The 59407-nt window shown below is 38.1% G+C and overlaps 1 protein-coding gene across 1 annotated transcript; it reads left to right on the forward strand.

Annotated features, from left to right (window-relative positions):
- Positions 1-2694: 2694 nt before the first annotated feature.
- LOC105934489 (contactin 3b) lies at positions 2695-48430 on the forward strand (the record flags this gene model as incomplete). Its single annotated transcript, XM_036134043.1, is given in 19 exon segments — positions 2695-2793; positions 7856-8059; positions 10563-10665; positions 10994-11178; positions 12737-12873; positions 15354-15483; positions 17430-17580; positions 20507-20634; positions 25488-25663; positions 33063-33180; positions 33931-34089; positions 34200-34349; positions 36286-36356; positions 36733-36967; positions 37392-37501; positions 43327-43513; positions 47313-47425; positions 47520-47685; positions 48219-48430. Coding segments are annotated over 19 exon segments (2714 nt in total), but the record flags the coding sequence as incomplete, so codon positions are not given.
- Between the last annotated feature and the right edge of the window lie 10977 nt (positions 48431-59407).

A 59407-nucleotide genomic window follows, 5' to 3' on the forward strand; every position in this document is an offset into this window, starting at 1 on the left:
ATCACAACTATATACTGTATTTAGAGGAAAGTTGATTCTGGTTCTGTCCAATAGATTTTGCAGTTGTTAATTTGTGCGACAAAAAAGGTTTGACAAAAATATTACATCATTCTGTAAATCAAATGACGTTTTATTCCAACATTTTTAACTTTAACACTTAATTTTGATCTGAAGATTATTATCTATTAAGTATTAATAAGCACAGCATTTTTCTTTCTCTTTTGCTAGCTTTTTTGATAGTAATTCACCTTGTGTGTAAGTCTGGTGTCTAGGCTTACCTGTTTTTGCCACTGTCACACTCAAGTTTCCCCAGGATGGGACAGTAAAGGTATTTATCTTCTATTAAACATGGGTAAGAATGGTTTGAAAAAAAGGCCTGAATTTAAAAGAGCTGTTTACCTTTTTGATGAATGTGTAATTATTTTTGTTGTCTATTTGTGGAATAAAAAAAACTAAGAATTTATCTTAGCCCTTAAGTTAAACTGTTCTTTTTTATATGAATAGAATTGTGCTTTTTAATCTGAAAAAATCTAGGATGCAATGTGCAGGTGAAACATTGTTTTTTTTTTTTTTTGTGACCATTTTTACTACAAAGGCACAAACACTGGATTGATGTTAAGTCAACCAGAAAAGGTTGAGCTTTTAACATTTTGATCTTAGAACTTTTAAGCTGAAGAGTTATCCTTGTTATTCAAAAAACAATAGCATTATTTGCAAATTAGCATTTCACCTAGTAGCTTTTCTCATTTCTATTACTCATAAAATGATCTCATCTAATTATGTGAAAAAATCTGCAGAATGTATTCATTTTTTATGCGATTACCCGATTAATCATCAGAATAATCGATAGAATAATCGATTACTAAAATAATGGTTTATGACAGCCCTAGTTAACATCTTCTGCATCATGAATGCATATTTTTATTGCAATGATATTCATGACATGATTATTGGGTGGAGTCTCACGGTGTCCAAGATGCTAAAGGTCTCAGAGTGTTGGAGCTCACATCAAAAAGACAGCTGTATGAAAAATGTCTCACAGCTGATCTTGTCTTACAGTTTTTACCAATGATATCGCTATGGCGTCATGATTTTATAATGTAGAACAGCACTACCATGGGGGTAAAAGAATGTCCAGACAGTACAAAAATATTAACCTAACTAGGTTGTAAATAGTTTGAATTTTTCAGATGCATTCATGTTTTATATTCTATTAGAGTTGTGCTGTGGTGCCTCAGAAACATCTTTGCTTACAAATTCTGCCGGATACAATATATTATACCAGGGGATGTCTGTGCACTGGCGCCCTTGCCCAGACCAATCATCCTGGCACTGTGATAGCCTCCCTCTGTAATCTGTAGGCCAGCCATTCTTATATGGCAGAGATTGATTCTGCTTACAAAGGAATCACTGCAGCTATAGTGAGTTTGGCCTCTAGCTCTTAGAGTTACAGTGTGTGGTCAGCTGACTCCCATGAAGCCCATTATTCTTCTGTTCAGAGGCTACAGTAGAGGGAGGTTTATCTCCCTCAAGCACTGAGCCCGGCAACATCTTTACCCTTTTTTTTTGGCTAAATTTGCACAATCTGGGCAAACAAGTCGTCTTTTCCTCATCTGCTAAGCAATTCCAAGCGCTTTGATTCCCCTCCTCCTGTTTTTAATGGCGTAGCTGTTATGATTATCAGCCGCTATAAGACCAGCTATGTATGACTCCTGCTTTCGCGTTGCTCCTCAGAATCAAAAAAAAATGTGGTTAGGAGATAGAATCAGTATTTATTAAGGCAGCCTGGTGAGATCAGAGGGACGTTACCTCGGTCTGTGTTTCAAGCCCGTCACCTCCTCCTGTGGCCTCTCGCGATCCTGCCGTGACTTGGTTCCGTTTGATTCCGCCACGGTCAACGGAGAGCTGCTCATTAATCTTAGCAGCACTCTGTCCCACTTCTCTCCATAATCTTCCCTCTCCTAATTTCCCTTATCGGTCACACTGACTTTCTTTTGTTTGTGTTTGGAAGGCTTACTCCAGGCTGTTAGCCAGAGGGTGCAGACAGGGAGCAGAGCTGCGGCAGCTTCCCTCCATCCGTCATGAAGCCAGGGGTGGTTTATCATGCCAGGTTTTGAGGGGGTTTTTTCCCCACCTGCCAGCAAATGCTCATTTATTTGTAGGCGATAGATTGTGCTGAGAGTATTGATGGGGAAGCTAATGCTTTTAAGTGCAAGATTACACCACATTTAATAATGATGTTACTTATTGCTGCTGGCTCGGCAAAATGTCATTTGTCATGCATTTCCCCTCGTGTTCTCTCAGTCCTTGCACAGTGTTTCCTATCTCCTCGCTAATTTTATCCTATTTCAGTCTTATCTCTTCATTGCAACCTAAATTGCTGTGTTCCTGGAGTAAACATCAACAAGGCAGGTCCATCTATTTCATCAGCGCCCCGACGCCTTTGGAACTATCAGCTGCTGTCAGGAGGTGCCAACAGGGCAATCAATGATGGCCCGTTAAAGTCTCAATCCTCCGCTCTGTGTTTCAGTGAGGGGAGTTTAGGGAAAACCTGGGTTCCTGATTTCCAAAAGCGTTCTCAAAGAAGCCCAGATCAATAAACTATAAAAATGTACTATGGGAAATACAGGGCTATGGTGCTGAGGATTAAGGTTAGGCTGCTGACTAATTCAATTTCCATCTTTTTTGACTCAGATCTTGACAACTTCAAAACACAGTCGGTGAGGAGTGCAGTCAACGTCCGTGAGGGCCAAGGAGTGGTTCTTTTATGTGGAGCCCCCCCACATTCTGGAGGTAAGCATTGCCATATCAAACTGTCGTTTGTGTAGTCTTCTGTATTTTGGATTTTAGAAATATTTAAAGGATTTGCCTTTTTATTTAGGAAAATGCATGATAAAAAGCATCTGTTTTATGTGTAACTATGCCTAAGCCAGTTATCACTGTATGATAACTTTGTGTAAAAATTCTACACTTTGACAGTATTTACATTTACCATATTTAGGTAAATATTATAGATGGTATTGCTACTGCTGGTGTAAAAATAGAACATACTGAATATTGCCTTTGTAGTAATGTTGTTTGTTGCTATAGAGATTATCAAACATAAAACTATAATAGTTAAAATAAACATCTCAGTTGTGCATACGATTATACCATTTTGGCGTTTATGCAGTTACACCAGCATAAAACACTGATGTTTTCTAGTTTATTAGTTGGACTATCTGCTCTGGTAGCTAACTTTACCAACTGCAGTTTTTTAAAAAAAAAAACACTGAGCGGATGTTAAGATCCAACACTTTTTGGTACTTCTTCATACCAGTAATCTTTCTGTTTATCTATGTTATATTACTTCAAGGATCTGGATTTTACAAAGGACTAAATCCATTTCTATGTTTTTTTTTTTCCTTTTTATTCTACTTAAAGACACATGTTATTCATTTTGAGCTTAAATAATTGAAGTTTAATTGCTTATTCTGGTTGCAAGGTTTGCATGTTAAAATGTTGTAATGTAAGTAAACAGGCACTTATCAAAGCACAAACGCTGGAAAGTAGGAAAAAGGTAGCTAGGTGCTGTGGAAATGTGACAAAACCACAAGCAGATAAACAGCATCTCTAAAGTTAGCTAATTAGCACAATGTATTGATCTGCTTATTCCGTGAAAAAAAACCTTCTGGTCACAAAAGAATTGCATTGGGGAAATAAAAAAACATGCTGCCCACAACAACAACCTGTCACTTTGTAACTTAAGGTTTGCAGAAATGTTAATTAATGAGATTCAGTGCTACAAGGTTGGAATTAGCTGCCTCTTTACTGTTCACACTGCCTTGCTAATTAATGCATGTATTTTATAGGCTTCTTATGTAATAGATCAACAGACAGTTGTGCATAATTGTAGAATAGAAGAAAAGGGATATATGGTTTTCACACGTTTCCCATGCATTTCTGTTCCGCCTTCTTTACTCTATCACTAAATAAAATCTAATGTAGCCATTTGCCTTCAACAAATGATAATAAACAACATTCTTACAACGCTGTGAGAGCTGTATTAAAGACCATTAGTGAACACACATCTGTATAACAACCAAGGAACAGAAAATAGTTCAGTCTGTTGTCCAACAACACAGCAAGGAGGCCATCTGTCAGCAGGACAATCATCATCATCATCATCATCATCATCATCATCATCATCATCATCATCATCATCATCATCATCATCATGTTCATCATCATCATATTCATCCTCATAACAGCCATACAAACAAATAAAGGAATAATGAAAAAAAGAAGCAATCAAATAAAAATAAAAAATGCAAATAAAACCAATTGAAATAATCACATATGTACAAAGAGACTAAAACGGCAATGGTTCTGCATCCTGGACTTATACCTGACTGTACTTCGTGCAGAATCATTTGTAGATTTAGCTAATCTACACATACAGCTATAGGTAAGCTGCACTTTGCAAATCTGTGCCCATATTCACAAAGATTATCAGAGGGCTCCTATTTTAGCCTAAAAATTCCTACCTAGGAGTTTAGGCTTGAGAGAAATTCAGATCGCTGCTGAGATTAACTCTGATAAGGAAATGACTGAGATTTTTATCTTATCGAGGAGGTGTAGTTGACCCTGTTGCTAGGTGTGATGCTGTCTTTTAAGAGCTATGATTGGTTGATAGTACAAGAAAAAATAAACGCAAATTCGACCCTTTCAAAGTAAAGAAATCAACCAGTTGGACTGGATTAAAATCAAAACGAATTGATTGTCACACAACATCATGATGTTTGACCACACCTTATTCACATCCTCATCATTATTTTTGTTTTGCTTATTGTTATGTTTACTTGCCAGTCATTTTACGACTTCATCTATTTGATATTAATGGCCACTTACCTATCTATTTCCTAAAAATGGAAAGAAACAAACAGCAACACATGGACATCTGTCCAGTCAGCTCTGGGATGAGAATATAGGAGTGTTGAAAAGTAAATCTGTCCCTGGATCACAACACAAATACATGGACTTTGAAGCGTATTGCCACAGATCAACCCATCTTTTTTTCTGTGTATCTTGCCGCCTGTACACACCAGCCTGGAACGTGAGAAGTGCTGCTGCAATCAAAAGCGAGGAGATGGCATCACACAAGCGAACTTCTACAGGACATATTAGGCTACTGACTTTATGCAATAAAGAAAATACTTTCTCACCTCCATATATACTTTTTGTAGATTTCTCTTGTTTTTATTCATAATTATCCAACAGTTTACCTATTATGTATTTATATTCAAGGTTGAGCTGCCTTAACCCCTCTGGTCACTGAAACTAATTAATTTCCCCCTATGGGGATGATGAAGTTTGTCTTATATTAATTGTATGATTATTTTAGAAGTTTATGTGCTCATTCCTCCACTGTTTAGGTGCATGAGACACTCTTAGCCTTGTAAAAATCCTCATTGCTCCTAACATTTTGTCGCTTTAGAAGATTTCTTTAGGCATAAGATGCTTTGTGAATAACTTTTATCGTATTGAGGTAAAATTCTAAGAAAAATATTAGAACTCTGGAAATTCTAAGATTTTTCCTAAAATGACATCACTAAGAGCTACTTTTAGTCTTAGGAATCATTGTGAATACGGGCACGGGCTTTTATTATAGCAATTGTTATCAGAAAACCATTAGAAGCCCCAAATAAAGTTCACCACAGGCCTTGCATGGGTATATCAGCTAATATGTGGAACTGAATTCTGTGGCCTGATGAGACCAAAGTGAAACTTTTCATCCTATATGCTGAGAAAAGCTCACACCATGAACACATCATCTCTCGGGTTAAACATAGCGGTGGGTTCATCATGCAGTAGCCTTGTTTTTTTTCCAGCAGGAACAGATGGTTGATGGATAGAGCTAAAAAAAAGGGCAATCCTGAAAAAAAAAACCCTGTTAGAAACATCAAAAGACTTGAAATTGGAGCAGAGGGTCACTTTCCAGCAGGACTACAATCCTAAGCACAATCAAAGCGCTACTGTGGAACTGTTTTTCTATGTGGCCATTTGAAAACAATGTGCTTCTTTAAGTTGGTTCATTGCATAGAATTCAGAGAAAACACTTCAGATGATTGGGGCTATAACATGACAAAATGTAAAACAGTTCAAGGGCCACGCATCATTCACAAGACGCTGCACACTCTTAATGCCAAAGAGCACAGAACTCTTGGCTGTAGACCCATACCACAAACATTTCAGAACAGATGCCGTTCATGAGAAAATCTGAGACTCCGTTCTATAAATGAGAAGCTACAAATAAAAGATTAAGTTGCAGGCAGCACCCCCCACCACCACTCTGCATATCTACAGAAAACCGAGGACAGCCACAATGGCTGCTGCCTAGCTTGTCAACCTCTTGATACAATAGCTTGCACACTGGAACAACCAATTTCTCTCACAAGAGAACAGTTTGTCGCAGCGCATTGTACAGCTGGTCTTTGGGATAATGGGTCAGAGTACTCTGTGTGAAATACAGTTTGACAGCTTCCCTCTCTGACACAGGCTTATGCGCGGCAGGGTGCTGTAACTGTAGTGCTTTTGTGTTTTACCACATTCTCGAAAAAGTGAATGGAAGAAAAGCAGTCCGAGCCGCCGTGATCCCTCCGTAACCTCCCCGCTGCCTCTCTCTCTCTCTCTCTCTCTCTCTCTCCTCTCCCTCTCTCTCTCTCTCTCTCTCTCTCTCTCCTCTCCCTCGTTTTAATCCCTTTCTTCCTTTCCGCTCTCAAATTTAAAAGCACCGACGTGCCTCATAACCTTGCACTCCACTGAACTGTATTAGACACCTACAGCATGAGACGTTTCTTTGGGTTTTCATTACGCTTGATTGACCCTGAATTGTGAAAAAAAGGCTTTCTCGTTTGCCAGCGCGTGCAATATCACACCACCCAGATGTGAAGAACGAAAAACGCAACAGAAAAGTAATTGTTATTGTACCACTTCTGTCGTCCAAAGTGGGTTTTGTTTTTGTTTGCTTGGGGAAAAAAAAGAAAGCCTTTTGCACTTTTTTTTCCTGCATACGAGTATTTGTGCGTTACTTCATTCAGTCAGCACTCGACGAAGAATTGCTGCGCAGAGTTGTATCACTGCTCATTACGGCTGCCCAGTTCAGGCCGGGGTTATGCTGACTCTGAGCTATGTGGCTCCTGCTTGCCTAATCAGAAGCAGCTTTGTATGTGCATCGCTGCGCTCAGCACGGGCGCGGCAGCCGGTCAAAAGCCAAGCGGCTCGCCCCCCCCTCGGGTGGTGTTGGACATGATTGACAGTCATTGCGTACACCTTTTGGCTCTGGCACCGCCCCCCCCCCCATCCTGCCACCCTCAGGCCTGAGGTGGAAGATTGCACGAAGCACCTCCTTTCTCGTGTGGGGGCTCTGGAAAATGACACTGTAATTCTTCATGACAGGTCTTTCCTCTCTTATGGCGGGCCTGTAGCCCGTGAAAAGAAATGACAGCGTGTTCTTAAATCTGTATGTCAATCCATTGAGCTCTCAATCCTTTCGTTCATTCGGGATGCCCTTAAACTAAGTCGCTCGGGGACCCGGAGAATGGAGGCCATGTGTCAGGGGAGGACCACTGACGTGCCGTAATCCAGTTTGTTTCGCTCCCTTTCCTCTGGTCTCCTGTTGTTGTTGTTTTTTTTCTGCAATAACAGTCGCTGCATTCTTGGTATCTTCTTCGAAAGATACTTACATAAGGGGATGTAAATAATGAGATGTGTTAACATGAGGCCAAAGAAGAGTTCTTTTGATTCAGCTATTTCATCTGTATCTATACTCTGTGGACAAATGCTGCACTAAACTGTTTTTTTCTCTGTGCTCTAGAGCTGACATTTGCATGGATCTTCAATGAATACCCGTACTCCGTCCAACAAGACAGCCGAAGGTTCATCTCTCAGGAGACCGGCAGCCTGTATATAGCCAAAGTTGAGCCCTCAGATGTGGGCAACTACACCTGTGTGGTTAACAACACTGTCACCAAGCAGAAGGTGCTCAGCTCTCCAACACCCCTGGTCCTCAGGAGTGATGGTAAACATGTTAATAACACACACTAGTTTGTGTTTATTACTCTTTATTACTATTTTTAAGTTAATTTGTCAAATATTTCACATATTGATGGATTTTTTTTCCCTTTCTATCTTCAGTCCCCAATATATTGATTGCAGGACAGTTTATAATTTTTGACTCTCTTGGTGTCTTCATTTAGCATAAAACTAAAGCATATTTAGTCACCATAGCAATCTTTGAAACTAAATGTCATGTTTGCAATGAGCAGTTATGTACCAAAAAAATTCAATATACATGGTTAAAAGAGGAAAGGAGCGATGTGCCACCAATAAACCTGTGTGAAAAAAACTGAGAATGGAGCATGTAAAACATGACTGATATAAAAATTAAAATGTGCAAAAATCAGTAAAATTGTATTTTCTCACACTTCATAATGCTAAAGTACGAACAGATTTTTTAAAATTTTAATTAGAACTATTTTAGAACAGTAAGAGTCCACTTTGGTTTTTAGCCTTCCCTGATACGTATGGTACTATTGTTTTATGCATAACACATTTCATTCTTAGATTTTCCAAATAAGTTAATTAACTCAAGTTTGCTTCTCATTTTTTCTTTCACTTACAACTTTTCACTCAGCATAGCTTTTGACTACCTGTTTTATTTTGAATAAAACTGAAAATATAATTAAAATACTGCTTCAAGCCAAAAGGAGATTTTAAAATAAGTTTTTCCAACTCTTCCATTTGAAAACATTTGACCAAAAAGGAACAATCACATTTCTGCAGGGAGATTCAGTTTAAAGGCTGCGTGTGGTTACATACTTATCTGTAGTAGATAACTGTCTTAGTGTTTTGATTTTGTTTAAATCCAAACGAGTCACCGAGTCCAAAGCTAACGATTGGCCCAAGCCCGTGCTGAAACCATTTTATTCCTACTACTGCTAATATAACACATTCATTAATACAGTTTTAATGCTGTTCTTTGTGATATTAATCAGTGGTTATATTGCTTTTGATACATGCCCTTTTTTACTGATTCAAAATAAATCCAAATAGCGTAATTGTCTTACCTTTAGAAGCGTAACCAGCCAGCTGACCAGAAATGTGCTGTTGAGCAATTTCTTTGGTATCTCATTCAAAGGGCTTTAAATCACTGGAATGGTATCATTTATATTTTTTTGTATGGTTTTAAAGTTATAACTGTTTAAAATGTTACGCCTTGATATTGGTAACCCACAGACACATGGTCCAAGATAATAAAATCTGATTATGGCTGCATCAGTGTAGAAGCAGCATGTTGTACCTGTAAAATATAGCGTTTTTTTCAAGTCCTGAGGATCCTAAAGCGCCTCACAGATTCTCACTCCGACTGTCTGAACGTGTGACTACATTTGGTCAGTCATCCATTTATTCATGCGCTGATGCTGGTGAGCTACATTGTAGTCACAGCTGCCCTGGGGCAGACTTACAGAGGCAAGGCTACCAAACAATCACTGCCACCAGGCCCTCTGACCACCGGCAGCAGTCATTGTGCCCAACAACACAGTAACTGAGACGGTGGGAGCAGAGTTTGAACCAGCAACCCACCGGTTACAGGACAAACTTCTGGCTTTGTCGCCGCTGTCACCCATGTAGTAGCTACTAAGAACTTATTTTATATTTCACTTCAGTTTGCTTCTGTGATGTGACCCTGACTAGTTGGAAACAGACAATCTTCACTAAGGAGCTAGTAACAAAAACTGTAGTGGGAAATTCTAAATATCCTTTTGCAGTCTACCACAGTGAAGGAATGTAACAGTGCAAATAAAAAAGCACAAGTGTAACAAGAGTAAAAAAATAAATAAATCTGTATAGCTGATGTTTATCTTCCACCACCTGCAGCATGTTTAGTAATGATGTACGGCCATTTATAGGCACTGCAGGCTTTGATGACCTAGAAACTAAGAAATCTATATCTGGTTCTCGGTGGATTTTCCACACGTGCAACACCCCAACAGAACCGCTGATACCACTGGTAACCACATTTTTTACAACTTATTAATGTTTAATCACTGCAGATTAATACTTATTATTGCTTTTGAGGCTGACATTAAAACTACTCTGATTTATCTCTGTCCATTCTGGTTTTTAATGTAAACGCATTGACAGGACACCAAGGTTGCTCTTGCTCCCGGGCACCGGGACTGAAGCTGGTAATAACAAAGAAGTGTGTGGCCCATCCCAGGGATGTGAATATAAATAAAGTCCTAAATGAAGTTGCATTCATAAATCTCTGCAAGTAATCTCCACCAAGCTAATCTATGCCGTGATGTGTTCTCTGAATCTTTTATGACCCGCCTCTTATTTCTTCCCTCCTTTATAAGCCCTTCAGTGGTCACTTTGATACATACCCATAAAGACTTTTTGTGTTAGCTGTCCCACTCTATGAGTTCTCTGTGACTCTGATCCAGATAGACGCAGTGCAATGTCTGCCGCTCGTCGGTGCTATAAAAAGCTTGTTGTCTGTTGTTCTCTCTGTTTTTTAGGTGTAATGGGCGAATATGAGCCCAAAATCGAAGTTCATTTTCCCGATTCGGTTCCCGCTGCAAAAGAATCGGTGGTCAAACTGGAATGCTTTGCTCTAGGAAAGTAAGTCAGCTTTACATTGTATATTACATAAACTGTTGAGTCATTCCCAACTTAAATAAGAGCTATATAAACAAATAATAGCATATATGCATTCTCTGATTTAGCAATATATTGTTGAGTAGGTGACAGCCTAAAAATAAATCTGTATAAATGAAAGTTCCTTATAGAGCATGTGAAATGTGGGTGCCCACTCTTTGAAAAAAGACATTCACAAAGCCCCGGTCTCATCTACTTTCCTTCTGCATTGAATCACACTTTGATCACTGCGACTGGGAGCTGAAAGCCTGGCAACTTTTGTTCCTTTTCTTTTTTTTTTTTCATCTTGCAGCCCTGTCCCGGAAATAAGCTGGAGGAGAACTAGTGGTGTCCCTTTTCCCAGCAAAGTCAAAATGAAGAATTCAAACGCCGTCCTTGAAATCCCTAATTTTCAGCAGGAAGATGCAGGGACCTATGAATGTATAGCAGAGAACCGGCGGGGCAAAAATGCAGCTCGGGGTCGCATTTCTTACCACGGTAAGAGAGACAGTTGTGAGTAAACGACGGGGGGGACGAAAGTTAAAAACAATATTCTTGCAGACAAACCTTTGTGTTTCTCTACATGTAGGCATACATTTCTGTAGATATTTTCTTTCATAAGCTTTGCATCTTGAAGGCAGAATTGTAATTGGGGTGAATTTATTGAAATCAGAAAACATCTGAATAAAAATTGTCTACCTTTTTAACATAATTGGATTGAAATCAACTTTGTTCAATCGGACTCCAAGTTACTGAGATGATGTCTGTCTTTGATTTTGATGCAATTATTTAAAGTTCTAATATACTGTACATCACCCTGGGGTGTAACTAGAATATCAAAAAAAAGTTAAAGCATTAGAACCTCCTTAAAATGAATTAAATTTGTCTGTGGGGGGAACAAAACATGAACAAATGTAAATTAGTAAAACCATCGGAATATCTTCAGTCATTCTTGTAGACCCAATATCATTTATCATCTCGCTTCAGGAGCTAAATTTAATGTCACACCCCTTTAAGTCAACTGACTTACATTGAAACTATAGTAAATTAAAATATTAATATGATAAGACAATTAATGTATCTATTAATCTATGAGTTTGGAAAAAAATCTGAATTTTATATATTTCAGACATCTATAATTAATGTAGTCCAGGCTTGACTAATCCATATCTAAGTTATTTTTTGTTTGTTTTTATCTTGTGAAATTCTAAGATGGCCCTATCGCCAAAAGAGCACAGAAAAGCTGAAATTGTGGGTTTTCACAAATACAAAAATGGTTTGATAAATCCCCAGAGGATGTCTGTTCAATGTAAAATCACTCAGTTCAGATTTGATTGTCTTATTTTTTCAACTGTGAAACAGTCCTTTACTTGAGAGCCTGAAAGGAAGATCCGAAGCAGCTGGCAGCTTTGTTGTTGTCAGCGGCTAACGGTTGGCTAGTCCTTACAAATCTGCCGTATCTTCCTTGTCACTCTCACCATTCCTTTTTTTCAAAGAATTTCCTAAAAAAAAAAAAGACAGATCAAGAGTACCTTAAATGCTTCCACTCATTGTTGAAAAGTGCTTATATAACGCTTTTGTTACCGAGAACTGTCACAGTGCTCTAAAAAATTTTTTTTTAGTCAACTCTTTCAACACAATAGGGGACCTTTCTTTTTTTTTTTTTTTTGAAATAATAAAAAGTCTCAAACACAGATTCAACAGTGTAGTATAAAGCACCTTCATGATCCGGGCTCCAATCAATACGAGACACTTATTTCACTGGTTAAATCACATGCAGACAACTAGATAAGACTTTACGAACCAGACTCCACACTGACAAGGATTACATTGCTGTACTAAAACTGTGAGATCTTGGGGCTCGAGATTTCCTTCCACCCTTAATCCATAATCTTTTTTATGTTGATAACTGTGTTAAAAGTGCAGCACACAAATAATGAAAAAGGCTGCTGTTACGACATTACAAAGCCTGATACCTCTCTGTATGCGTCCAGGCCATTAATAATCAAAACACATGTTTGAGCAAGTAATCCTCTCGTCTTTTTTTTATTTCAAGCTAAACCTCAGTGGCTCCAGACAATAACAGACACGGCCGCGTCCATTGAGGAGAACCTCTTCTGGGAGTGTAAGGCCAATGGAAAGCCAAAACCATCCTACAGCTGGCTGAAGAATGGCGAGCAAATGATGGCTGAGGTATGAGGTCTTATTGCTTTTTGCTCCAATTATACTGAGGAAAGTACTAAAAGATGGATTGTAGTGGGCAATCTACTTCCTTTGTGGTGGCACAGATTTTGCTTAGAAAAGTTTATGGCCACTATGACTTGAATTGGTGTGTTATGCGCGTCTCACAGCTTGTAGCAGGAAGGTTTCATAACTCGATGAAATAACATATTAAGTTTGTGTATAAAGTAATTTATTTTAAAAAGTTATTTTACAAATTGGAGTTTTAACTTCATTTTGACTAGGTTTGTTTGCTTTTTATGTCCACTCGTACTGAATTTGACTTGCCTAAAAAAGCCCCTCTTTTGCTAACTTTTATGTTCAGGGCAACTACTATTAACAACCACTACTGTTCACTGCTGCACTTTATCCGGAAGTAAATTGAAATTTATCCTGTAAGTGACTGCGATTAACCACTGCACTTTATCCTGTACCGTAATTCACTGCAAGGTATCCTGTAGAGTTACTGCAATATTTCTGAGCTGTGTGAAAACGAAATTTCGTTCTGTATGCACTCTGTGTATACAAAATGACAATAAAGAAAGTCTAAGTCTAAGTCTAAGTCTATTAGCAAAACATTCAAACAAAAATGAAACATCTTCATATCTCCATCTTGCATAGCACTATGCATGCTACGGATTTGTTGACATGCTAATTGTTAGAAGCGCAAAGAATTTTTATTACTGCAGCTACTACAAAATCTTCATAGTCATGGCAGCCATATTGGATAAAAGAAAGGGGTTGGTTTTGAATTCTGCCTCTGGGGGCTGATCCAGCAGGTTTTCTTCTCACTGAGAACTGTGAAATTTGTACATCTGAACCACACCATTGTACTGAAATTTTATACTACATTAGTTATTTATTTTTTGTTTTTGTGGCACTAGTGACTTTTAGTCACAAGTAGGCTGACACAAAGGGGGGATGAGAGAGAGGGGGAAGACATGCAGCAAAGGGTCACGGGCTGGAGTCGAACCTGGATTGGCCAATTCAAGGACAAAGGCCTATGTAGATGGGTCACATGTGCTACACCTGGCACGCCCACAGAAGCATAAAATGGATTGTAAATATAGGCTTGAGAAAAAAGATTGCAGCTCTAACTCTAGTCTGCTAAAACGGAAGTCCACAGCTAATTCAGTAAATTCTAAAATTGTTTTAAATTACTCATACACAAACATACTCCAGATACTCTAAAAATGGAAAGAGAACTGCTCACATCTGAATTATTTACACATGAGCTATGTGAATGCATTCCAATCTAAACTAAATAGAGACCAGCAGGAAGTGTGGAATTACATACATAACAGGGTATGTTACTTTGTCAATGATGCTAGGATCTAATGTGATTTAGTTTTTTTAAATAAAGGGCGAGAGAACCATTTGGGAATGAAATTTCAATGCTCTATGAGTCCCCCAAATTCTCAGATAATTGTTAACACATTAGTCTAAAGGGGTATTAATTTGAGTTCGCTGTCAATTTTAAAATCCAAGTTTTGTCTCCAGAAGTAAATGTAACAAAAAGATAAGCAGCTTCAATTCAAATGGGAGGTTCACTAAATTTCCTTTACTGCATTTTGTTTTCGAGAGGTTCCAAAGAACCAAACATTAGCGTGCTTAAACATTTTGTAGTTTTTGATGTTGGTTAATCTATTATATTTTCAAATTTTTCTTTTCTTATGAATACTAGTAAAGGGAGCCCAGGTACCACCAGTGCTACAGAGGCACGTCTGGACATATGTGAGAATGATAGTTGCCTTTACCGGACAAGAAATCATATCAACAACCTCATCCAACATGTCAATCGCTTTAATAGCTTGCGTTCACTTTTCACCCTTTAGCTTGACAGAGCTCTTACTCAGTGGCTGGATAATGGAAGGATAATGAAGGCTAATGCACAAAGGCTGCCTTGGGAAGAGAAAACAACTTCAGGCTGATTTCAAACCAGATGTAAATGTACAGTGCCCGTACACACATATGTTTATTTGTATGTTCCTGTTAAGCTTATGGCTAATTTAGTGTGGTATATCAACTGTCATATTGAGGGAGTATAATTAAGGAAGTCTTGTTCCTCTTCCCCTGCAGCAATCTGGATCCCTTACCAGCTTATTTGGTTAAAATCACTCGTCATCATCTGAGCTGCCATCACAGTGTTTCCAGTTGAACGACTACAGAAAATAAATGATATTTTAATAGACTGTCTGTGCTTTTGCCAGCATTTCCTAATTTCTGTATCTAAGATTCAAGTTTTCAGTTTTCACAACTGCCTCCTCATCTATTCGGAGCTGAATACACACGCAGTGACACGACGCTGCCCAGGATTTGATTTTATTTTTCCTCCATCTCCTCCTCTGCTCTCCTCCTCCCTTCATGGTGCATGAATAATTGCTGCTGTGCCTTTGGACTTAATAGGCTGGCCTTGCAAGGGATATGCAGAATTGTTTCTCTTTACTCTGCAGGGCCGGGTACAAATCGAAAACGGAGCCCTTTCCATAACTGCGTTAAACCTGTCAGATTCCGGGATGTATCAGTGTGTGGCTGAAAACAAACATGGCAGTGTTTATTCCAGTGCCCAGCTAATGGTGTTAGGTAAGATTGCTTCCCTTCTCCTGCTCTCATTCTGCTTATCTTTCAGTGTGTACGATCATCTGCAAAGATAAGAAAGCATCCTGCTATAATGTTGCTGAGAAATCAGTCTGCCCCCTCATTTGATGTCACCATGGTGCTCTGCCAGTGAAAATATAAATCTGATAGAGTGTCTCGTTTTACTTTCAGTCGTTTCATCTATCGATTGGGATACTACAAACACGATGCCTCTTGGCATTGTGCATGCTTTCTCATGTAGACCCTGTATTGATTTAATTGCAAAGCTTTGATTACTGGGTCCATGAGAAATTCAATTCTCTCTTGGTACATGTGATGACACTTGATGGTCCTAATGATGGCGAACTCAAATGTGATGATGAGTATAGACCAGGATGGATATATGATAAGGGGGCTGTGATGCTTTTTCTGCAATGGAAGAATGAAATGACCAGGATGTTAAAACCCAGTACATTTTTATGTTGACTTTGTGTCATTTCCAGCTTCTCTCCCTAATAGAAAACCTACAGGAGAGTCAATCTCAATTACAGTGCCGTTTTACACAGGTTGTCATGTTATTACCGCAAGCTTTGTGACTTTGACTCATGGATGCATGTTATTTAATTTCTTTTACAAATAAAACATGAAAAGCGTACATTTGTATTCAGACCCCTTTCCTCTGATACTCCTAAATGAAGTTCAGCGAAACTAGTTACCTTTAAATGTTATACCAAATTATTAAATACAGCTGTTCTGTGAGGGCATCAGAGATTTGTAAGAGAACACTAGTGGACAGACAGCACCCTGAAGAACAAGGAACACAACAGACAGGTCAGGAAGACAGTTGTGGAGATGTTTAAAGGTGCCATGACATGACTGTATAAACCATTTCATGTAGTTGATATTGCTGCATATGTAACTTCTCCAAAGAATTTCATTAAAAATATATAACCTCAGCTTGACGTTTTGTCAGGCCAAATGTCCCTCCTCAGTAAAAGGGTTGGGTGCCGTAGTGATATGCAGCTCCACCAAGTTGACCATATTTGGGCAAGTAGTCAAACGGCTTGATCTGAGAAGCAGCCAAGAGGCTTATGGTAACTGCAAAACTACATGCAAAACTCTGTGTTGTGCTGCACATGAACCCAAACGCTCCCTCCCTCACATTGTAGGGGCAGAATCATGCTACAGCGATAGTTTTCTTCAGCAGTGACAGCGAAGATGGATAGAACTAAATACAGAGTAATAGTTCAAAAAGAGACTTTACAAAAACACTTGAGAAATGGGATTCACCTTCGGCCAGCACAACCACTCTAAACATACAGCCAGAGCTAGAACGGAATGGACGAGGTCATGGGAGTCAAACTCCAATCCTTGTGGGCCAGTGTCCTGTTACTTTTAGATGTCTCTCAACTTCAATTCACCTGAATGAAAAAAGAAGGTAATTAGCAGGTCTCTGGAGAACTTGATCAAATGCTAATGAGGCAATTCAACCATTTTGATTCAGGTGTCTTCGATGAGAGTAACATCTAAAAGTGGAAAGCCACTAGTCCTCAAGTTCCACACCCCTGTTTTAAAAAAGCATATTTTAACTCAGAAAAAGTCCAGATATAAATCCAGTTGTGAATCTGTAAAAATTGTAAATTACCGTTGAGGTGTTCTTCACCTAATTCCACTTGAGCTTTTTTTTTTTAATTAAGGATTAGAACTTTTTGATTTGATTTAGAGCTGTGCAAAGCTGATATTCTTCCCTTTAAACCTAAGCATGCACCACTAATGTTACATTAAAACCCAATAAAATACATCTACGTTTGTAGATGTAACATGACAAAATGTAGAAAACGTCGAGACTAGTGTGAATACATTTGCAAGCCACTGTGTGCTGTTATGCGAAGACTGAGGTTTGTGTCATATTTTTCCTATCTTTTACCTTCTTTTTGCTCTTTTACACACAGCTTCAGCTCCAAGTTTCTCCAAAAGTCCATTAAAGGCCTTGCTAAAAGCTCGCTCAGCCAGCGAAGTCACTCTTGAATGCAAGCCTCAGGCCTCGCCCCCAGCAATTAGCCTGTGGAAGAAGGGGAATGAGATCCTGCAAAGAACTGAAAGGTAGGATAAGAGTCCAAATGCACATTTCCAGCAGCTCTCATTCACATTCATTGCAAGCCGATTAATTTCAATGGTGTGTTTGGCATTTGTGCGAATGCATAAAAGGAGAGACTAATGAGGAGAAAGCGAGTAAGGCACCCACCAGGAAAATTGCACAAACGGTAGTTAATATACCGCTTGCACCTTCATATGGAAATCACTTGATATGGGATATGAAGATGCCAGGTGCTTGTATCAACACTGCATGTGTTAAATAGTTAGCAAAATAAAAGAGTGGGAAACTGCATCAGCGATGATAGTAAAAGTCTATCCCTTTTAGGAAAGCAAAAAAGCTATTTAAAAGGTAACGTGAAGCATTTGCACCTCCAATTATATCTTTTATGAGTTATTTTAAGGCAACACAGAAGTGTGATTGATGAAACTAACAAGGCTGCAGAGATTAAAGCTTTGCAGTAGATTGGGGAGCTGATGGGCCTCACAAGGCTAGACATTCAGCACACTGCCAGCATCCAGACAGTGAGCATCGTCGAACAGCAATTTCAGCTGCATAAAGTGTTGCTTCATTTATTTTGTTGCTCATCCCTGTATGGATTGTTGATTATACAAGAAGAGTACGCAGAAAACGAAAGAGACTAATCATAGGTGGAGGGCTCCGAAAAGCCAATCAAGCGATGCGTTAGATCAATCCGTCCACATACATTCGGATTGGTGGGCGAAGAAAAGCACACGCGGTGACTAAACTTTCCAGCGAGGGGACGCACCATGCTGACTGGCTAAAAACAACTCCGGCACAGGCGTCCCTGCTCGCTGAAGAAATGCTGTTTGAATCACTCCCATGCTGCTCATTTGAAAGGAGTTCTGAGAAAGAACAATACGAGCAAAGCATCATGTCCAAACAGCACAGCGGCTCTGGATGGGAAGCCGCAGACATAGCCAGAAATAATTGGTCGAATTCCCATACTGACTGACATTTAACATACTGCGTGTGAAACCCGCTTCGGCTTTGAACGTGCCGACACCGAAAGGAAGGAATTCAGATATGTGGTTGTGCTACAAATTGACGCAGCTGGAGCAGTGTTGTTCGTCAGCAGCAAAGCGTACCTGGGCTTTTACAGATGCGTCTGAGTTTTGTCTGACCAGCTCCAAGCTAAATAAAGGCATCTCATTAATGGGAGGCAATTCCAGCAGACCAGAAGTTGCTCTCATAGATTACTTATGTATGGCTTTTCTTATTGCTGTGGTTATGTTTATTGATGTTGCCTTGCAAAAGGATCCGTGCCTCTTAAACTCATTCTTATTTTGTCACGTTATAAGCACAACTTTTTTGTAGTTTTGCTTGGATGCGAGAGACCCAACATTTAGTGAATGAAATTTTGACCCGTTCTTCTACTTAAACCTAGTCAAATTGGATAGCAAGCTCCTGCGAGCAGTAGGTTTTCAAGATTTGCTACAGATTCACAATTGTGTTTCGATCCGGACTTTGACTAGGCCATTGTAACGCATAATTGGGTTTGGCACTAAACCACTCCACTGTAAGGCTGGCCACGTGTTTGTAGTGGTTTTCCTACCGGAAGGCAAGCCTCCAACCTAGTCTCAAGTTTCTAACAGATACTATTCCACTGGTCTGCACAATTGTTACTTATGGGGTGAGTTCTGAAGACAGCGGGTTGGCTTGGACTTTATATAGTGACATCAGCGTCATGGATTACAAACAGACTTTAATGGGAAGTTTGATAGTTTAGGTATTGCGTACAGACAAACATTAATTTGTTAGTTCAGTTGGCCCATTTTTCTTCTGTTTTTCTATTGTCTTTACTTTGTGATTTATGTGTATTTTGTAGACATAATTTGATGCCGGTTGTGTGTTTCCAGGGCCATGTTTAGCTGAAGGAAATTCTGTCCAAATAATATGTCGTTCCGGGGTGCATTGGTAGTGGTGAGCTATGCCCCGGCTATAACATTCTTAGTCATATGCTGATAAATATTACCAAATAGCTGTCATCATCATAATGAAGATGATGTGGAAAAAAATGTCTACATTGTGCAGGTTTAGTCATCTTAAACGCCGAGGGTGACTTGCTCATCCAATAAGGCTTTAGGTGACATGCTTGTCCAGTCACGTGTTTCACTTTACTTAGTTTACGCCTTCTCTTAGCTTGAACATTCCTTCCATTTTTGCAGATGAACCTACTTGATTATAGAGGGACACCACACTTTTCTAAATGTGAATTGTTAAACATATTGAAAAGGCATGTATTTATGTATTTATTTTCCCATTTAACTTCACAATCTAGACCAAATGTGAAAAGGTTTGATTGTTAGGAATAAGTTACTGGAGCTGGATAATAGGATATGCTTTTATCTTTTGCCCCTTAATCATTTGTACATGCTTTCTTTGGTAGGATTTCCACTTCTCCTTATGTAGCACTATGCTATCATGTTTAACTTAAAAGATTTAGATCTGGATTGGTGTATTGGTGAAAACGTTTTAATTAATCTCCTAGCGCGAGTATTCTCTCTGACCTAAGTAACATAACGTCTTGAAAGCACATGTATTTAATTATTGATGTATTCAAGGATGCTCTTTGTGAAACGTATTTTTACTTAGTAATAGGTCCCGGAGTTCAGCTGCTCACCCACTTTTCAAATTTTGATTCTTTGGGATTCCTTGCTATGCTCTGAAGTACAATCTAGGTCAAAGGGCTGTATAATGATATGTTTTTGTATCATTTTGACAAACATTTTGGTAAAATTAGGCAATAAAAGGTTGTGGAAAAAATTTACATTGAGATTTATTTAGAAAAATGGGAATGTGCTCAAATGAAAAGAAATAATGTAATGCATGGAATAAAAAAAACAGAACTCAGTTTGCTTTTCTGTCTCAACGTTATTCAAAAGAGTAAAAGGCAAATTCTTCCTCCCACAGGATTACCTTGTTTCCAAATGGAACTTTAAAGATCGCCAATGTAACGAAACGGGACGCAGCTAGCTACACGTGCATTGCCAAAAATAGGTTTGGAACAGCAAGCACAACTGGGAGGCTCCTCGTCACCGGTAAGACCTTTTCCATTTACATCACCCAAGGCTAATCAGGCTGAGCTGCATGCACTGCCCCTGGACTCACATTATTATGAATGCCGTTTTTTGAAGCACTGCTCATGCTCATTCTCCAGTGGTAATAACACATCTTATCTAGACTTTATAAAAAAAATATTTAAAAAGTTGTGAATAACATGAAATATGTGTTTGATTTTACCTGGTGGACTGTGTTGACTGCTGTAAATATTCTACAACTCTGTCTCCGGCTAACTCAGTGGGTGTAAAGTCAAAAGTCACAGACGTTTCGACATTTTCAAGACAACCCGTTTGTGTTCTCTCAAATTTAAAAAGTTCATGCTTCTCAGTTTACTCTGGTATTGACTTAAAGGTCCCAGTGTGTAGTGACATTTTCTGAGATAAACCCCACAATGCAATAAAAACCTTCACCAGGTTTTTCCCATGATAGTGGGCAATACACACACACACACACACACACATCTATATATACAGTAAATATACATACATAAATGTGTGTGTGTGTATATATATATATATATATATATATATATATATATATATATATATATATATATATATATATATATGTGTGTGTGTGTGTGTGTGTGTGTGTGTGTATACATGTTGGATGTAAATTGTAAATAAGTTGGAAGACAGAGTTTTCGAATCCCTGGTAACAAGTATGAACTGTGTTTTAGTTATTTCCTCTGCTTTGAAAGGGCATAATTCAAATAAATGGATGAACCCATTGGGTTCTCTTCAGGTCCAATAGAAGCCACTTAATGACTCTTTAATATGAGCAAGGTGTGGTGAACAGTGAAGCATAAAAAATGTTTAGAAAGGGGTCCGTGGAACCACAACTGGTACACATTGTTCAGAGGTAATTGAAATCCAAAATAAGATGCTTTCAGGGCTAAATTGTAGAACTGTGCCACTTTTTTAAATAAATGCAATCATGTGAAGTGGTGAAGATCAATTGTTGTCCGGTCTTTCTGGGGCTCTGTCCACACTAACAAGGATGTTTGACAAAACAGAGATTTTCCTCTAAGTTTGTATTTATCCTACACTTGCAACTTTGAAATACGTTCTCTTTTCCGTCCCTGTGGCTGAGAATAAATAAAAAAGAGAAAGGTGGAAGATCCGAAGATAAAAGATATAGCGTTAGGCCAGGAAAGCACCTTGATTAGATTAACAGAATCAAAAACGTAAGAAATAATAAAAAAATGCAGTTAAGGCCTTAGACCTTCGAGATGCATCAACCCTCCGTTTGTTTAAAAAGCATCAAGGCCTGCTCCAGAAATCTTTCTTCAAACAACATCCAGGTTAAAAAAAGTAAACCACAGAACTGGAGAAATATATTTGCAAAATGCTGAATTTGTATTTCAAACACATGCATAGGCTGTGTTTCCCTGGTTCTAATTTTTTTTAGGTAAATAATTAACTAATGTAAAGCCACTGAAATACTGTATAGGACATTATTTAATTTACTTGATGTTATTTTGGGTTCTAATTTTAGGAGGTAAGATAGCTCAAATAATTAGAGCCTTAATTTATAATAATTGTATTTATTCGCTGAGTATTTAATACGCCATGGGCTTACATTTACAAATGAATTTCAAATGGTGTCTGTTAAATCTGGATCTGGATTGGTTTGACTTATTCTCTGTTGTTAGTTCAATGAAGCCTTTGTGGCTGCCAACACGAATGGGACTAAAGACTGTTTCCATGAATATCTTTGTTGTGTCTGTGTGCAGATACAACACTGGTTGATTCTTTTAAACAGGGGACCCTTTTTATAACTGAATCTAGTTTCAGTAGCTGGACAACTAAAGTGAGCAATTAAAACAGTTATCAGTTAAAATTAGTTCAAGTAGTTCAAACTATCACCATTATTCTTCCTTTTCGTCCATGTTTATTTACTCTGGACTCACGTTTGACATTGAGAGGTTTTGAAAGATTTCCAGTCTGACATCTGAATGATCCGGAGGGAAATGTGTTTGTGTGTGCCGTGTTGTGCTTGACATCTGACCGGACACCACAAACTGTACGAGCAAACATGTTTTATCTAGGATTTTTCTATTGTTACGTGTGGGTTCGAAAATCGGATGACTATTTTAAAATCCTGTCATGTGAACCAGCCTTGATAGATTACTTTAGGAGATAGTTCCAGATTTCTCAAGTGAGGTTCTTTGAAAAAGATTCTGGTAAAATGTACGAGTTCATATCTTACCTGCATTGCATTACTCTTTTTAATTTAGTATAAATCCAGATTAGTTGGTCCTTGATGCCGAAACTAACATCTAATCAGAGAAGGACCGCAACCAAGTGGAACTTTCACCATGTTAAACCCACTCTGTTCTCAAAAACTCTAGAGTTGTTTACATGAGTGCAATTTTGTGGACCTCTTCCACGATTGTCATGTTTCCATTGGATGTTTATCTATCTATCTATCTATCTATCTATCTATCTATCTATCTATCTATCTATCTATCTATCTATCTATCTATCTATCTATCTATCTATATCTATATCTATATCTATATATATATATATATATATATATATATAAATATAAATATATATTCTTCTTCAATATGACTACTTGAGAAGGGAAATAAAGGTTGGAAGTAGTTCACCCTCAATTATCTTACTTACTTACTTTATATTATAGAGAAAGAAACAGTCAAATATTTTCCATCAGAGTAATTCTCGGACATAAATGTACACCCTAGAGACTTAGGTGAACGCTATTGTATAAATTTTCATACCGCTTTGTTTTAACTAGCAGGCAGTTTTTTCAGACAGAAAATTCCCACAGGAACATCACTGATGGTACACTGCCTTCTACCTCCATTTCTGTCACAATCTCCAGGTGCTTGGACTTGGATTTTATTTTTGTGTTTTTGTATTTTGTCTGCTTCTTTGCTGTTTTGTTTCCCTGAATTACGCTTTCTTTAGTTATTCCCTTATGCTTATCATTCCTAGTTGTTTGAGTTTTTGGGTTTCTGTTTTTCCTGTTGCTCACATTTTAGGTTTTTTTTTGTAGATGAGTTAGTGGATTTTATTCTTGTTTCCTTCTGTTCATTGCGCCCCTCTCCTTACCTCATCTCTTTCATTTAGATTTTCCTGATCTCTTCCTGGTTACTTTCACCTGTTTTCTGCCTCACTTTTCTCCACACCTCCCTCTGTATTTAAACTTTATGTTTTTCATTGCTCATTTTTGGTTTATACTGTTTAATTTCCTGTTCACTGTAGCTCCAATCTGCTTCCTGATTTTATTATTATTAAAACAGGCCACAGATTCCGAGATCCTCTCTGCATTTTGGTCCTGTAAAAACCTCGCACTTCATGACAATTTGCTGTGAAAATAACCAGTGGTGTCTTTATTTTAAGAAGCACCAAGTGTAAAGATGATAACAGATTAAATGTTCAAAAATAGCATTCACGCACACCTAACATAGCAGTTAGCTTCAGCTTCCAGGACCAACTTATTTTGATTTCCATGCTAAAAGAAAATGCCACAGGGTTATCTACTACAGGTAAAATCTTAAATGCTTTTTCACTTTTAATAGAACCCACTTTTAAATCTGGAATTGTCTCTTTAGAGTGTTTTCACAGCATTCCATTTAGTAAGTTCTGTTTTTTTTTTTTTTTTGAAAGATAAGCACATAAACTGCTCATTAGAAAGCTCATAAAAAGCAATTGCATTGACATTGCATGTCAGATGTACAAATGTTGAACCAGTTGTGGTTTACTCTGTGCAGACACTCTTTGACACCATTATCATGATCCTAATTGGATGGGAAGATGTTGTAGGCAGTTAAATCATTTGGTTTAATTACCCTTTCTCCCAGGCTGTGTGCTGGTGTACTCATTCTGGTCTTTGAAATATTTATTTCTACTTCCACATATCAGAAGTATACTCTTGCAGTTATTCACAGAATCCTGGACTTGTGTAAAACCACTTTTTTTTTTTCTCAGTCTACTTAGCATGTGAGGATATATACCCAACATTAGTATATAATAAATATAATAAACTTGTTATCTACATTTCTGTTCTTGGAAAAGCTTGTAAAGAGACACTATCCAGCAAACTCCAAACAGGCCAATTATTGTTTTGTGTAAAGCTATTATTAGAGAACAGCTTATGGGCAAATGATTGGATTTCTTGCAATTCTTGTAAAATAAAGGTCCATATCTTGGTAGGCAATGGCCGGAAAATATTGTGTTTTTTTTTATTTTTCTTCCTGAGTTATATTGCATATATAATGTTTACAACCAGGGTTATTGCCAAATAAACATAGCTGATATTGCACATTCCATCAAATTGCAGTTAAGTAGCAACAAACAGCATCCTTGATGTAGTTAAAGGTCATTATCTAAGTGCTGCGACATAACATATTTATGTAGCCCCCTGGTCGAACGTGCTGTGTTTGTAACCATCAATTTATTCTCATTAGCTTCTATTCTTTTCCTGCACTGACAGCTGAACTATTTAATGTCATAGAGTTTAATTACTGTGACCTTTCCTCAATGTTCTCGGAGGTCTCCGATCCAGCGCCGTCGCAGCTGGGAACATGCTCTGCTCCCTGCATTTCTGTTTTGACGCTGTCTTCCAAACTGATCCCAAATCGTTAAAAAGCGAAACAGAGACGTCATTAGATGTCGCCGATAGCGAGGCATGAAACCAAGACGCTTATTTAAGCGAGCGTCCATGGACCGTTTAATGACGGCCAAATGATTTAGTTGTGAATTGCAGTGAGATCACAGCTGCAGGGGTCAAGGGGAGGCACTGGAGGTGCTGGTGGCAGGAATTAACATGCGTGCACTGTCATCTGTCGTCTGGCCAGAGCCCACCAGAATCACCATGAGGCCCACGAACATGGAGATTATTGTTGGCGAGAGCATCGTGCTGCCCTGCCAGATTGCCTGCGATCCAGCTCTGGACGTCTCTTTCTCATGGGCATTCAACGGGCAGCTCATCGACTTCCAGCGAGACCGCGATCATTTCGAAAGAGTGGGCGGGGTAAGTCATCCCGAGGCATTTAACTCAGTTACTTTCTGCCTGTTCGGGGATTAATTGGGCCATGCTGTGTGCTGGGCAAGGGCATGCTCCACTGCCCAGCTAAGGGCCTGTTAGACACCATTAATACCCAAGGAGGCAGATTTATGCCAAGAGGTATCCATTTAAAAGCTTCTTGATGGTCAGTAGTGAACTGAATGTCAAGGAGTGTATTCCAAGTTATCGCCTTGGAATTCTTTTTTTTTATTCCGTTTTTAAAATCTGCAGCCCCAGTAAATGCACTGATCAGAGACTTTGTGGCCGGTCATCACCTGGAAATGTTGTAAAGCTCTTACCTGGTGAAAATAACTGTTGCCAATTCCAATATTTTTATACTGTATCCTATAAGAAAACAGGCCACAAAGATTTTGTCTACCTCTAATTTTAAAAATGATTTACATTACAAAATATTGAATCTTTTTACAAGTTCCATTAAAAAAGCTGTGCCCATCCTAATATATATATATATATATATATATATATATATATATATATATATATATATATATATATATACTGTCAGAGGTTTTCAAATGTTGAATTATTTGTTGTTAAAGAAGTCTCTCTGTGATCTATTATTATTATTATTATTATTATTATTATTATTATTATTATTATTATTATTATTATTATTGAGACATCACACTGTGTCTGCACGAGAGAGAGAGAGTAGCCAGTGTTACACAGCTTTTTCTGTACCAAGTGTTTGAAAACAAAGAAAATCTAAATACCCAGGTGACATTTTAAATCATCGTCAACATCTTCTACATAAAGCATCTTAAAAATATTGATGAATAGCACAATTAGCGAGATTAGCTTTGCTAACCGTGAACAACAGCCTCTGTGTATATTTCTGGCTGAACAGTCTTAATTGTGGACGCTCTAAATGAACTCCTGACATTTCTAAATCCAGCATGAGATTGAAGGCTCAAATTGATAAACCTGTACAGTTTTCTGCAATAGGTTTAGCTTTCCTGTTATCTACTGACATCCCTCTCCCTGTTTAATAAAGTAGCAGCCTAAAGTAAGAGCCAACATGCCTCCGTGGAAGATACAGTTTTTTTTCTTAGAAGCTCCGAACTCTTTTTGTGCTAACGTTGACTTTCGTTCTAAACACATCGCTGATATAGAGAATAGCCAACTGAGTCTTCTTTCCACAGAGCCAACTTCCAGACCAAAGAGCCTTTTTGTGAGCATGACCTCCAAATCAGACTTTTTTTTTTTTTTTACCAGGCCTCAGGCATAAAAAACAAGACAGCATAAGGACTATGTTCTTAATTCTTACCTTTTTAAACAGACTATGAGCTTCCACTTCTTACATGTCTAAAAATACTGGCAAATGCTATTTTAATTACAAAGGACCCTGATTAATAAAGTCTTTCTACTTTTCATTCTTTCAACTTCTAATTCCTGAACGTCAAGGGAGAACATTTTCTTATCTTCTCCCTTTGCCATAATTGAATTTGCATACCTATTTATGAATCTTGAGCCCAGAAATAATTAAGAAATGAGCCGCCTTGCTTTCACCAAGGGCACGCCTGACACCAGTAAGTGTTCATTTGAAATCTTACTACCTTAAAATAATGACTCATTGTTGAATATTTGTTCCCTTTGACGAAGGGCAAAGTTAATTGTTCAGAGCTTGCCGTCATATAAATAATTACTCACTCACTCTCATTTTGCTTTGTACATTTCGATATATCAATTAGTGACAGCCGTGTGCTAAAGGTTGATATCATATTGGAAGACCCTGACCGTGTTGTGGACATGCCAAACCCACATCTTCATTAATGCAAATGGCAATTACTGGTGACATTGAGCAGTGCAATGGCATTTAATGAGATATAGTTTCACCCGGAATCTCTTTCCCCTGTCCAGAGAGATTACCAACACCCTGCTTAAAAGCTTCTGATGAATTAATTACCATAATTAAAGCAAATCTGCCCCATCACTTCCTTCCTGCTAAGACAAGAAGCCTTGCAAGTCGTTCCTCGCTCTTGGCTCGTCCAGGTGGTGGCTGACATTGGAGCGCAAATCTGACTCAGTGCATAAAAGCTGTCAGCTGTAAGCAAAGGAGATGGGGGGAAAAAAAAGCTAAAGGAAAAAAAAGGAGAAGAAGATATAGTCTTTTTCTCCCATCGGGCGCATACATTTGATCTTGCTCTCTTTCTCTGGAGTGCCTTAGAGAGACAGCGATCCAACAGCCTTCTTTCACTGTTGTGGCAGTGTGGAACTACAATGACTAGCCACCAGGCTTGATGAAATCTGCTGTGACTGCAGCAAGTCTTACCTGGCTTGGCCCCAGGTGACTAGTTTCTAATGCAGCATAGCCTTTTTTACTGGCTGACATGCTTTGTGACAGGCCGCTTGGAGAGGTGACTTTCAGAGGGCGGATACCATCAGCAGCCACAACAAGGGCACAATGAAATTTTCCAGATAAAATCTGTCCCTGTGAGATTATGTCTCAATTTATTTTATTTTTTTTACCTTGAAATAAAAGTTGTTTAGTTTGACTTTTTAGCATAAGTGGACTCTTCCTGCCAGAGGTCCTATTCAGACTGCATCAACATTATTTTAACAGGTCGAGAGCATGTGATGCATGTGACTCTCTGCAAGATAGCTCTAAAAATATCTTGATGGCAATCTGTGTCAGAATGACACAAACATGCCTGGAGACTGTGCGTTGCCGGTTTTTAGACAATGTCACTTTGTGCTGAATGCTTCTGTGGTACTTTTATTTTTAAGTCGTGTGAGGTTCTTTTATGCACTAAAACACTTAATGTTAGCTAAGTAATGCAAATCATCCATTTTGAACCGAAGATCTGAGATATGTCTATCTGTCTTACATTGTTGTGTCGCCATCTGAAATGTTATCTTTGTGCCCTGAGCAATATATATATCTGATTTCTTGTTGATGTTGGAGCCAGCTGTCCAAATATCCTGCAAATAACATCCCCTGTATCAGGGTTGGCATCTTCTGTCAGAACAGTGACCCATTGGTACTGCTGAGTTTCCAAGTGTGCCATTGGAAAATCACTGGCATTTGCTGACATTATCACCAGCAACTGATTCTATTGTAATCATTAAAACAAGCTGTTTTTAAAAACAGTGATTAGACTTCAGAAATAAACTATGACAGCATGAGGTTTCAAAAGTAAAATAACCTGCAGAAAAAAACAGCACTGTTTTTATTAAGGGGGTGTAACAAGAACTCAAGGGACGAAATATAACAGAAGTGGTCAAGTCACCATGCTGCATTGACAAATGTGACTAACAGGGATTCATTGGGCAGTCTGAAAAATCTTGACAAAAAGAATTCAAAGAAGCTACCAGCAGTTTAAAATAATTTGCAGGGCTGCATTTTGTGTATTAGGCAGTGTGATTTCCACATTTATAGGCACAAAACATTAAAGTTGGCAACCCTCATACATGTTCATTTATTATAATTTCGTGCATTTTTGACTTTTTTCTCATTTTTAAAAACACATTAATAACCACATTTTATATGCAATATGATTGCTTTGAATGTGTGTGTTCTGTTTCTAAATGTGCACAACACACAATACAAGTTATGTATTTTCAACAACTGACTTCTCAGTTTTTTATTAGCGATTTCTTTTTGTAACTCATTCCTTTTACCGTGTTGAGGGTCCCTTACCATTAATGAGCAGGGAGCTCATGGATGGTCTTTTCTTTGTCAAGGCTCAGTGTAGCTGTAGAAGCCATTTGCCTTTATCTCCACTAGGGGGTGTATTTCCTTTAGTGTACTGATTATGTTGGAAGGGGCGGGGCTATTTAAGGTCAAGCGTGATTCTGTTCAGGTGTTGCTAATGAGACGGAGCAAACGGTTTTCTATTGTGCTTGGTTTGAAGTTATGTCGGTTTTATTTTGCACTAAATGGAAATGGCAAGACAATGGACCTTGTGATGGAAATAAATGACTTTGTGATTACAAGTCCAAATGAAGAGCTGCATAGTGATTCTTGTTTGAACGCACTAAGACCAAAGCCTAAAATGCATTTTAGCCACTACAGTAGCTAAATGTTTAAGTAGCGTTTGCCGTTTCTTAATGATTTATATATGAAGTTAAGTATATTTAAGTTTTCAATATTGTCTGTAGGTCATAAAGTTAGCAGCACTGTTGTGTTTATTTTGTAGCTAAGAGTGGTCCTGTGTTTAGTTTGGTGGGTCTGATCAGCCATTCTTTATTCCTTTGTGTGTCATTTGTTTGTGTTATCATATTTTGTTTGCCCAGTCATTTGGTTTAACTGCCTGAGTTCAGTAATGTTTCCCTGACTTAATTTTTTGGGGAATATTTATTTATTTTTGTTTTTGTTTTTTTTGTAGGGGGGAATTCCAAGTTTTCTAATAACAATACTGACTCCTCCTGCCTCAGGCGCTTGCCGCAGGCAGAGGAATGATGGAACAAACAACAGGTTAACCCTAAGCTGCTGTAGTTGCTGAATTTAACGTCTGCTTGAGAGGGGTAGCAGCAGACTCGATATCTCATGGAAAAGATCTTGTAATTGTGTAGTTCACTGTCTCTCGATCTTGTTACATCTAGATGTGAGCCGTGAGACGACTGCATCCCCCTTATTAGAAAGAAATTGTAATGTCTCAAATTGAGGCTACAATAGTTTTTAAAAGACCCCTCTATGAGAGAGTTTGAGGCATACATTTGTCTGATCAAATAGAACAGCTGTATAACTGCACATATGCCTTTCTTATTGCTACGGCGCCCCCTGCAGTTTGGAGGTCAGAACATGGAACAGGTGAGGCTCCTTCTGATATCTGAACACAATTAGCCAACTAACTTGGTTAAAATCTTTAGCACAAGGGAGATCTGTTTTGATTTTTATGAATTAACAGCAAAGTACTTGTTACCTATTTGTTTTAAAAAAATAAAGCCTCTTCTGAAGCTTTGATTATTAAGTTAGTTTTCAGTGGAAAACGGCAGATTATGTTTACAAAAACACTTTTAAAAGAAATTTAATTTTGATGCATCTCCCAGTGAACTTATATGTACTGGGAACAGTGGACTAGTTTTACCGTTCCCTGTGTTTTCGCTCTGATTAATACTTCTTTTAAGAGTTTTTACACCTGTTTATCCATTTAATTTTCAGCCACTTTAATTTGTGCACCTCTGCACATTGTATGGTATGATCAAGCAAATGAAAATTTACAAGATCAAGTGTTTCTGACATGTTTCTGACAGTTAGAGGAGCTCTTGGGTCTCAATTATAAAACAATGCGTAGAATCCATACTAAAAGTGTATATACACCAAAAAACAAAAATGGTGTATGCCCAATACATATTTATAAGACCATGCGCATGCACACGAGCACGCGATTTCCCTTCATAGATCAAAGCTGCACCTGAACCTTTGCGTACCATGTTCTGCCCTCTACACAGTCAGATTCAACTATAAAGTATTTTTATAGATCTCAACTTTTGCGTGAAAAATGACATTTGCACATTTCAGACCTCATTTTGTGCTTTATAAATGAGACCTTGTTACGTCCACCAGGTTCGGGAGACCACACAGGGATTTTCTGGTTAAATTAAAACTGAATTTTATTAAATTATACTAAAGAAATAAAAACCCAAAGAGAGAATACCTGAAATAAGAAACCATAACTAACCAGAAATAAGCAAATGCAAAACAAACCTAACAAAACCCAACCATAAGACAAACTACAAACCAAACCAAATGGGGATCTGAGGAGGGAGAGCAGGAAGAGAGCCTCTCCTCTGCTGAAAGCATAGCAGCTTTAAAGCAGCAGCGCACTAATCAGGGAAAAGCATCCCACCTGCAGAAGGCCTGTTTCTCTAACCCGACAAGGAAAATACGGCCAGGACTGAATGCAGCCGTAACAGACCTGCTATGGCACTTTATTTCACAATTTTTAAACAAATGAATGGTTTTAACAAACTTAGGCTGATTAAACATGAACTGGATGAATCGCCATGAACTGAATTTATTTTGTAAATAATTTGAAACTTTTATTCTATTTGTTTAAACTGTAAAATATATCTTCTTTTAATTGGTGTTATCTTTATATTTATGCTAGGATGCAAAAAACTGGTGCATCAGGATTTAAATCTCAAAACTGTACCTCTTTTACATTTGCTATACACAAGCTTGTCCATATAACAGAAACCAGTGACACCAATACTCTGCGTTCTTCGCAACACTGTCTGTTTTTTTTTCTTTCTACATAAAAATAAAGGTTTCTGGGATTTTTGTTTTCTTTTAGTCGATAGTTTGATGGTTGTAGCCCTATTCCAGGCTCTTGACCACCTGGTGCTACTCTAACTTTCTTTCTAGCATCTCAATAAAAGGAATTTAGGATTTAGGAACCAACTGACCAACAGATTCTGTGGTTTTTATCTCTTCCAGCAATCAATTTAATGCAATAAATTTTGCCGTTATTCCTTACATTTAATCTTTACTTTTTAGTTTAAAAAAGACTTTGTAAATGTGTTAAAAGAAATCTGATTGCAGGGAACAATCAGATTTCTTTAGGTCAAAAAAAGGAGGCCGTAGAAACACGAATGTGGTCCCCCGACATTTAACTGGGTCACAATTGCTCCACTTGTACCTCCAAATGGTTAAAATGCCTAAGTCTAAAAGAGTTAATGAAAAACAGCAAAGAAATTTAATACATAATGGTTTAATAGCGGGGGGTTTTGGTTCATGTGCATTTTCAACACAAGCGTGTTTTGACGGTGCAAAATGCATCAGGAGAATAAAGAATGTATGAGTAAAATAGACTGGGATAAAAATAATTGAGGAAAAAAGAGGTCCTGCAAAAATTCATGCCACAAGCAATTACACAGCAAATGATCACCAAATAAAAATAAAAAAAAGTTGAAAAGAATGCTCAGAAATGTTTACATTAATGCTGAAATGTATCTTGTTCTCTCTGTTTTTTTGGTTATAATAAAAAACATTTGTTGTCATTTTGTTTTCTCTCATAGCAACCATACGCTGGCGGCTCACATGTGACATTTTCTCTTTACATTGGGATTTACACCCAGACCATGCTCAAGTTTATGTTATTAGAAAATAATGATCACCAATTAGCTTGAATGTGTTTGCTCAGTATGTCCTGTGTGTAGCCGGTAGCTGTTTGCAAGAGGGAGGCTTGGTCGGTTATCGCCTGAAGGACAGCCAATAGCTTTATTTGTGCAGAGTGCAACTGCAATGTTGTTGTTTGGAGAGATGCAGAAAAAACTATGGCTTGGGGTCTCAGTGACGGCAAAAAGCATTTTCTAAATGTTAAAGCATCACCGTGCCAAAAGTCTGCTGATGAAATAACAGAGCGCTTCCCACTTAGCCTCATTTATTCCTCCCCTCCAGAGTATATCGGGGGATCTCATGATCCGCAACATCCAGCTGAACCACGGTGGGAAGTATGTATGCGTCATCGACACAGATGTGGAGAGCCTGTCCACCTCTGCGATCCTGGTTGTCAAAGGTAACCCCGGCAGATTCCAACAGCTTGTTTTCACGCGCCAATTTGTGAATAACCTTGTGTGTTTACTTAGAGGTAGAAGTCCTTCCAAAGTGAAAGACGTTTGACAGATCAGTGAGAAGAATTCTCCCTGGCTCTCCGTGGAAAAAAGAAAACTGTGTAGGAAAGCAAAAATGGACGTCGCCTGAGCCCAAGTTCTGTCAGCTTCGATTAATATCATATAAATACTGCTGAAATCTAAAAATGACTGACAGTGGCATGAGCAGCTCTGGGTTCAGTTGGGCAGCAGAACATTTGTTTTATGCTTGCTGTGTTGAGCACAGTGAGCAGGCTGATCCCGCATTATTACACTGGAAGGTTTGTCCTTAACAAACCTTAATAGCTGTGCCAGGTGCTGCGAGGAGACAGTGTTTATCACAGAAAATGACTATAATTGGCTAATTTGCACATCGCAAAATATCATTGAGCACATTTGAATAACAGAGCACCATAGTGAATAATGAGAAATGGTCAGGGAAGAGTTTCTTTTATTCTCACCGCAGTATCCTCTACATGTAGCGCCTGGTTCATTTTCAAATAAAGTGCCCATCCGGTTTATCGGCAGAACACCTACTTTTGCACATCACACATGCCCAGCATCCGCACAGACCAGATCCAGCTTTTAATTAAAGTGAATGCAAAAGCGTAAATGCATAAAACGGCAATTTTTTTTAAGCAAGTGGATTATCACCTTAACTTTTTTCGTTTTCCCAGGTCCTCCGGGCCCTCCGGACAAAGTTGCAGTGGAGGAAATCACAGACAGCACAGCCCAGCTGTCCTGGACACCAGGAAGAGACAACGGCAGCCCTATAACGGGTTACATCATTCAGGCCCGGACACCATTCACTGTGGGCTGGCAGGCCGTAGATACAGGTATCCCATTTGGCCATTGTTGTTGCATTTATAAATACGATTTGTTCATTCAGTTTTGGTTTTTCAGCCACAATTTGATTTCCAAGTTCTCTCTTTTTTTTTTTTATCAGTCCCGGAGGTTGTCAATGGCAACATGCTGACGGCCACTGTGGTCGGTCTGAACGCTTGGGTGGAGTATGAGTTCAGGGTGGTGGCCCGGAATGTTGTGGGCCTTGGAGAGCCGAGTCCAGCTTCAGCCAAGACCAGGACAGAAGATGCCAGTATGTAAAACTATCCTCAATGCACTCAAAATGGGTACAGGCCAGGCCATGATTCTCAGAATTTCGTTGCCAATTAGCCTTAATTATATGTTTTATTTTTCTTAGATTTTGTTCTAGCTTTGTTTGAGTTGGATTTAGAAAAGGAAAGCCACTAGCCTTAGCTCTAAACTTCAAATAATCATACAAAGCAGGCAGAGCTTACACCAGCACTTGGAAAGTCTATTAAAATAAAAGAAGTTGAGATACAGCCTGCAACTCTAAGGAAGCAAGGGAGGTAGTTCAGAGAGCTGATTGATCAATTGTCTTGAAAAGCCAAGTTAATGGGAGGAGAGTTCCTTTCAATACAGAGTTATACACAACATCCCTTTAGTTCCTTCATCCGTGTTGCTGAAGCACACATCACTGTAAGTCAAGTGGTGTGTTTGTATTTTGGGGTTTATCCCACATCTATCTGTCCTATCCCATTAATGGTGCATTCTGTCACAAACGCAAAATTAAAGTTTTTTTCTTTAAGATGAACAAAATAAGATAAAAGCTAAATAAATATGGTTGACTTTTGAAACATCAGTAAAAGTGTTGATTGTGCATTTTTGGTCAAATTTCTTTGTGATGTAAAGTAAAATATCTAACTTCTGAAATGATCTGGAATTAATTGTAAAACAAAAATGTAATAACTGGTTCTGAGGTACAGTGCATCATAATGCTTTGTCGTCTGATGCTAATGTTGTTAAGCAACGTGATGGTAAAAGTATTATGTCAGCTAATGACTATTATCTTGTGACATTTAGCAGCATTTTACCAGACATTACCTAGGTTTCATTAGACACAGTTTCACATATTGAAAAAAGATGAGTAAGAATGTGATGATACATCCAGCACATGAGTAGAGATGACACATAATATCAGGTTGACACTTGGTTTTAGCTATATCTTTTGAAAAACAAAATTTTCCCCATTTTTTTTTATTTTCACAAAGAGCATACAGGTTTCACAGAGTACAATTTGTGTTCCAAAGAATCTGTAATCATTTAAACACATAGCCTGTGTGTTCAAAAAGTGCCAAACTACGCCTAATTTCTGTGCTTTTACAAAGACTTGAAGACCTGGCTCCATTGCTTCTCCTCGGTTACTGATTGCACGCATGCACAAGGTCCTACAACCGATCACATGGTCTTGTCAGGGTAAATATACACAAACGTGCCCTGTTTAATAACAAATACAGCAAAAATAAAGAGTCAAAAAGAAATAGAATATAATAAGCCAACAGGGTGCGATGCATTAATTGGAAACCCTTTGTATGCCGTAATGAGCTACTGGCATAGAAAATTGTAAAGTCGCAGTACGTGTTATGGTTCTGGTTCTATCAATCTAAGTATAAACTTTGGACTTGTGCACTGCAAGAGAGACTTAACTTGCAATATCATGGCACAAGACCCCTAAAGGTAACCACAATGTTTAAGGATAAGAAAAAAGGAGTGCAAGGAAACAAAAAATCTAATAAAAAACTTGTTTTTCTTTTAACCCTGCTGGACAAAACACTGATAGCAATCAGATTCTAACAGAGGCTACTAAAACAGGGCTGCTCTTACAGACAGATACTATAAGGATGTGGGTGAGTGGTCATTTCCCCCCCCAACCATGCTACAGTGCACAAACAGGCAAATGGGAATAGAAACAGAGTGGGCTGAGTCAAAATGTCATTTGGAAGATATTATGAATCTTGGCTTGCTGGGCTTGCAATGTGACATTTGGCCAACGTCTGTAATTCAGAATTCACTGGAATGCTTGCGTATGCAGCGAGAGGGGCATATGCGTGTCCTAGGATAGTATCTGTCACAGTCTGCCTCGACATAAGGCTCCAAATGCATTTTAGGCTTTCTGTCGAGCTTTGTAAACTGTGTTCTAATTGCTTCCCCCTTTGGGTTTTACCTCTCAGTTCCTGATACAGCTCCCACTGATGTCGGGGGTGGAGGCGGCACAAAGTCTGAATTAGTGATAACATGGGAGGTAAGTCATCTGTCACATTTTACGGTTCTCTCCATCGGCAAGTAATGGTTTTGCTTAATTGTGCAGAATTGAGTGGAGCAATTTTATGACCTACATTAGAGGGAGACACCCCTCATCTGGCTCAGCTACAGATAGCCAATTCTCCCTCCAAAAGCAGCAAAAGAGAGCACTTTCCTTTGAAGGGCTTTGCACTTTAGCTACAATTACAAAGCCATGCAGGAGGAAACGATAAGGTAAAAGGTGACTGTGGAGACGGAGGAAGGGGGTATATCTATTCTCAAAAGCCTCTAATCAATGTGCAGTGCAGAGACGGGCCTGTCTGTTTCTTTGTCTGTATGCGTTTTAATATCACTATAGTTTTGTGTTTCACTCCCAGCCTTTGCCCGAGGAACTGCAGAATGGGGAAGGCTTCGGCTACATCATCGCCTTCAGATCCGTGGGCACCGTCGCGTGGACGCGGGCGGTCATCTCCACGCCCGGCGTATCCCGTTACGTCCTCCGCAACGACACCATCCCGCCCTTCTCGCCTTTCGACGTCAAAGTGGCGGCCACTAACAACCGCGGCGAAGGGCCGTTCAGCTCCATCGCGACGGTGTACTCAGCAGAAGACGGTACAGTGCAGACAGTGCAGAAAATGACGCTTAAATAAGCTGTAATCTTTCTCCTTACATCTGTGACCTTGAATAGTGATGATGAATTTTTTTTCTCCCCCCTTTTCCAGTGCTGTTATTTCCCTCCCCTCTCAAAGCACTGAATGTCAACTTGATATTAGTTATCTTGCTGGTAGATTACAGGAAATCCTTGCAGACACTTACCACACCGCGCTGTCAGGGAGGTATCCCGTTAATTGAATTTGCTGGGCAGATAGTCTTCCCTTATGTCAGTCACAGATCCCATTAAAAGAGAGCTCGGGAAATAGCTTCTCAGAGAAACTACAGGTCTATTCAGCGCCTTCCCTCTTATTGCTATTAGGGTGTTTGATGGTGTTGGATGAGGCAGTGGGATCCTCACCACATTTCTGCTCTATTTCTGCAGTCCCCAGTGTGGCTCCTAAGAGGGTTAGGGCCAGAAGTTTGTCGGCAGCAGAAATTGAAGTGATCTGGGAAACTCTCCCTTCCCTCCCAGAAAGAGTTCTGGGATATGAGGTATGACTCATGGATAAAACATTCCTTTTTTTTCTCCAAATGACATGATAATGAAGCATTTTTCTGCAGCTTGTTTGTTAGATTCAAACCATCTTTTTCTTTCTTTTTGTCCTCTGTTTTATACAAAGTGTCTCCCAGAAGTAAACTATTAATGATACAAAGTGTTTTATTGGGATTTTATAGATCCACATATGCAAAGTAGTGAATAATTGTGACGTGGATAGAAAATAATGCATGGTTTTCATAATGTATATAAATATGCATTTGTTCAGCCCATTTACTTGATACCCCCACGTTAAACCCAGTGCAAACAAACGCCTTTAGAAGTCACCTAATCAGCACACAGAGTCCACTCGTGTGTTAATTAATCTCAGTATAAATACAGCTGTTCTGTGAAGGTCTCAGAAATTACTTAGAGGATGTTAGACAAAGGACAGCATCATGAGGACTGAGGAAACAAACACAGCAGAGACGTCAAGGAGAAAGTTGTAGAGAAGTTTAAAGCACAGATAAGTTGGAAAACAAGACCCTAAGCGTTAAACACCTCACATCACATATTCAATCCATTTTCTGAGAAACAAGACTATGGCACAACTGCAGACTTACAATGGAATGGCCTTTCACTTGATCTGGCAGGCTGGGTAAGTTAAGGATAAATCAGAGAAACATCTCATGGTATCCCTGGAGGAACTGCTGTAAACCTTAAACTTTAATGGTACTGCTGGGGCTACAGGTTTCTATGTTTTGTTTTGTTTTTTTCTATTTGCTTTTCTGGTTTTGAACAGATTGATTGATTGATTGAAATGAAGAATATATTATTTAGTCATGAGTCAAAGAATGGAATTTAAGTGTTTTGATCCTACAGAACATAAATTTTATGATATAGAAACTGATATAGACCCAGAATCCAACTTCAGTTATAATACTAAACAGCATTGTGAATATTACTCTGAAGACAGTATAAATGTGGGGCTAGGGGGCTTTTCAATAATTCATTTTAATAGTAGGAGTATGTATAGTAATTTCTCTCAGATAAAAAGCTACCTTGAAAAATTTGATGAGAAATTTAGTGTGGTAGCAATCTCAGAAACCTGGATTACTGAGGAAAAAAGTTTGCTGGATGATTTAGATGGATATCAAATGTTTAGTCAGAATAGGTTAAACAAGAGGGGAGGTGGTGTTGCACTGTTTGTAAGGCCTGGATTGACATGTACGGTTATTGCTAAAATGACATTTTCAGTTGATAACTTGATGGAATGTTTAACTGTCAAAATTGAGGGTAATAGACCTGGCCATATGTTAATTAGTTGTGTTTATCGAACTCCTGGCTCATCTATAGATGAGTTTAGTAAGATAATATTAGAGACGTATGAAAGGCTCAATGAAAATTTTACTTTTATTTGTGGAGATTTTAACATTGATTTGTTGAAATATAATGAGCATACTAATACGACAGAATTTATAAATACAATGTTTGGTTTAGGTTTCTATCCGTTGATCCTAAGACCTACACGAATAACTAAAGATAGTTCGTCATTGATTGATAACATTTTTATAAATAAGTTCAATGTGAAAACAAAAAGTGGATTGTTAGTCACTGACATAACTGATCATTTGCCTGTGTTCACTATGCTTGATATTAGTAATCAGTTCAATATAAACATGACAAAGCAACGTATTAATTTAGTTAGAGTAAAATCACCTGAAGCTGTGGAAGAAATGAAAGTAGAATTTTTAAATTATAACTGGCAAAATGTCTATGTTGATGATGTTAATGAGTCATATAATATGTTTTTGGAAATATTTATGAAAATTTACAATCATTATTGTCCCCTTAAAGAATATAAACAAACATCCAAAAATAGATTGACTCCCTGGATGACAAAGAGTTTGGAGAAGGCATGTAAAAAGAAAAACAAGTTATATAAGGATTTCATTAAGTGCCCTACTCATGAAAAAGAAGGAAAATATAAAGTATATAAAAATAAGTTAACATCAGTGCTGAGAAAGCAAAAGCAGGATTATTATGATAGGTTGCTGCAAAAATACTGCAATGACATTAAGGGTACATGGAATACAATTAATAGTATTATTAAAAACAATAAAGATAGAGATTTTTCAATAAGTATTAAACACAACAATACAATAGTGGAAAAAAAGGAGGACATTGTTGAAGTCTTTAATAAGTACTTTGTTAATATCGGACCTAATTTAGTAAACAAATTGCCAAAGGGTAGAGATGAAAAACATAATTATAAATTCAATAATATTAATACAATGTTCCTGGGAGAAGTGAGTGAAAGTGAGGTAATAGATGTAGTTAAAAAAATTAAAAATAAGAAATCCAAAGATTGTAATGATATTGACATGGCTGTTGTGAAAGAGGTAATTTATAGTATTATTAAACCTCTCACCTACATTTGTAATAGATCATTTTTAACTGGAACCTTTCCTGATAAAATGAAGATAGCAAAGGTTTTTCCAGTTTATAAAAGTGGAGACAAGCAAATATTATCAAATTACAGGCCAATATCATTGCTACCACAATTTTCAAAAATTCTGGAAAAATTATTTATGAAAAGACTGGATTCCTTTCTCAATAAAAATAATATATTGAACGAGCACCAGTACGGCTTCAGGTACAACTGCTCCACAACTTTAGCTGTGATGGAGTTTGTGGAGCACATTGCAGCAGCAGTTGATCAGAAGCTTAATACCGTAGGTGTGTTTATTGACCTATGTAAGGCTTTTGACACTATTGACCACGCAAGACTATTGGGTAAATGTGAACTGTATGGCTTACGGGGAGTTGCATATCAGTGGTTAAAGAGTTACTTAGCTAATAGATTACAATATGTACAAATTAACAACACTAAGTCACAGACAGACATGGTAAAATGTGGTCTTCCTCAAGGCTCAGTCCTAGGACCTAAATTATTTATACTTTATTTAAACGATATTTTTGCAGTATCCAGTCTGTTAAAGTTTGTAATGTTTGCAGATGATACAAATTTCTTTTTTTCTGGAAAAAATATGGATGAAATAATAAAAACTGTAGAAAAAGGGTTAGCTGAGTTGAAAACATGGTTTGATTACAATAAGCTATTGTTAAATGAAGGAAAAACTAAATTCATGGTTTTCTCTGGTAATCGGAATTATAATAATGTAAAGTTATGCATAAATGGAGTAGAAATCGAAAGAGTTTATGAGACAAAATTTTTAGGGATTATCATAGATAATAAACTTAGTTGGAAGCCTCACATAGGATATATTAGAAATAAAGTTGCAAAAACTATTGGAATACTGTTTAAAATAAAAGATTTAATAAATGTTAAAGGCTTGCATGTTATATATTCCTCTTTGGTTATGCCTTATTTATCTTATTGCTCAGAAATCTGGGGAAATGCAAGTAAAACAACTATTGATATATTAGTTAAGTTGCAAAAAAAAGCTATAAGGGTTATAAATAAGGTGGGATACCGTGAACCAACTGATAAACTCTTTATTCAAAGTAAAATATTAAAATTTAAAGATATTGTCAATACAAAAATTCTGGAAATAATGTATAAAGCATTGAATAAAAGTCTTCCTTCTGGTATTCAGAAATTATTTAAGTTAAGAGAAAATAAATATAATTTGCGAGGTTTGTTTATATTTGAATGTGCAAAAGAGAAAAGTCAGATAAAGTCTAGATGTGTTTCAGTTATTGGTGTGAAACTGTGGAATGAATTGAATGATGAATTTAAGTTATGTCCTTTCTTGGTGAACTTTAAAAGAGCTTTAAAATGTAAAATGATAAAATCTTACGCTGTTATGTAGATTTATATATGTACTACGTACTTGAATTTGAATTTGAAGAAATCCTGGTAGGTTGTAAGGTAAAAAAATAGGGTAGGCAAGAATAAGCTTTGCTTCGGCCTATTCCTTTTTTGGTAAACTGTGGGTTTGTCTATTGTTTTTTTTGCTGTTACTTGTGTTTAATGTGGACAATTTACCAAAATAAATAAAGTGATTGATTGAAGTGATAATATGGCAGCATCATGCTGTGGGAATTAATTTCTTCAGTAGAGATTGGGAGACTGGTCTGAGCTGAGAGCACCCTAAACATACAGCCAGAGTTACATTGCAATGGTTTAGATCAAAGCATGTCCATTTGTTGGAATTAGTAACGTGCGATATATTGGCATTACCATCGTTATTAGCTCATGTTTGTCAATTTTCAACAAAAAAAAACAACCAAACAAAAACAAAGTTATCCTATTTTATGTAAGATCAATTATCAGTTTCTGTCTGTATCCAAAAAAGGCATTTCTTAAGAAATATGAACCAACATAGATGTGTTAAACTATCACATACCCTCTTTAAAGAGATATGAGGAGAGTTTTGTGCATTTAAATGTCTTATGCAAAGATCAGGGTGCAATATGACGTTTATCAAGGAGATCAAGCATACACTTTTGACTTACAGGTTTTTCTCAATGCACCTCTAAAGATAAAGATGAGAGAATATTGATATCTATACTTGCCATAATTTTCATCAACGCATCCATAGTTTGAAGAGCTTCCAACTGTCATTGCATCGAAAATGTGCTTCTAACGAGAATTGACTCGTAAGTGCTAAATAAAAATGCACCACATGCTTTTGAGATTTCATTTCTAAAAAATAAAAATAAGAAAAACCTTGTAACCTTTCAACTCCTAGTTTTATAATGCTTTGTGTTCGTCTTTCACATAAAAATCCCCACTTTATACATTGCAAATTGCAGTTGTAATGTCACAAAATATAGAAAAGTACAAGGTTAGGTGAAATATTTTGCTGGGCACTGGATGTCATTCAGCTCCCTTTATATGTGCATCAACACAGATATTCAAAGCACCGCCCACCTAATCCATTTTTTTTTTTCAAAGATGCAAAATGCGCCTTGGTGTTTATACTCCCCACAATGCTTTATGAATATTTGACACCTTTGGCCGTTTGCATAAAGCAGTCTTGTCGGCATAGCACTGGCCTCATTGCCCTTTCCAACCATAGCACAATTCACAAATCGCAGACCTGAAGTGGATTAAGGTCGCTGAATCTCAATAGACTACCTACCCCATGACAACAAACCTATGAAGTGCTTATACTAACAACATGCTGGACTGCAAGTAAGTTCCAAATCAAGTCCTTTCAGGGAGATTATATTGCTGTAAATGGTACTCTGACACTTTATTTGTTGGCTTCAAGTAATTGCAAAATGGGGAAATTTTAAATGGTGAAAAATAAAAAAAACAGGCGTATTCCTAGAGGAACCCTAGAATATAATCATTTATTGAATTAACTTTTATGTTGGATAGTAATGCACTGATTAATAGCAAACACACCAATGTAAGCCAAATATCTGCCAATTTGCTTTGTTAATTACTGCACCACCTGCACCCATCAGTGTCAGCAGACCGCCTGAAGCTAAACTGACTTGCTATGCGTTTTGCTGTGTTTTTTTTTATTGTTCCATTTTAATATATTTATTCAATAAGGATTTTCAAAAGGAAAAATTAGATGCATTTTTCCTCCACTATGTGAGCATGCCTGTGCACTATGTGAGCATATGACCCACCAACGCCCTGCTCATAAAACCCGGATGGCTGACAGGATGCACATTACTAATTTAAACTCCACTTGCTAAAAATGTTTTATTCATTTTACCCTATCTCCACTTCTGAAATACAAACAGTATCTCACATATCATGATATATTCTTTTAAATTTTAATACTGTAATTAAATGCACCAATAAAATAATGCTTCCACATTCTAGCCTCTTTTTTTTCCCCTCCTTTCCTTTTAGGTTGTGTATTGGGAAGATGACACCAAGCCTGACACTGTTGGCAAAGTGCGTATAACTGGAAACTACACACAGGTTAACATCACGGGGCTGAAAGCGAACACGGTGTACTACCTCTCTGTGGCTGCCTTTAACACTGCTGGGCCCGGGCCGCAGTCAGCGCCCATCAACAACACCACAAGAAAACCACGTGAGTCCTTCCCATGAGGTACAATGATGCCAACATGAAATCTAGATGAGTTTTTCAGCTAGCTGTGCAGCCTTCTTAAAGAAAACCTGACAGATGAGCTTCCTAGAAGTCTAAAGGTGCCCTTGGAGGATGATGGTGAAAATCCTGCTGGCCTTAGCTGGATAAGTTTAAAACTAATAACTAAAAGTATCATGAAGAAACAAACGTATACAGCTTCACATGGGAGCAGGTGTTATTTTCACAAAATTTATAAAGGTGTCTGTGTGGATGTGGAGACACTACTTTATTTATTTGTATGCAAATAAGGAAAACATTTGAAACACAGCAAAATAAGCAGGCGGATACAAGGACTAGTAACCTAGATTCTGACATAATTGGTAAGGAATGAAAAAATAAGATTTAGTTTCTTGGTGGTATTCGAATTAAGATGATATGTAGAAGTTTAACTGCTGCTGCATTGTGGAATTAGTTATGACCAGAATCAGACTAGCTCAATAAACCATAGTGAACAAAACTGACTAAAACCAATATTTCTTTTGTACTGTGAGATTGTACATTTGATTTTTCTAATTTTAACAATTTCCGAGGTTAGATTTTAAGTGCTGAAAAATGTGTGTACAAAAATATGTTTAGCCCAACCTTGTGAGCCCTGCATTTTTCCCCGTTTCAGTATGCAGGTTTTTTTTTCTTGTATCTGGCCCTTAAATTCTGTTTTCACTTAACCTAGCATGCTAAATGAATAAGGTTGCAACAACACCTTGGCAACCCAGCTTACTTTGTGATTCATTCAGCTGGAAAATATTTCACCACTTTGGAGCACTTTTTGTTTTGCACAAAGCATTCAACTCTCAGAGGATCAGTCAACCAATATGTAGGGACTGTGGGGTTAAACCAAAAAATAAATCATAGTAGGGCTGTTCCTTTTACATCATTCATTCTAGTGCAGAGGTGGGTTTTCTATAACTGGGAACACCTGATAACCATCTCAAAAGGTCAAAAACTTCTCATCTACAGCCCAAATACCAGATGAGTTGAAAAGGAGGCACCATGGTTGCAGAGAAGGACCAAAGAAGAGAAAGAGAAAAAGAAAGTTGAAACCATTTCATTTGAGATAATCTTATTGATTATCAGGGTGTTATGTGATAATTGGGAAACAAGTTGGATTTCAGGATCACATCCCCAACTCCAACATCTTTCTGCCAGGCTTTCTTACCATAGGAGGTGACAGAGATTTGGAGGGGAGCAGAAGAACAGCAAAGGAGGTTGATTGTGAACAACAAATGGTGTAATTCAGGACATCTTATTTACCAAGAGTTCACCAGTGTTGTTTGGGCACCCGCTTACATTTAACTATCTGCTGTTGCCAATACTGCTTGGGAAGCTAGAAACACAGCACCGCAATTAATTTGTGGCAATATCTGGTGATTTTAATCCCACCTCACTCTCTGCTACACTTCTGGTAGAGGGGTTTGTCAGCCCCTCTACCAGAGAAAGCAAAATGTTGGATTTAATTTTTGCAAATGTCAAGGATTCATGCATCTCAAAAGCAAGACCCAAGACAAATAAGTCTTGTTTTTCTCTGCTCAGAGTATAGTGAAGAGTTGTTGGTGAAGTTGTGAAGAGATGGTCACAGGAAGCTGAAGAAGCCCTTCAGGGTTGTTTTAAAGCTATAGACTAGGATGCACTGTGCCAGCCACACAGAGAGGACAGCAGTGCTATGACTGTATGTGACTGTCTATATAAACGTCTGTGGATGACATCATCCCCCCCAAAACAGTGAGATGCTCCTCCAAACACAAACCCTGGATCGCAAGTGACCTGAATTGTCTGCTAAACAAGAATAAAGAGACAGGGAATTATTGAGGAGTATACAGACGCAACTTAGTCAAGATAAGACAGAAAGGAAGTGTACAGCTGCAGAGCAAGCTCCAGCAAAACAAGATAATAATATATATCCTGACTGAGCCAATGAACTGAACACGTTCTTTAAGAGGTTCAGTTCAGGAACATTCTTAGCGTCCACATCTCCTGCCCACAAACAAAAAACTCCTTTCCTTTGACCCACAGCTTTCATATCATACCTCATAAGTGTTATCTTCCACCTGGGCCATGGCTCCATGCTTTTTACATGTTTGTCTTTAACCAAATCTGAAGATGGTGGTGCTCTCTTTACCTCCGCCTTCCACCTGTATGTCTCTTAAAGTGAGCTTGAATAAGGCTGCAAGTCCAGACTGTGTCAGCCGCTGAGTCCTGAAGGTGAAGAGCAGCTCTGGTGGGATTCTGCAGAACCTCTTTAACCATAGCCTGACCCAGGAGAAAGTTCCAGTGTTGTGGAAGACCTTCTGACTTGTCCCTCTACTAATGAAAACTTGTCCATTAGCCCTCAATTACCCCGTTCACACTATCCTTTTTTAACCGAGCCGAGACCAGTCCGAGCTCGGTAACCGAGATAACTCTGGAGTGTAAATGGAACGGAAACTGAACTGAACCGAGCCAGACATGACTGGACTGCGCTAAATGCAGCCCAGTTCCAGAGGTGGGTTCGGCTCGGTTTTACCCTAGCTGGGTTATCTGATAACGAAGAGCGCATGAGCCAACCGCGTCATCTCCGTGCGGTCAGCTGACATTTCAGACATTCATAAAATACTAGCTTCCCTACCGTGACACACGATTTCCAGTGATGATTCTGCTTAGCGGTGTGATGAACCTCAGCAACTCTGTCAAGTAAATTCACCAAAAGTTGCAGTCTTTGCCTGACTCACCGCAAACAACGACGTATCACCAAGCATAACTGCCTGAATGTTACGGGCGCCGCCATTTTGATTTGCTTGGTGCCGCCTTCAAACCCAGAGAGCAGTAGTACCGCAGATCGTCACTAGGAGGCGAGGAAACCAAGGAACCAAGATAGCGTGATGTGTAAACGGTCGCCAGAACCAAGCTCGGCTTGGTTAACTGACCCAAGCTCGGACCGAACTCGGCCTGGATCGGTTTAACAAGGGTAGTGTAAATGGGGCTGATGACTCGATGACCTGTTGCCCTGACATCCCACATCATAAATGTCCTAGAGAGACTTCTGGTGGCCTACCTGAGGAAGCAAATCATCTATCAGGACCCCTTGCAGTTTTCTTATTGCTGTGGAGTTGGAATTAAAAATGCCATCATACACCTGCTTCAACGATACACCTGTACAAAGCAGGCAGCACTATGAGGATCACGTTCTTATATTTGTCCAGTGCATTTAACGCAGTTAAGTTTAATTTTCTTTGTCAGAAACTCCAAAAAACTGATGTAAAGACAAGAATCCCCTGGATCAAAGACTACCTGGAAAACAGGCCACATGTTTTGAAACAAAAGAGTTGTGTGTCTAACCAGGAAGTCAACAGCACAGGAGCACCACAGGGGATTGTTGTCTCACTGTTCCTTTTCACTCTGTTCACCTCAGACTTCCAGTACAAGGCAGACTCCTGTTAGCTGCAGGATTACAGTCTTTAAGTTTAAGTTTGTTATTTTGCGTCACAGGCAACCTCGTTCCTTCAGCAATACCAATTATAATATATTTTATATACTTTAAGGGGTGTGAATAGTTTTTAAAACACTGATTAAAAAGATCAGAAATATATTTATATGATGTTAATCTAGTGTCTCAGGTCGACCATAAAGGTTAAATGCTTTATGAGTGTGCTCTATTTTAACTAGAATTCTGTAAACCATCCAACATTCAGTTCCTGCAGTGTTTTTTAGAAAAACAAGCACCCAGCTAATCATTTGTATATATATTTATGTCTGATTTTTTTTCTAGCACCAGACAGGGCTCCGCTCAACATACAATGGAGCATGATTGGCTCCACACTAACGCTGCACTGGGACCCTGTAGTTGCCATGGAGACAGAGTCAAAGGTGACTGGATATCTGGTAGGTTCCGATTCATTCCAAACCAAAAAAATCTATGCTCTGATTTTGTCTCACGCATTAGTTAATTTCCCTTCACGACCATGCCCTGTTACAGGTGATTCTGAAAAGACATCGATACAACGACATCCACACCATCTTCACAAACAAAACCACAGCTGAGCTCAGCCTCTCAGCCAGCGACAACTATCTCATTCAGATCAAGGTCCTGAGCGAAGGTGGGGAAGGTGTGGGCAGCGAACCCATTCACATCCATAAATTAAGTGAGCTTACCTTTCTTCTAACTTTTATCTCTTCCCTTTTTTTGACCACTGCTAAAGTTCAAATGAGGATTTATCCATTTAGGACAAGAAATGCAATTTCGCTTCATTGGATCTGTTTCCAACCACGTGTAATAGACTTATTCTGAGCGTAAAGAAAGCGACCTTTTTCCAAAAGCATGCACTGTGTCATCCATCTCTGCCATTGGGTTATTATTCCTTGTTGACTGGCTGCACAGGGCTGCAGCATATAAAGCAGGTCTGTGCTCCCATCTTGCTGCAGAGCAACACTGTGAGGCAGCTCGGTTTGCGGAGCTCCTCTTTGATGTGATACAAACTTCATCTTCCTTGGGATGCTTTAATAGCCTCTCCTGTTGAAAGCTAGTGGTAGTCTAGATATGGAAAAAAAATCACTCTTGCCTTTTGATTTATGATGACTTGTCAGATGTAGATGGTAGCAGGGTTTTTTTTTTTACCTCTTGTTGTGATTGGTATTTCTGGATCTTCTAAACTCTTCTGCTGGGTTTCTCTTGCAGGCATGGGAGCGCGGGGTTCTGGAGCCAGCAGTCTCAGATGGTTGTCTTGCTCCACAATCCTCGTCAGTGGACTTTTGTTTTCTGTCTGGTGATGTCAAGCCTCCGCCCTTCTTTTTTCATCCATACGGATTGTCCCATGTTGAAACCCCCCCACTGGACTAAAGTCCATGTCTGAGAAGAAAAACTGGGAGAGAAAGGGAAAAGGACTAGACCACGTCAAAATCTTAAAGGGAACACGCCATTTTGTTTAAATAGCCATCCAAAAAAGAAGTGGTGAATCACCTGCATGATATTTTTTACAACTTCTTCCTCTGACGAAAAATTGCCACTCTTCTCTATATTTTATTTTAGAAGTTGCCTATATTTCCCGATTTGTTTCATAACTTTTGAGATCGACTTGCCTTAAAACCCTCTTTGATGAAACGGTCCAAACCAAAGTAGGCAACAATGGCTGCTTCAACCATATACAAAAGTGCAAAAAAAAAAAAAAAAAAAAAAAAAAAAAAAAAGTTCCTCACCCTGTAATTTTCACAGCACAGTCTTCACATCTTAACTTTTGGTTGCTCCTATAATTTAGTTTGTCAAACTGACCTAAAACCATTCATTCAGAGCAATGCTGTTAGGCAAACTGATGCTAATGCATTTCCTTGGAAAAGAACTCACACCTCTTGAGCCTCAACGTATTAGAATTGAGTCTCACATACTAACACAATGTAGCATATAATTGTAAAGTGAAAGAATATTTTTTAAGCGTTTTATTAATACTATCTGAAAAGTGTTGTGTGCTTATATAGTGTGTCTACTGTTGTTTGACACCCCAAAAAGCCAGTGCAACCATTGCCTTTAGCGATCATCGTATAACGTCAATTGCATTGATGTTTGATGCTACTTTTGGAGAATCCTTTTGCACTACAATTAAAACAGAAAGTTTTTTTGGGATATGTTTATACCAGATTTGGGCATACAGAGACATTTTTGTGTCTATATTTATTTAAAATATATCTCAGACTCAGATTGAACAACAATTCCTTTGTAGATATAGCTGTATGTTTAGGGTCGTTGTCCTGCTTGAAGATAAACTTCAACCCCAATTCCAAGTAGCTTGCTCCCTACAACAGAACGGCCCTGTGTTTAGTTTTCATCCATCTTTCCATAAAATCTGTCAAGCTTTATTGTCATTGCCGAAGAAAAATTATTCCCATAGCATGATGCTGCCACCACCATGTGCCACTCCGCAGAAGGTGGCTTCCTCCAATCTGAACAGAATACGTTTTTCCACGTTTGTTGTGTCCCCCACAAAACCTGTGGCAAAATGAAAACGGGAATTTTGATAACTTTCAAACAGAACGGTTGTATTTATAGTTCTGCACAAATATACATGTATCTATCTTACTTATTATTCAAGTGACTTATGAAGCCAATTGGTTGCACTGGGTTTTATTTAGAGCGGGCCAGGTTAAAAGAGGCTTGGTACATATGTGTGCCACACTGCAGATTTTTATGTTAAAAACATTTGAAAAATCACTTCACAAATATGTACTACTTTGTGTTGACCCATTACATGAAATACTAATGAAATACATTGAATCCATGTGACATAATGCGACAGAATGTGAAAAAGGTCAAGGGGTTTGACTACTTTTCCAAGGCTCTGTAATAATATCCATTGCAGCGCTACGAGCGTTACCAGGCTTTGTCAAATATACGATTGATGCATAATTGATCAGCTGTGCCTGAAACCCACTTATCTCTGACTACCGGAATATTATTAAATCTGTTAGGGTTACAGGCTGGTGAGCTTTAGACCCCTTCCACAACACTCTGATAGATCTTGGCATTTTGCTCTCCATCTCATGCTCCTCTAAATAATAAATGCCTATCACACTCTGCATTCTAAGTCTTGCAGAAAAATCGAGATTGAGGAGAGCAGACATGTGGTGTAGCTACATCAAGCCGATCCCATGTGTACTGTTCCATCTCTACGTCGAGGCGACCGGTGTTCTACATCATATAGCGGAAAGTGTACCATCAACAAAACGAGCACCTGCCACCGCGCACAATGGACTGCAAGATAACAGTGCCTTCACTAGAGCTTCACCCCAGCATTTCTCTTTCTTTCCCTTTCGAATACAGTACAGAAGGATTCATGTTGCGACAGGGGAATTGTTTGCTTTTCTGAATAATATTAGCAACAAAAGACAGGAAGCTTGGAATGTAGGAGCAGGCCCTTATCAGAACTGGTATGCTGATTAATTTTTCATTGGGTCACAGGAGCATCTCCAATATAAAGGGTTGGCCGATTCACAAAGGCTTCAATAGATTTCAATACAGATTGAAAATTTTGGTCATACTGCGGTGTAATAAACGTATGTCTCCATCTGTATCATAATTTATGAGCTATTAAGGTATCAGAATAATGGAAGGGGTCTGACTAGAAATGGTGCACAATGCGTGGCTGTCATTTTATCCCCACTTTACCTCCATCTGTTGGACTCACTGGGCTGAAGAGTAACACAGTAACATGACCACTCTGCTGAGCAAGGCCCCCTTTTAAAGCCTTTCATCATCCAAACAGGAACCGAGGTGTGACTTCTCTGGCCCAGGCAACCTTAGCTGGAAAGATAGACAGTTGAACTTTAAAAATTGAATTACTGTGCCTTTGCCAAACACGGGGTCGTGTACAGTCCTAAGCTTAAAGCCTTTTTGTTATCTGGATTTTGAACTCTGTAAACCCGTACACCTTGCAGCCCAAGTTGAACAAAAGCACAAGGAATTGATGCAAGGTGACTGGAAGTCCTCACCAAACCGTCTGAGCAGGTGTTGTGGGACCACAGAGGAATCATAAAAGGTCCGAACGGCCGACATAATCAGGCTGTCCTATCTGCTCCTTGACTGGATTCATAAAACTCTGTGCGCGTTGATTAGACTCCTGCAGACCAGTCAATGGGATATTGATTTTCCCGGCCCATTATTGTGGCTGTCACAATTCGGCCGTTTGACTGACTGATGGCCAAGCTCTTATGCACCTGTTCTATTGTGTTACAGTCTGTAATGTTTTAAATGTCCTTCACTATTTCTGCTTTTTACTTCACATTTGATGACTTTATTGTCATTCTTTTTTCTTTTATTGTTTTGCTTTGATCACTTTGCTTTGAATTTGGTCAGATTTTCTTCTTTGATTTAGAGACATATTTATTGTGTAATGATGGGTAGAATTGGAGCACTGACCTGAAATTTATTATCTAGTTGCCTCTTTTGAGTTAAATATCAAAACAAAGCCAGTATTGTGGTCTCACTGTAGTTTTATAGCTGGTGCATTACTTTAAGTAGCATGAAAAGCCAGTCACACCAGGATTTAAGACTGTAAAATCAACTCTTGACAACAAGTTATGCTTGCTTTTTCATTTGGAATAATTATTTGACCTAAATTTAATCAGTTTGAAAGATTTGAGCCATTCACAATGTTTCTGGATGTGAAAAAGTAAAAAGAGGGCAATTATAATATTATCTATGTTGCAATATTACCTCTAATTAAACCTTAATTAGTTTTTTGCTATTTTAATAATCAATATCTTGTTTAAGGCAAATGATGATTTTAGTTCTGAAATACCGCAACTGCTATTGAGCTTTATTAAAGGAGCAATACGTGATTTTTCACCACTAGGTGGAGGCTGAGCACTGTCTGTAGACCAAAACAAGATGTGTATCAAGCTACGCCTCTCTCTATCTCATCTCTAGCATTCGGGAGCCATTTCCCCTTCTCACCCATTGTCTCATATGAGCCTATTTGCAAAGGGTAAATACACAGCAAAACAACATCGCCTTTTAGAGTAACGTGTCAAGTGAAGAAGTAAGTAACTCCTAACTTTATAATGCTGTTCGTACGAAAATGTTTTGATCTGATGGGTGTGCTCTCCGCCATTTTGTGCCTGGTGTGGCATTTTGTGGGCAGGTAGGGGGAAGCTGTTTATGTGCAGGTACACCCATGCGCAACTGGCCCAGCTATGCGAACAAGAGATTGGAGAACCACACAGAGAGATAGTGTGTGACGTTTAACCATAGTCCATCTAAAAAGATACCTTTAGCTCTTCCCAAAACTATTTTTTTTGTTCTATCTAAAATAATGAAATTTGCTTTCAACGTTGTTTACTCTTCATTTACTTAATAAATTACCTTAGTAACATTGAGAGTATTCACATTATGGCTGGTAGAAATAGAAAACGTTAAATAAAAAGAATTCAACTTGGAGTATCATCTTCCTGTGCTGGCAGCAATTTATTTGGAATAAGATGCAGTGGTACATTAAGTTAATTGCATAGGAGGAAATGTGAGCGTTCAATACTACATGACAGAATGAGATTTTAAGGAAAGATTTTACAGACATGTGTCTTTAAAAATCTGGAATCAATGTAGATGAAGCTGGTCCAAGTCTGACCATCCAATATACACAGGGTCAAATCAGTATTGAGCATATCAACATATTTCTCAGTTTAAACTATTCCTTATGGGGCCATTTAAAAAATTTACACTGGGTATAGGCAGCAACCCAAGTAATCCACAGATGCAAAGAAATCAATGCAGATTTGTCCAGTAAGGGAAGATATAGAGGGGGAAAAGTGGACTGGAAGAAGTGTTGGAGACATACAAAAAAAGCATGTTCAAAAAGGTATAAAAAGCCAAGAAACAAAAGAAACAAGCTTAAATATGTTGGCATTTAGAGAGCTTTCCTGCCTCTATTAACTGTTGGCTTACAAAAATATTTCTATTTACCAAAGTGTTGCACAGAATGGTATGGCAAAGGCAAAAAGACCGTCACAAAATAATGTATTACAGTCACAAAACATACAAATGCCAGTGGTTACAGCTGCATTTCTAAATTTATGAATGGTCCAATAAGCACGGTTGTGGCCAATTGAAAAGAAAAAGATTTAACCATAAACTAGACATAACCAGTGCCCCTCATAAGGTTTCTGACAGAGAAGTCAAAATAATAACAAGAGTTGTCCAAGAGCCAAGGAAAACTTGCTGAGATTCAGAAAGGCCCTTTAAACAGCAGGTATAGTTTTTCATACAAAAACAATAAGTAAGGCACTCTATGCACACTCACTGCACAAGACTCTACTGCTGAAGAAAAAGCGTACTAAAACATGTTCACAGTTTGTCACAGAACAAGCCAGTGAAATACTGGAAAATATACTCTGGTCAGATGAGGCTACAGCTGAACCCAGTGGATTTCTTTGCACTCGCCATATTTGGAGTAAGAATGGTGCTGCACCCCCCCCCCCCCCAAAATGCCATGCAAAAGTCAGGTTTGTAGGTGCAAACTTCAAGGTGTGGGATGGCTTATTGCATACGGTAATGGAAAACCTTATTTGTCTGAAGGACGTATAAAGGAAGAATGCAATGGGATGTTTTTCTACAATCTAAATATGAAACAAGTGTGGATTTCCTATGAAGACAAACCAGGCTTGTCTCAAACACACAGCAAAAGGAGCTTCTTAATTGGTTTCAGAGAAGAAAAGTAAAACTGCTTGAATAGCCCAGTCCACCAACTGTCTTGTATCTAACTGAAAATCTTTTGATTTTCTTTTTTTTTACCAATAACATTTGGGCCAGTTTGCTTTTATTTGTTGATGTTTGGGTTACTTGGGTTGTTGCCAATATCTTGTGTGAATCTTCTGTCAGTGCCGCTATGAGAAATATTTAAACTAAGAAAATGTTGAATTATTCAATACTTATCTTACTGGCTTATTGTGGTTTCATGTTTTTTTTTTCTCATTCTGAAATAGTCGTAATGGCAAAAAAAGCATGTAAAATGGTAAGACAACAGGCTACCTTATTTCCTGACTAGCTAAAGTAAATTACTAAATTTGTAACAATATACATAGTTTATAAGACCAGATGATACACGGTATTGGGTTCATAAAAATAAGATGAGCCAAGATTTTAACAATATTTTTGGAATGTTAAGAATTTGTTTTTTTCAATAAATTAAATAAAGATGTATAGATTACTCACTGAGTCTCAAATAATCTGTAACTGGTACAATGAATTCAGTCCAGGTTTAACCTGTCTGTAATTTGTCCTATTTCATGTTTATCTTATTTTGAGGTTGTGTTAATGTAAAAACTATCTAGTTGCCTTGTTTGTAAGCACCTTGGATTGTCACATTCAAGATAACTGAGAATCTATACCCTCATATTTAAATTATTCCCTGTTTTTGTGTTTCACAAATGTGGATTTGCTGTTCAGTGTACAACGAATAGGTTCAGGTGTAACCAGTCCAATTAATTGAGCTTTTGAACTGGGGATGATCAAACATATTCCTGATTCTCTAAGAATTGTAAAATAGCTTTTTAACTACAGCTTCAGTTTCCAATTTTAAGTTTATTGGTGCTAAGTACAGCTCAACATAAACATGCACCAATGTGTAGTTTTCTGGTGTGACTTGGCTTTAAGGCTCTTTGATAAAAGTGGTTAATGAAGTACCCTAACTGTCAAATTGTACGCTAACATGTTCATATTTTACATTGTATAACTCTGGCCAGCTTTATTTTACATAATTTTGTGATATTTAATGTAGTTGTAGTTGAGCCTGATGTCTTTAACCTCTTCTAATGCTCAGATAGGAAAAAAAATGTTCTTGGCCCTGTGCTTTAATTAATGCTACAAAGTACAATCTAAAGTAAGGGAAGAAAGTTATCAGAATCAGCTTTATGGGTTTGAACTGAAATGATCACGGAACCGCAACATGTCTAATAATCTCCACGAGGTCCATTTAGATAGATGACCTTCTCTGGTTTATAAAGAAGGAACATGATACAATGTATATAGCTTGCATATGATTTTATTTCTTTTAAATGGCCATCAAAGACAACCTTACTTCTTTTATATAGTGTTTTCTCTGGCTTTAATACTGATGTATTAATCAATGATCTCTGTGAGATACTGACATGTAGAGTGGCATTTTCATATTGAAAAGTAACTGTATTGTCTTGTATACTAAAATTGTGCATGGTAATCATTATTAATTTGTGATTTTTTTTTCTATAACTGTAACTTAGTAAAAATGTTTATTCCAGCAAACGTTGCTTTCTTCCACCTTACTGAAAAAAATAAATATTTCAGCTGTTTTACAGTAAGTGGTATAGCTAGTAGGGTCTCTGGGAGCCGGTCCATGCATATATTATTTTTAGACAACACATAAAGGGACAACATCATATAGGTCCAATATTAGACTTTTGTTTTTATGCTTTTTAGTCTTAAAGTGGAAAAGTTGTTTATAGAGGAAGATTTTATAGTTATTCACTGAGTTGTTTTTCTAAATGCACTAAATCATGTGTTAGATCATTATTATTGCAAACATACAGAAACCTAGAATTTGAAACATGGGGGTCTAAAACACTTAACATTTATAAAAGGTAAATGTTTGAGTCAAATTAACGAAACTGGGAAATTAAATTTGACTTATTTCATGAATTGTTTATATTCCAATGCTAAATCATACCGCATGGCGGAAAATGTAACCATATATTTCATCATAATACATCTGATCGGCTTACTGTTTCTTTGATGTTTACAATACATAACCTAAGGATTTAATAGAAAAGCCACATTTTGGTGTTATGGATACTCACTCTGCCTCCTCAACAGGCAAAACAAGTAAATTGTGCTAAAAGGAATCAAAGGATGCAGATTTCAGTTTTCAGAAAGACATTTATGGCATATTTGTAGGTGCTAACAATCATTCCCTAATAAGGACGAATTTTGCAGCTGATAAATAACAGTTCTTCTATTTTACATTTATGACAGCTATTGTAGTTCTAGGTAAAAACACATTCAACATCAAACCCCCGACTTATTAAAATTCCTATACTTATGTCATACTCAGTATAAAAAAAAATCTATAGATCCATGAGCCTCGCCTCTGAATTATTCATTAACCTTCACAGGGAGGATTTAGCTGCACCAAGTGAAATCTAATGAGTTAATGAGATGTATTAACTCCAACAAAGACAGGCAAGATCACTGGAATGCCTGATCAAACTAAACACACCTCTTCCCATAATCCAAAGCAAGAAAAGCTGCAGAAAGCGGCTTCTTGTGGGATTGGCACGTCTCTAAAAGCAGGCCCTTTTTAGTCCAAGAGATCTGACAGGATTACTTTATGTCGCCGCAGTTTGTACAGCAAAGGAGTGTTTTAGAATATAATCACTCGATTTATCAAAGCACACTGCACTGCCTGTTCAGCTGTGCATTTTACCCATCATTAGTGCTGCTCGGTCCCAGGGAAATAGAAGTTTCATTATTGCTAAAGGAAGCTTGTGTTTAGGCTGTTCCATTTAAGCTAATGTGACCAGTAGTTGTTTTTTTATCTTTAAGTAAATACAAACTAGTAACTATCTCTTTAGACATTTTATTCATTATATCTTATAGAGTTCATGAAGATAATTTTAATGATAAGTGCAGCATGATGATAGAGCTAACCTTACAGCGGGGATATTTAGTTCTAGGCTCCCTTTCTGTGCTCTTGCATCTAAATTCATGAACGTTAGATTAATTCTTGCTAAACAGATCTTCGCAGTGAGTGTGCATGGTTGTTTGCATTTGCTCATCTATCGTATGTACCGTGCTCCTTCACGTATAACAGCTAGGACAGGCTCCAGTACTCCCACAACCCTGAACAGGATAAGTTAGGAGTGAGTGAATGGATCAGTGCTGACAAGGACAAGCTACCTAACAAACTGTCTATAAAAAGGTATTTTATCTCATTTAGGTGATTGTGACAAGCTAAATATGACTGCACATTTTTGTATGTAAGATAAATGCAACCTATACCAACAGCTTGGAACTGGAGCCATGTTTATTTGGACCTCTTGGTAAGTATCTTACACAAAGCATAGACTATATAAAATAAACACATTTAGTAAGTGTTTAATATTTAGTGTGGAAACAAATCCCGTGTTAAGAGGATCCCTTTGAAACAAATATAACTCTTTAGTTTGAGCAGAGTTTCTGGTAACCTTGTATTATGAAACTGTGTCTCTCTGTTTCATGGGGCATGAATAACACAGAGGCCCATGTATTTTAGCTATTGGCTCAATGTGGAGTTAGATTTATCCTGCCACAACCAAACAGAACAGGATGGTGCTATGGGAAAGAAAAATCTTCAAAACTCAGTGTGCATTTCAGTTTATTTTTACAACTTCAATTTACAACAAACGTCATCCTGAAGCCCTTTATAAAACAAACAGATCCAACTTGCATGCAGATCTATCTATCTATCTATCTATCTATCTATCTATCTATCTATCTATCTATATATATATACATAATTCAGTGACCACATTCCAATTGTATCTTATTGATATTACAGCGCAGCCAAATTCATCTTATAATTCCAGTTGGTAGAAGGTTTTCTGTCTAACGAAGCCTAATCAGCTGCATCAAGTAACTGAGCAATTCTTTGTCCTAAGCAATCATGCGGTGGCCATGGAGAGAGATGACTCCATTATAAAATGCAGAATGTTGCTACATCTGAGAGGCCATCGACCGCGACTGCAGCAGATAATCACAGCTAAAACTGACATATATGACTCAGCAATTCTCCACAGCTATTACACTATTTACATCCCTACTGGTTGTTTGGGCCCAGAAAAACATGACCATGTAAAGTTCTGTGCCCGTAACTAAAATTGTGTTTTGGTAAAATGAACATTAACTGCTGCTGTCGTGATTTAGGTTTTTGTTTGTTTTGTTTTGGACTTTATCTGCTCTTTTCTTAATCTGCCTTCACCTCAAAGCCTTCATCCAATCAGCTCAGTCTCCCTCCAGCCATTAGTCTAGATCAGCTCCACCTGTTGCCACTAATTAGTCTATTCGGTTCACCTGGGCACCTGTCCACATATACCTGCCTCAGCCACTCTTCCCTGCCAGAACGTCTCTTCTCGTGTCATCTCATCTAGTGAGCCGTGTCCTGCTTCTACCAGTTCCTTTGTGCTCAGCCAGCTGGACCCTTCTGTTAAAGTTGCCTGCATCTGCGTGCTGCAGTTCTGCCTGTTTCCCCGTGAGCTCCAGATGCTTGCTCTGCACGTTCTGCTGGTACCACGATCCACATTGCCTGTTCTGGTCTTCACTACCGGCATCTTCCGGTCCCCTGCTCATACCCTGCCTGCCTGCACCCATCTGCCATAATTCATCGGTCAAGTCTGGTTCGGCTTGCCTGCCTCAGCTGTCACTGCTCATCCTCTCAATAAACCTTTTAAAAAACGTAACTCTGTGTCCGGCTGAATATCAGGTTCACCTGCAGTAAACATTACAGCTGTAGAGTATTGGTTTCATTGGTGTAACATCGAAAAAAAATCAGAAAGTATTCTCCTGTCTGAATTTATTTTGTAATTGCTATGCTATATATATATATATATATTATATATATATATATATATATAATATATATATATATAGATATATAATTTAGTCTTTAAATACCAGAATGTGTACTTATATTTTGTCTATCCAACTACATCACTTTTCAATATTAAGGGTCAAGATCTATGATCAGTTACTAATTCCTTAAGTAGCCTTTCTACCAATTGTTTTTGGTGGGCTACAGACATGAAAACGGGTCAGGGGGGGTGAAAAAGGTGAAAAGGATTTAAAACCCTCCAGGGGCTCGGGGACATGCTTCCCCAGAAGAAAATGTTTGTTGTACCGTTTAATTTAAGAGTTCCAATCTAGAGCATTTTGACAGAATAAGCAAGTAAAGTTTACAGGACAGTAGGGATGGGTACTTTCACATTTAAAGTGATAGATACTGATACCTGGGACTTGATGCAGGTACTTAAGTATCCATTTTGGTACTTTTTATTTAACATGTATTTCTAATACATAAATTTGTTTGGATCAGAAATGGACCATATTAAATAATATATTAATTTTAATGTATTGCCTGAATCCACACCACATGAAGGGACCGTTTATCAGAGGCACAGAGTATAATGAGGTGAACACGGGATTGAAGCTGTGTGTGAATACAATCAAGGAAATTGTTTTAGTGGCACTGTTCAGAGGACAAGAAAAAAAAAAACATTAAAAATATATTTTATTCAGCTTTGTGAATCAGAGTGGGATACGTTTGCAATGAGAGAACAAGAAAGGCTCTCCTCTTTGCTCTGACTACAGGCGAGTTT

This window comes from Fundulus heteroclitus, unplaced genomic scaffold, assembly GCF_011125445.2.
Source record: "Fundulus heteroclitus isolate FHET01 unplaced genomic scaffold, MU-UCD_Fhet_4.1 scaffold_720, whole genome shotgun sequence".
NCBI classification, from domain to species: Eukaryota; Metazoa; Chordata; class Actinopteri; order Cyprinodontiformes; family Fundulidae; genus Fundulus; species Fundulus heteroclitus.